General features: G+C 37.4%; 1 protein-coding gene across 1 annotated transcript; it reads right to left on the reverse strand.

Moving 5' to 3' along the window:
* Positions 1–22808: 22808 nt before the first annotated feature.
* Positions 22809–37109, reverse strand: SEM1 (SEM1 26S proteasome subunit). The gene is made up of 3 exons (XM_037136701.2): positions 36913–37109; positions 26203–26296; positions 22809–23005 (listed from the first exon to the last, which is right to left on the reverse strand). The coding sequence occupies exons 1-3, from the start codon at positions 36986–36988 to the stop codon at positions 22963–22965; spliced, it is 213 nt and encodes a 70-aa protein (XP_036992596.1). The 5' UTR covers positions 36989–37109; the 3' UTR covers positions 22809–22962.
* Between the last annotated feature and the right edge of the window lie 34980 nt (positions 37110–72089).

Genomic DNA, 72089 nt, shown 5'->3' on the forward strand with positions numbered 1-72089 from the left:
GCAGACCAGGGAGAGTAGGCTCCATGCCAGGTAGCTGACTAGGAATGACTGACTGCTCTAAACACTAGAGGCTAGTCTCTCTGTCCATGGAGCTTTGCAGGAGGCCAACTCCTTTTCAGGGAGGCCAGCCAGCAAGGGGTCAACCTTGGACAAGTTAACCCTTACCTCTTATTCACATTTCTCCCTCAGTCTGTTGATGGAGAGAAAGAGAGGGATCTAGGACCCAGAGACTCCTGCTTTCGCTGTCATGTGATTGGGCAAAAACTGCAGCTTGTATCCACTTCTGTTTGTCTTCTGTGGGTACCCTCAGTTATTTTACTTCCAGTTTTGAACAGCTTGAGTGAAGTATATTGGACATACAGTCAACTGAACATATTTAAATTGTATAATCTGAAAAGTTTTGACATATATCCATGCCTGTGAAACTAACACAGGATAATGAATACGTCCAACATCCCCCCAAATTCCTGCAAAGGCCCCATGGCCCTTTGTAACCCAGCCTATTCTTTCCCACAACAAAGGCTGGGCGTCCTGATGTGGTCCTCTCACCCTTTTTGTTTTATGACTTAGGTGCCTGTGGCTTTGAACAAGTTAGTTACTCAGCTTCCATTTTATCATCTTCATAATAAACATAAAACAACCTCCCAAACCAGAATATTTTGAGGATTAGTGATTTTAAAACAAAGGACTCGAGATAAAACTATTATTATAGAAGTGCAAAGTACCAATGGAATTGGCTCTCTATTAATTAGCCATTTGTCTTGATGACAGAAACTTTGGGCCAGATTCCCACAGCAGATTCCACACAACCTCTAATGGGATCACTTAGGAGGGAACTTGTTACAGAGGGCACTTCCCATCCCCTGTCATCTTGTTCCCTATTTGAATCTCCATACTTCCACTGGCTCGGACTGCAGTTCTCTAAGAGACAGTCTCCAGCCCTGGGCAGGAGCATATAAAGGCTCCCTCCACCCAAACTGCGAGGTCAAAATCAAATTCACTTTTGCTGTTAGTGGTAACCTCTGCTATGTACAAGATGTTGCTGAACCTCTCTGGTCTCAGTTCCCGGCCTTCCATTGCCCAAACCACCTAGTCCCCATCTCTTAACCAGAGTCCCCCATTCCTACTGCCTTGGGCCTGCTTTCCTCCTCGCTTGGCTCATCTCCCCAACCTTGGTTTCCCTGCCTGATCATCGCTGCTTCAGCTGAAGGAGCTGAATTCCCTCTTGCCACTTCCGATCTACTGAACCCCATCCTGGCTTCCCAGGCCCACCTGAGCTGTCACTGAGCGTCCAAATCCCAGTGTGACAGTTTAATCCCCACGTCCATCTTCCCCTGGCCTAACTCATTTTGCATTTCAGCAGCTTCCGCCATAAATCATACCTTTTTTTCTTTTGTCCTCCAGAGTCTGTTTAGACCTAGTAAAATAAAAAGCGTGCTTTTTTCATCTAAACACAGGATCGGTATTTAGAAATCTATCTTTGCACATCAAAAATCATCTATATTTATGTAGTTAGTGCAGCCAGTTGACTTGGCAAAAATAACCTTTGAATCCCATGAAGTCTGTGAGAACGGGAGGGACGAGAAGGCCGTCCTCCGGCACTTTCAACGGTGCACTGTCCCCCCGCTGGGGCTGATGTGGCCCGGATGAAGAGTGCACGTGTTACAAATATATCACATATCAAATGCATTTTTAAAAATATAGAATGTATAAGTTGGGCTTATCTATAATCTGGGTGAATTTATAAATTGGGCTGTAAAAATATGCAGTCTATAGTATAAAGCTATGATTCTATACCCTAAAGAAATATTGCCTTCAAGCCCTGAAAAATATGAAACATCTGTTACTCATCTCCACAGAGACAAGAAATTTCAATGGCAGCAAGAAAATCTAAGGTGGGCGCGTGGGAGAACGGTGAGAATGGTTAAACGGAGGAGCAGGACAGGACAGCCTTTCTGGCGCCCACCACAGGGATGATTTTTTCTGAGGTGACCTTAGAAATGTCACTTCCAGGCCTGAGGCTATCTCAGGGCTATGGAGATGATTCTAAATTGGAGTTGGCTTATGCTGGCTGGGGGTGTATTTCAAATGGAAATTTCCACTGCAGACAGAGATGGGTGCTTAAGGATAGAGTACTTAACAGAGATGAATGCACGTCCCCAAACTAAACCTCAGACATCTTTCAGTTTGTGACCCTCTACGTCAGCATTTTTAACAGAACTTGATGCCACTCTTCCGTATTTGGGCCCAGCCTGTGTCCGCCCTACACTAAGCAGAAGAGGGATAAAAATCCAGGGGAAGGAGAACCACCTCTCGGGACTCCAGATGCATTCCGAGCAGAGTGGCTGCTCCCGGCTTCACCTCTCACTGGTGAAATCAAACAGAAGGAACTGCAAATTCTTTAGGGCCACCTCTAGTGGGCTTTCTCAGTTGGCTGGAAAACCTCAAAGGTAAAGATTTAATTAGGAATTTAACTTTGTCTTCGAAAAAGAAGTCACAGTACTGTGTCTAGGTATTTCAAACAGGGGAGAAGTCAAGCCACTCACAAAAGAGTTTCCTGCTGAAAATTCTTTAGTGGCAAGAAGTGTGTCTCGCTAATTGGAGTGATGGCCAACAGGACATCGATGGCCAGCCCTTTGCCCAGAGTGGCTGCTTCTAGTAGGAATGGCAATATGCCCTTTTTGTACACTCTGAAAGGCACCCTGTGGCGAGGCCTGAGGAGCTACTGGCCGCCTTTGTGGAGGGGCCAGGTCTGGGCAGGCCTCCAGCCAGCAGGGCTAAGCAGCCACCTGCTGACAGGGCCTTTCTTCCTTATGCGCTAGTCCAGGGGATTCCATTAGAGAAAGTGCTGCTTCAAGCAAGCCGTGGCCACCTTTAATGATTTCCAGGGAAGGAAATGAGTCTCCCAAATCAATTATGACACTCAATTAGGTTATTTAGGCTGATGAATCCCAAGCGAAATCAGAGGATGCTATGTGTGATTCAATGGTGTGCAACTCTCCTGGCTTCAGGGCCCAGGGACTACCCTGTGAGCACTTTGCTAACATTCCCTTTATACCTTTTTAACTGCAGTGCACGGTGCCAGCCTCGTCCTGGCCACAGAATGAATGCCCAGTAAAAAAATGGCTGAGTGTAAATCTCACTGCCTGTCTTTTCTCTGGGTTTGGTCAGTATCTAAGCACCCACGTGAGTGGTGAGGAATGCTTGATGTACACATTATACATAATGAAAAATGCTGAACATCTCTAATGCATAATCCTTTCATTTTTTTACTGATTCAAATGGTTAAATCACATGGATGTTTCTCAACATTAAAAAATGTGCAAATAATTTGTTTTTATATGAACACAAGCCCTCTTGTGAAAGCCCTCTTGAGAAAGAGTACAGGTGAAAGAAACACAGGTTGAATCCATACATCGGAGCTGTGCCATTCCTAGGGGACAGGACCCATAACTCGTCTCTGTATTCAAAGGTGATCCACAAATAGGGGCAGAGTCTCTGTGTGTGAGTCTTCTTGAAGAGACTGGCTGGTCATCAGGCACAACCTGAAGATTCCCTGTTGTCCTGTAACACTTTGGGGCTCCCCGCCCTGCCTCTGCCCCTGACACTGCACCCTGCCACCACACAGCTTACCATTTCCGGGGTGCTACGGTTGGCGAAAAGCACTCAGCCAAGGGTGCAACAAAGGGAGGCCCATCGCCCAGGCCAAGCTCTCTGCTCCCTAAATCAAATGCCCCATGATCACAGGAAGGGGGCGCTCTTTTTTAATTTGCACAAAGGCACCATTCCATCTAACAGGGGCGGGTAGCTGTGCCTAGTTGCAGTAGTGTAGCTGTTTTTTGACCTACTTCTAACAACACAGCAACTTCGGGTTGCTGTAGAGAGCCATACCTGCGGAGCTCAAGGACAGCAAATCCCTGAAAGAGATAAATGAGAGTATAGGGAAAGTCAGCATCCCAAACAAGGGCTCAGAATTTTCCAGACTTGAGGAAACATGAATTCACAGACGCAAGAAGCACAACCTATGCCAAGAAAAACAAGTAAAAAGAAATCCGCACCCGATACATTTTAGTGAAACTGCAGAACACCAAAGTCAAAGGGAAAATCTTAAAAAGCAGCAGGAACAAATTATAGGTAGACTCTTCAGGGCAAAGAGGAAAGCCAGGAAAGAGTGAAATAACATTTTGAAAATACTGACAAAAATTACTGCCAACTTGCATCTTCAGCACAACTATCTTTAAAACATGAAAGCAAAATAAAGGTATTTTGGAAAATAAATGTCGAAATCATCACTAAAAAAGCTTTACTAATGAAGCTTCCAAACTGTGTTTGTCAGGAAGAGGGAAGATGAGCCTAAAGGGAAATCCGAACAACACAGGGAGAAGTGCTTAAACCTGGGGGTAAATCTTAAACCACACTGTTGGTGTAAGGCAGGGGTCATTTGGAATTTGATGGCTTAAACAAGACAGAAACCCTCAAGATGGGGGAGAGAGTGATTACAATTAAAATACGTTAGGACGTGTGTATTTTCCCAGAGAGGCCGAGGTATTGATTACTGGCTTTGTTAAACTTTCTTAACAAATTTCAAGGGTAATGACTAAAACAACGCAAGTAAAATAAATAATTTTCAAACCAATCAAGGGAAGAAAGTGGAATAAAAAACAGGCAACATACCCATCAACCCCCCAAAAGGCAAGAAGATAAATGGAAGAAGCATAAAAAACATGAATGAAATAGAAGGGACAGAGAAAGATGGTTTTTGGTTTTTTTAAAGCCTAATTATATCAGTAATCACATAAGTATAATTGTATTAAAGTTGCTAGTTAAAAATAATAGAATCAGACTGGATGTTGTTTATAAGCAGTACAATAAAAACATACCTAAGGATATGGAACAATGAAAAATAAAAGTATAGGGAAAAGAAAACTACTTTTCACCATGAAAATACTAATCAAAATAGAGTGGAGATACCCATAACATTAGTAAATGAGATAGACTTTGTGCCAAAAAAAAAATTCTTGTGGATAGAGTGTCTCAACATAATGACAAAGTTTTAGCTACCCAGGAAAATACGACAGTTCTAAAACTGCATATAACTAATAAAATAGCTTCAAATAATATAGATTAAAAAGCCAATAGAACCATGGAGAAAAATGGGCAAATTCTGTTCAGAGTGGGAGGCTTTGACACACCTCTCTCTCTTCTTGACAGTACAAACAGGCTTATAAAAATAGTAGTAATAAAGTTGCACTTCTTTGTGCAATAATTTTCTTTTTTTAATCAGAACTATAAATAACTGCCGCTTTGAACATAAAGACTTGATCTAATCCCAGTAAAAGGTAAAGGAATCTTATGCTTTTTTTAAGCTGAGAAGCCTCATGGAGGTTATATAATTTCCAGTAGGCATTTTGGAAATGTTCACTTGTTTAGAGATCCATTATATTGCTAACTCAATTTCATCCACTGATCTAGTGAAACCAACACACTCTAAATGTATTAACATGGAAGATTTGAATAACACAATTTATAAATTTGATTTAATCAACATGTAGAGAAATCGGACTCCAATAACTTAAGAATATACATTCTTCAGAAGAACTCATAAAATACTTATAAAAACTGAGCAAATGTAGGCCATAGAGTAGGAGAAATGTAGAAAGTTTCTAACAATGATATTTAACCACAATAGAATTAAGTTTTAAATCAATATATAAAAGTCAATTGTATGTCTATATGCAAAATAGAAAAATGTAATTACAAAAAAAGTTATTCTATTTTATTTAAAGTAGAATAATAAATAGAACCTAGAAATAAATACTACCAACAGCAAACACCTGTATGTTTTTAAAAATTATTTCCCAGAGCTGTTTCTATTTTCTTTACATATTAATTCATTCACTATTTACAATAGTCTTTGAAGTGGGCATAATTACTATCCCCATTTTAAAAATGAAGAAACTGAGGCACAGAGAGTTTATATAAGTTGATAGAGCTGATAAGTGGTAGGATTCGAACCTACGCAGCCCGATGCAAGATTCCACACTCTTAGCTACTAAGAGTAGCCTCTTTACTACTTCTCAAAAGACATGCAAGATCTTTCTGGGGAAATCCACAAAGCTTTATTGAAAGTCATTTGGAACTAATAAATCAATGGACATTCCACATTTTTTATTAGAAAGAATCCAAATCCTTAAGATATCAATTCTTCCCCCAAATTTTCCCCTAAATTCAATGTCATTTCAATGAAAATCTGAGCAACTTGCTTCTAGGAATCCAACAGTGTGTTGTTAAAATTTATACGAAAAGAACAAATGGTCAACAATGGACACTCCTGGAAAAGAAGCCTAAGATGAGCTGGCTTGCCCCACCAGATATAAAGACCTATTATATGCTGTATTAACCCGGGTAAGGTGGTGCCCGGCACAGAAAGACAATTTAACCAAAGGAACCGAACTGAACTTCTGCTACCACCTATTCTGGCTACACATAGTATCCAACTTGTGGAGCAATTGTTTCTTCAGAGTAGCAAATGATTTTAGTGACTAATATTTACCTTCATCCTCAAGGATAGTAAGACACTAATTCCTGTAATTCTAGTTGTGCCTACTGGTACAGTTAAGGTGGCCAGTTCTAATTCGGAATATGAAACTCCAACATTCTTATAGAGAGGGAACTATAAAATTTTTTTTGTCCAAATCTGGATACCTTTGAGAATGAGAAGCCTTATTTATAATTAAATTATACCTGTCAAACCAGGACAGACTGTTACCCCACTTACACTCAATTCTGTGCTCTTTTAATAACCAGTTTGCTCTATCAGTTACACCAACTGTTTCCAGGCCAAATGATACCTTTTAAAAGTTATTGGTCAGAATGATTTAAGAAGCAATATATATCCTTTTATGACAAGTTCACCTTGATGCTGAAACTAGTCAACAACCACAGTTGAGCAGTGGGTACCCAGTGGTATCTGAGACAGTCACTGCCCATAAAGAACAGGCAGTGAGACTGGAGTATTGGGTCCAAATCCCTTCTCTGTCCCATGTATTCTTGTGACTTTGGGAAACCCAGTTAACCCCTCTGAATCTCATTTTCCACATTTATAAAATGTAAAATATAAAACCTATACTCCAAGACTGTAGTAAAGAATGAAGAAGGTAAATAGGAAAAGCTAGCATAACTCCAAGCCTATAGCAGGTGCTCAATAAAGAATAGGTGTAGTGTAGTTAGTACTGACACCACAATTAGTGATGATTCTTATTACCTGGTACCACTGGTTCCAATGCAATCAGCAGTGCTTTCCTCTTTCAAAAATAGCTTGCATATTTTCATTGAACGCCATTCTTTGAGACTTAACCCTAAAGTAATACAGCCCCATCCCCTTGATGCCTGAGGCTTACCTTTCAGAACTTCAGACTAGTACCCACAGTCAGACCCCACTTCTGCCATGGTCCACCTCTTGGAGATAGTGAGCGTTTTCTCGATGCAAAGCCTATACCCACCCATCCAGAACCCTGCAGATCACTCACCTCAGGGCCTTTCCCGATCACCATGTGGCCCCAAGAAGTATGCTTCGTTGGTCTCCAAGTCTCCAATCTTCTCCTCCCTGGCCCATCATGCTGTATCCATGACAACCCACGTTATGACTTCTGCCACATAAAAAGCATAACATTAACACATTTATTTGTTCATCATAAACTCAACATAATTAGTTTAAAAATTGGGGCTCCAGGTTGAGGCAAACCTTCCCAGATTCCTAAAGGGGACCCCAGCCTAACCCAAAGCCCCAAACATGTTGGGTCCAGAACCCTCATTTATTCTAATCATTGCATAATCAACATAGATAAAGAGGCAAAATTCCCTTGAAAGATTTTCAAGGTCCTTTTTAAAGTGTTTCCCTCACTATTGTGGTTCTAAACTATGACCATGACCTCAAGACCAAATTACAGTCTCTGGCAGCCGGTTTCAGTCTGGTGGTTACAGCAATGAATTTGGAGTCAGGAATCCTGGAGTCTCAGCCAAATATTCCCTGGGTAACCACAAACAAGTAAGCTGTCCTTGTCTCAGTTTTTCTATCAGGCAAATGGGGTAATTTTGCCTTTCTTCCAGCTACTTCAAAGGCTCATGTTATGACAATTATCCCATGGCCACAGTAAACTTGGAACTTTCCGCTCAGTAACAAAGCTATTGTCAGCTTTTTCCTTCAAAGTATAATAATTTAATCTTTGGATACTTTAGGTTTTGGACGTCTGAATGTTACAGCTGGAGGTTCATTCAGGGGTGTTTTTCTCTAGGGTTCCTGAGCCACATACGGGAGTGCCCTAGAGCTGGCTGACAGAGGCAGTGGCATCTTCCAAAATACTACACCAAAGGGCTTGCGTTCAGCTCAGGAGAACGGCATTGCACAATCACACCGGTGGCTTCCTTCAGTCCCAAGTCCTCAGGCTGCCGCAGGATAGGAGCCTCTGACATCATTTGGAAAATATTCTAAAGAATAGGTAAATAAGTCCTGGTGAAAACGCCTCTCTTTGCTTCGTGTTCTTGCGTGACACCAGCACATTTCCTTGTTTGCCGTGTTTCTATTATTTTTAGTTCTAAAAGAATCCTTTTGTCCACACTCCATATTTTAACACTAATAAATTCTAGCAGTTCCTTGCATGCAACCATTAACAGACCTATGGAAGTGAGAATCCGACCACAAATACCACTTTCAGAGCAGCTTTCAGAAAGAAATAACTTTTAAGCTTGAGTTCTTATAGTTGATAAATGTGATAGCCATCGAGAAAAGAAAGATATATAGTTAGCAGACAGGTTATTTTCAAAAGAACTTAAATTGTTATTTATATAACTGATTTTTCCTCTTTTGTATTGTTTGTATGCATGTCACTTCTGAATAAAAACATAAACTTTGGTAATTTAGTGTAATATTAAAGCGTTGCCACATAATGATACATTCTATTCTGCTTTACAGAATGCTTAGCTGACAACTGAAATAGAAAAAAACTCACCACACTCATTCTCTTCTGACATAAATAAATAAAAATTAGCCCTGACTGCTGTGGCTCAGTGGATTGAATACCACCAGCCTGTGAACCAAAGTGTCGCCAGTTCAATTCCCCATCAGGGCACATGCCTGGGTTGCAGACCAGTAGGGGGTGCGTGAGAGGCAATCACATACTGATATTTCTTTCTCTCTCTTTCTCCCTTCCCCTCTCTAAAAATAGATAAATAAAATCTGTAAGTAAGTAAACAAATAAATAAATAATAGTACTGGGGATTTTAGCCAATTACAGTCCACAACTTTAAATAATATGCTTCATTATTAGTACATAAATATATATTTTAAATATATATATACATATATACATATATATATGAATAAGGACCTCAGAAAGTTCTGTATTGCGTATGAATTTATATAGGGGAGAGTAATCCACTTCACACCCATATGGTGTGGTAGAAAATTGGCATCAATTAGAAATTCAGCTTCCCAGGGTCAGGTTTAAGTCTTGTATGACTTCGAAGTCTCCTCTTGGTTCTGCCACTAAATCTCTTTGTGACTTTGGGTGGATTCTTTCACATTTGAGGGATCTAGTTTCCTGACAGTTATGGGTTGAATTTTGTCTCCCCAGTGCCTGCAAAAATAAAAAGGTATATTGAAATACTAAACCTTAGTGCCTCAGAATGTGACTTGATTTGGAAACAGGGCCCTTGCAAATGTGATTAGTTAAAATGAGGCCATACTGGAGTAGGATGGGTGCCTGATACTGTATGACTAGTGTCATTTTAAGAAGACAGTCATCGAAGACAGAGTCACACAAGAAAAACAAACACCATGTGACAATGAAGGCAGAGACTGACTTACAAAGTTGAAAGCCCCTCCCCCCCAAAAAAAGCCAAAGATAACCAGAAACCACTAGAAGCTGCAGCCTTAAGGAAGGATTCCCCCAGGCTTCAGAGGGTGCATGGCCCTGTCACACCTGGGTTCGAAACTGCTGCCTGGTGCAGCTGTGCGACCATACATTTCTGTTGTTTTTAGCCATCAGTTAGTGGTACCGTGTTAGCGCAGCCTCCGGAAACTAAAATGGGATCTTCAAATTCAGAGGGCTAGACTCCTAAAGCCTCTTCCATAAATATATTGCTATTATTTGAAAGTTGGGGGTCAAGACACTTTCTGTAAAGGGTCAGTAAATAAATATTCTAGACCTTACTGGTCACACTGTTTCTGTCACAAATACTCAACTCTACTGATTGAAAGCTGTCCTGGACAGTACATAAATAAATCAGTGTGACTGTGTTTCAATAAAACTTTATTTATGGACACTGAAATTTAATTTCATGTAATTTTTCTATATCACAAAATATTATGCTTTGAAGAATGTTTCCCTATCATTAAAAAATATGCAAACCATTCCAAGCTCCCAGGCCACACAAAAACTGCCAGGGGGCCAGATCTGGGCTGCAGGCTGTGGTTTGCCTGAACCCTGTTCCAGGATGTTGCCCCAAGTTCAGCCGACTGGTAGAAAGCATTACAAAGAGCAGGATGTACGCAGCCTTTTACCCAGACACATAAGCTAAGCAGCCTGACATTCTGTAGATGATCGTTGTATTCTTGGGGCTATATGTGTCTAAAATAAAAATACTTTTTATAAAACCACCCAAGAATCACATTTTAAAATGCATAATAGCATCTCTTCATGTGTCTCTGGATCTTCTGTATGTCCTCCTTGGAAAAGTGTCTGTTCAAGTCCTTTTCCCATTTTTTAATTGGGTTAGTTTAGTTGTCTTCTTAGAGTGCAGTCATGTGAGCTCTTTGTATATTTTGGAGATTAAACCTTTGTCTGAGGTATCATTGGCAAATATGTTTTCCCATACAGTTGGTTGTCTTTTTAATTTAATACTATTTTCTTTAGCCACGCAGAAGTTTTTTATTTTGATGAGATGCCACTTGTTTATTCTGAAGAGATGCTCAATATCACTAGCTATCAGAGAGATGCAAATTAAAACCACAATGAGATACCACTTTACACCGGTCAGGATGGCTATCATAATAAACAAAGCAACAAACAACAAATGTTGGAGAAGTTGTGGGAAAAAGGGGTCCTTAGTTCACTGTTGGGGGGATTGCAGACTGGTACAACCATTATGGAAAACAGTATGGAATTTTCTCAGAAAAATAAAAATCGACCTGCTTTTTGACCCAACAATTCCACTGCTAGGATTATATCCTAAGAACCCTAAAACACCAATTTCAAAGAACGTATGCACCGCAATGTTCATAGCAGCACAATTTACAATAGCCAAGAGCTGGAAGCAACCTAGGTGCCTGTCAGTAACTAAATAGATCAAAAAATTATGGTACATATACACAATGGAATTCTATGCAGCAGAGAGAAAGAAGGAGCTACTACCCTTTGCAACAACATGGATGGAACTGGAAAGCATTATGCTGAGTGAAATAAGCCAGGTGTTGAAAGACAAATACCATATGATCTCACCTTTAACAGGAAGCTAGCAACAAAACAAACAAGCAAGCAGAATAAAACAAAGACACTAAAATAGAGAACAAGGGAACAGCAACTAGAGGGGAGAGGGGATGGAATTTAAGGGGAAAAAATGGGAGGGATTTAGAGGAACGAGTATAAAGGACACAGGGACAATAACTATGTGGAAATGGGAGGGAAGTGGGGAGCATGGGGCAGGGTGGGCTGGGATGGGAGAAATAGACAGAAAACTGTACTCGAAAAATAACTAAATAAAAAATAAAAATAAAAATAAATAAAATGCATAATAGTTTTTTTTTAACTCCATTTCATGACTTTATCTCTTTGCTTTAGAGGTCCAAGCAAGTTTCATAGTACACCAAATATTAATAAGTACTATAACCATCTACTGAATACTCTTAGAGTGCCAAGCACTCTACACATACTTCACAAAGTTATCTCATTAAACCTACAGTAACTCCATAAATTCCATAGTCCTACATTCCATTTAAAGATGAGGCTTAGAAAGATTAAGAAATGTGTCTGAGGGCATACAGCTAGTCCTAACTGAGTGAGGAATAAATTGGGTGCTTCTGACCCCAAGGTTCATAATAAAGCCATTTCATATGCTATTGTTAATTTCTTGCTATGCTTAATTTCAAATTTTTAATTTCCAAATAAATATTGTAATTTACTATAATAAATTCTACTTTTCATTATATAATTAATGTCCAAACCTATAATCTTATTAATAATAAGAAGCAATTAAAAGTCAAATATACAATTCATAATAACAGCAAAGAATGGAGGAAAAAGGTACTTCATTCTACTTATTAAATGAAATCAAATATAACATTTGATTTCTTTACCTCAAATATTGGAATTACATGAGCAAATGGCCCAGCCTTAATCTCAAACTATTTAGCTCTGGGGCAAACATACAGTACAATGTAGATACTGCTTTATAATATACTGTTTTCTTACTGCCCAGTGAAAGAGAAGGTGGAAAAAATCCCAACAAACTAACCTGTTGGCAGCATTTGTATTTCTGTTTCTCTTTTGAGTATATTGACATGCAGAAAAGAGGAGAGAGGGTGGGAATGCCAGGAACGTGGGGACGGAGAAACACACACCCATCTGGACCCTGTCGCCCCGTGGCCTAGTGTTGGTGTTTAAGTTAAACCTTTTGTGTCATCACCTGACACATCACAGACTGAATTTCTAACCTGAAGCATTCTAACAGCAAGCACTGAGCAGCAAAGAATTTGGAGGAAGATCATATACTTCACCTTTATAAAGGTTAAGTCGATGAAATTATCAGAATGGTACAACAGGAGTCAAAGACTTAACCTCCAAGGATGCCATCATGCGTGGCATACAGAGAGCATACGATATGCCCAAAATAAAATGTCCACAGAGTACAAACCCAACAATCTGCTTTCTGTTACTTTCTAATAAACATCAATGAGGAGTGTTTATAACTTGAAATTTGGGCGGGAGAGGGGGGACCCAGTAGCTTGCCACATGGAAATTCATCCTCCTTGTCGATTCCAGGAAAATGTCAAATCAGCACAATGGTTCCAAGACTTTTGGTCTTCACTTCTGCATCAAATAAGCTGCACGTGCTATGTTTTTGGAATAATGAGCTGCATTCCTGGTGGGATGACTTCCAATGGCTCAATAAAATAGAGGGCCTCACAGTTTTACATGAACGCTTATATTCACAGCTATTTTTGCAGTTGTGCAACGCAAGACAGAATAGACAACTTGATTCAAAACAAGTTAGAATTGGAAGTCAGCAATAAGATTTGAGGCCAGCTTCATAGCTTCTATTTGCCTTCTCTGAAACAGCTGGATAATGGAGCTGAATTATGGTTCTATCATTTCATTGACAACTCTACAAAATCAGTTCTTACTCCTAAAGTTACAATACAGTTATGGAACTCTCACTACATCTTATTGGAAACCAGCTTCTGCCCATTTACTTCAAATAGCACTTATTAAGGACTTTACTGGATTACAGGTGAAATAAAGACAGGCTGATTAAAGATAGACCCCACCCATGAGGGCAGGAGCTTCCAATGACTGGGAAAAAAATCCTCAAAGCAGATAATTTCATTTAAAAGAAGCTAAAGAATAGGATAAGGTATCAAGTGCAACTGGAATCTGAAAGAAAGTACTGAGCCCAACCTGGGAGTCCAAAAAAGGCTTCCGGCTGGGGATGCTGCCTAAAATGAGTCCTGAAGGATAATGGGGATTTAGCCATTTGAAGAAGGGAGGAAAGGGTATTATGGCCTGGGGACACTTCATGAGCAAAACCAAGAGGCAGGGAAGATCAGAGAGTATGCCGCGGAGCCTGCTCCAGGGAGAGAAAGCAGCACTAGTAACCTGAAACCTTCAGTCCATGGTCTTCCTTAATGAAAAATATCGAGTATCTGCACAATATTATTAAAAGCTTTAAATTCATGTTGTAAACTGTAACTGGGAAACCTGTAGCAAGATGGAGAATTTGGTCCTAAAACAATCTTTATAAAAATGAATTTAGTTTTAAAAAAACACAATACAAGAAAGTTCCAACCAAGATGGAGGCATAAGTACAAATGCTTCCCTTCCTCCCACAACCAAAAGAAGGATAACAGCCAATTTAAAAACAATAAACAAGCAGAACTGTCAGAAAATCAAACTGCATGGAGTTAAAGAAACATACATCCAGACTGGTAGGAGGGGTGGAGAAGGGCAGCGGGGCAGAGGGCACACGCGGCCAGGTGGCAGACCATGCACGTGAGGCAGGGCTGGCTGACAGGGGAAACTAAAGACTCAAACCTGCTGGCTATAAAATACCTTGCGAGTTGCAACAGCAGGAGAAATTCCCAGTATCACAGGAGAGTCCGGTGGAAAGTAGGGCTAGAGTGGAGCAAACAAAGAGCGTTGTTCCCTTCCGGATCCCTCCTCTACAGAAAGTGCCACGAAGCAGCAAAGAGGATTGCCCTACCTCGGCAAATACCCAAGGCTCCACCCCCTTACAATGTAACAGGTGCGCCAAGACAAAGAAATATGGCCCGAATGAAAGAACAGAGCAAAACTTCAAAAAGAGAACTGAGCAATGAGGACATAGCCAACCCATCTGATGTAGAGTTCAAAACACTGGTAATCAGGATGCTCACAGAACTTATTGAGCTTGGTCACAAAGTGAAGGAACAAAGGAAGGCAACCCAAAGTGAAATAAAGCAAAATATCCAGGGAAACAACAGTGAAGGGAAGGAAATCGGAACTCAAATGAACTATTGGAACAACAGGAAGAAAATAAACATCCAACTGGGACAGAATAAGGAAACAAGAATTCAAAAAATGAGGAAAGGCTTAGGAAACTCTGGCATAACTTTAAACACCCTAACATCAGAATTATAGAGGTGCCAGAAGGAGGAGAAGAAGAGCAAGAAGTTGAGAACTTATTTGAACAAATAATAAAGGAAAACTTCCCCAATCTGGCAAAGGACATAGACTTCCAGAAAATCCAGGAAGCCCAGAGAGTCCCAAAGAAGGTAGACCCAAGGAGGAACACACCAAGGCATATCGTAACTAAGTTACTCAAGATTAAAGCTAAGGAGAGAATCTTAAAAGCAGGAGGAGGAAAGGGGAGAGTTACCTACAAAGGAGTGCCCATAAAACTGTCAGCTGCTTCCTCAAAAGAAAATGTACAGGCAAGAGGGGGCTGGAAAGAAATATTTGAAGTCATGAAAGGCAAGGACCTACATCCAAGATTACTCTACCCAGCAAAGCTATCATTTAGAATGGAAGGGCAGATAAAGTGCTTCCCAGATAAAGTAAAGTTAAAGGAGTTCATCATCACCAAGCCCTTATTATTTGAAATGTTGAAGGAATTTATCTAAGAAAAAGAAGATAAAAAATACAAACGGTAAAATGAAAGCAAACTCACAGTTATTAACGACACCTAAAACAAAAACAAAAACAAACTAAACAAACAATTAGAACAGGAACAGAACCGCAGTAATCAAGATCACCTGGAAGGTTATGAGTGAATGGGGTGGGGAATGGGGGAAAAGGTACAGGGAATAAATAGCATAAATAATAGGTACAAAATAGGTAGGGGGAGGTTAAGAATAGTATAGGAAGCTACGTTGTAGAAGCCAAAGAACTTATATGTACCATCCATGGACATAAACTAAAGGGGGGGGAGGGGAATATGGGTGGGAGTGGGGTGCAGGGCAGAGGGAAATAAAGGGGGGGAAACTGGACAACTGTAATAGCATAATCAATAAAATATATTTAAAAATAAATACATTTTTAAAAAAGGAATACTGGAATAGACTCTTACAGGTCACAACTGCTCTGGATTTATTTCTCCACCTGTAAAAGGAAGGGGTAGAGGTAGATGCTCTTTAAGAATCTGTCCAGTTCTCTGAGTCTAACATTATAGTCACAAATATAGAGATAAAAGACACTCAGCTAACTTAGAAAAGAATGTTTATAATTTTCACAGTGTGAAGTGGCTTTACCCAGAATCTGGACAGAAGGAAAAACCTAACTTACTTTGTAGTATTTAGGAGAAATTGCCAATGTTGTAGAAAATCTAGATCACTGTTATCAAACTTTAAACGAAATACAGCAAAATCAATCTTTCAAATGAAATCTTACATTGAGTCTCAATGTCTAAAATAAATAAAAGGTCAAAAAACTCTGAAACGAAGAGGGATGCGTGGATCCCCATCCTCGCAATCTCCCAGGGGCTCCTGGAAACACCATTTGACATTAATCATCTAATTCCGGACTGAATATCCCTAGATTTTTCTGTACCTTCTGACAGTTGTAAAATGAGGTTAGCAATTTTATTCAGACAAGAAAAATTTCAAAAACTTCTTTTTATGGAAATGTATATATTCTCTTTCAGAGGCATTAAAAAGACTTAGACAATTTGTTAGTCTACCAACAATTAATTTTACTTTGAAAAAATCTAACAGCTACTAATTAATTCCTATACCATTAATAACTAGCAATATATAGTCTGGGGCTATTATGTCAAACTGAAAATTTAGCTTCCATTTTTCTACACTTATTTAACAGCTAAATTATACAATATGAGGACTCTCCAATGTATAAATCAATACCATTTAAAATTTAGCTTATAATTTTAGCAAGACACTTCATATATAATTTTTCCTACAGTCCTTTTATAGATGAAAGACACGTATGTCACCAAAGCTAAAGTAATTCAGCAAGTGCCCCCTTTTATAATCACCCAAAGAGAGATTACTGAAGACACATTTAAATGACATAAAAACAGTCACCTTTGAAATAGTGTTTAACACCCAAATGTAGGACCTCGGGCATCCCGCCCGGGATGCTTCTTTCCCTTGTTCATTCGAGTACCGTTCAGTCCTTCACAATCAGGACAGCAGGGGCCAGGGCTCCACCCGCGTCTCCAATTGTCCCTGCCGTGTGAGCCACGTAGCCGCCATGAAAGGGAGCCTAGCTCACCCGACTCAGGCACATTTGCAGAAGTTTTTGGCCCCAAAAGTGGCATGAGTAAAATTACAAACAGCCCACGACAGTTTCGGTAGACTGATGCATGAGACTAACAAAACAGGCCACTGAGAGGAGTCTGGGGCACCTGCAAGGGGAAGCAATTGCTCTTCCCATTAAATCAATGTTGGAAACATCACAAAAATCATTGAGACACATCCTATTATCTTGGACCACAGATTTCTACCCACTAAATGGCAACCATGAATCTTTGAACATGATGTTTGTAAAATTCAAACATCCTTATTGAAGTGATTTTTATTTACTAACACTCATGTAGATAAAAGCACATCATTTGACCTTACATAATGGATTAGTCTTGAAAATATAAACAATATTCACGTGATAATTGAGGTTATTGAACTTCAATGCCATATATTGATCAAAGCAAAAAGTTCTGAAGATACCTCTGTAAGACATTTTTACCGCAGGCAACAATTAAAAAGTATATTTCACAGTCATTAGTTATCGTATGGACCTCTCTTGGCAGGATACGAGGTTTGAACTATCTAGGTATAACCAATTACAGGATATGACTTTTAGACAGATTTGTGCCTTATAAATACGAAAGAAATCGTTATCTCTAATTGTTAAAAAAAAAAGTCTCTACTTCCTAGTTTGATTCTGCCAATCAATGGTTTCAAGATTCACTTTATTATAAATATTTAAGACATACTAAGTATATAGCCTAGGGATGTGTGGATGCTCTTGGTACCCCAGTCCTATCACTTCATTACTTACCATTTCCAGGCAGGACAGCTTCACTTCCAACTCCCAGCAACCTGAAGATTTTCTCTGGCAGCCAGAACCTACTCTGCATGCACATAGGCCAGACCAAGTTACTGGGGAATTAACACTTTCCCTCTCTTGGACTCTCAACCAGTAATTGACTGGATAGCATATCCCCCAGCACCTTGGTTCATATAACTCCAAGGTATGTTGTACATGGTCTCCCAGAGTTCCCAGATGAAATTAAGGTCTAACTGCCCAGTGGGAATTTGCTTGATGGACAAGGTCTGTCTGGAAAAAGTCCAACCATTGTTAATATTATGAGAACTGTTTGTACCACATTGATGTAACCTGGCAGCCAAGGAAAGTGGACTGGAATGCGCATGCGTGAACAGTAACACTTTCACTGTACTTAGTGGGGGCGGTAGACACAGTTGAGTGAGCATGTGTACGGTGTGGCCTTTGCATTCAAAATGACTGAGGAGAGCAACAAGTCTGCATCAAATTTTTCGTTAAGCTTGAACATTCCTCCTAGAAAATATATCAGTGATTCAGAAGGTGGAAGCTGGTAACTGGCAGCTTCATCACAACAATGTGCCTGCTCATGCATCATGTCTTGTACTGTGTTTGACAAAACATCAAATCACCCAGGTGACTTGGTCCCACTACAGCCCAAATTTGGTGCCCCGCAACTTCCGGCTTTTCCCAAAACTAAAATAACCTTTGAAAGGGAAGAGATTTCACACTGTCAATGAGATTCAGGAAAATATGACAGTGCAGCTGATGGCAATTGTAAGAACTGTGTGAGGTCCCAAGGTGCCTACTTGGAAGGGGAGTGAGGTATCTTTGACTTACGAGGTTTCTTGTGTTTTGTATCTTCCTCTATAAATGTCTCTATTTTTCATATTATATGTCTGGATACCTTCTGGACAGACCTCATATACTCTTCACTAGCTTCCCTGTATTTCTTGTCTCGCTCCCCCACTCCCCTAGCTCATCTGTAATAAACTACTCACACTCAAATTCTTATCTCTAGGTCTGCTGAAGGAACCCGGAGAGCAGGGGTATAGGATGAATACAATAGGGGTTTTATCGTCAAAGAATTCCCAATCTAAAACAAGAGACCATTAATAAAACAAATGAAACTAACCAAAACAATAACCAAAAGGAAAAATATACAGCATTATATTGTAAATAAAGGCATACTGGCCTAAGTGAAGATAACAATCTGGAGTTTTAAACAGTTCTGTGCACCACTGGAATGCGAGCTAATGGTCTTTCCTGTAACTCTAAATATTACCTTCAGTGGTAAAAAGCTGCAAGACTGTCTCTTAATAGTCTCCTTCTGTCATCCTACCTTGTTGTCATCACTGATATTGTTCTAATACTTCCTGGATAATAGACTGCAGTTGAAGTGTAACAGAGAGGGTAGGAGTATAAGCTTTATTAAACCATGACAGCTATGGAACAAAAGGAAAACCAGAATAACAAAGTAATGGCACCATTTGTCAAGTGAATTCGAACTGTAGCTCTTGTAATGTTACTTGTACCCTTACAGTAACCTTCTGACAGTCCATCAGTTCCTAAGGCAACCATACAGAGAGCAGAACCAAATCAATATTCTGACCATTGGTCACAATTAGTTTCTGATATGCAGAGAGGTGATCATTTGCAGTGCAACGTTAATTTTTAAAAGCCCAGTATTTTTGGAGAGCAGTTTTTAGAAGGTAACATGTTGTGAAACGACTGAATGGACACCTTAGACTGTCATCGGGAAAGGCCCGACTTGCGAGGAAGAGGGTAAGCATTCCAGGGAACTACTTGTGCAAAGCCCATGGCATGTTCGAGCAACTGAGTGTAATCACTTTCTGCTCAGGTAATTTATCTTTGATTTACGCTCCAGCAGTGAAAAAATACATCACTGAAAATCAAGTGATGTAAATTGGGTCAGGCAGAAGACAAGATCATGTTGGGCTTCAATAAGCAATTTAGGTTTTATGCTGCTTTAAGCCCCTGATGACCATTAAAAGCTGACTTGATCTAAATTTTAAGATCCCTCTGCTTTTTCCAGAATAGATTGTATGTCAGAAAAAGTAGACACAGGGAGACCAGTTAGGTGATCATTGCAGACAATCCTAGAGAATGATGCTGGTGGTTTAGACTAGGTAATAGTCAGTGGGAGTAGACAGATTCTGGATATATTAAGTAAAATGTTTCTGGGTGCAAGTAACCAAATACCCAACCTAAGAGGTCTTAAATAAGGAAACTTGTAGAATTATAGGAATCCTAGTAGTGATAGATTAGGCTTAATGATGTCATCAAAACAATCATGTTCTTCTCGACTTTCTAATCATCGTATCCCTAAAATTGAAATGATTAGATGACTGCCAGTAGCAATTGAAACTAGACAGTTCACTCATGTGCAGAGGCTTGTTATTTTAGGCGGCTATTTGCCAGATGTCTCTAATGCATTGTTTCATTGACACTTTAAGTCCTCCATTCCTTATCCATTCATTTGTATGGGAAATGGAGTTGCAATTGGTTAAAGATCAAGCAGAGCATACTCTAAAGAAGGAATGGGGTTGGCTTGCCTTGAGTCATATGACCAATGTGAAAGAATGGACATCTGAGTGGGGTGGAGTATTTGTTAGAAAATAGGAAGAAGGGAGCAAATGCTAAGTTAGACAAGCAGTATTATCAGCCACATGCTTTGGAGGTAGAGTTGATAGGGCTTACCAATGGAATGAATACTGAGAAGAGGATCCAAGAACAGTTCTTACAGTGTTGGCTTCAGCAATTAAGAAGGTGAGGCATTTGCTGAGATGGGGAAGACCGAAGGAAAGATCAGGTTTGAGAATAATCAAGGCTTCTGTTTGCAAGTTAACTTTATTACAGCCATTAGACCCTGGAAAGGTGATGGGAGTTGTAAGGTATAGGGAGTATGAGGTTTCAGGGAGAGGCCAAGACTGAGAATAGAGAATGAAATAAATATATATTTATATGGACATAGGTAATAATAGGATTTTTTTAAAATAAGGCATCTGAGACTAAATAAAGAGAATTGTGGATAGAGCAACAATTAGACCCAACGCATGCCAAGATTTAGAGGTGGAGTACAACAGGAGCCATTAAGGTAGCCAGGAAACTCGAGTGCAACTCCCCAGCATCCCGATGGGTAGACTGAGTAGTACGAAGTGTGAACTCTCAGCCAAAAGGGTAGATGTTCGCTCTTTCAACTTGGTGTGGGACAGAAAGGATGTATTTTTTAAAAATACGGAATAGATCATGACGTGCCATAAAAAGGTATTATTAGTACACCAATCTTTCGCAAGAGAGTTGGCTCATTATCATAGTCCTCTAAGTTAAACATTTAGTGGGAATGGGATGAAAGGACACGGCATCCAATGGCAACAATTCCAGACCAAGGCCTGATGAAAAACGCTGATTACTACATCTACAATTTGAATTCAAAACTATTGCAAATGGAATTGATTATAGAAAATTACAAGGGAAAAAAACCTGGATTCAAATCTATATCTGACACCTGTTAGCTATGCAACCTTGGACCCTTTTACTTTCTAACTTATTGTCTCTGAGACTCAATATTCTGCTTGATGAAATATTTATTAGACATGTCTTTCCTGCCTGCTTCACAGGGTCATTGTGAAGATCAAAAGTTAGAGAAATCCATTAACTGCATTATCCCATAAAGACAGCTGCCTGACTAGTCTCACTTTGTACCACTGATGTGCTTCATCATCCTGATACCAGATACCATTTTTGGGTACTCAATTCTTAACAGAAAAAACCACCTAAACTAAATTTTGAAATTTCTTTAAGGACAAAACACTGGCTTTGAGTAAAGATAACCCATTAAAGCCCCAGCCTAATTCCTATGAGGTTTCAAAATTGTATCTCACCAATTTAAGTCACATGAAGCAGCCATCTGGGTACTTATCTGACACAGGCAAGGTGACCCATGATGTGGGGTCTAAAGATGACCTTATATCCACTGACCAGAATATTGGGAACATACACATCAAAATACTTCTTCACATGCTACATTAACATGTTTACCTGTGCTTTACTATATGCAGAAAAAAATGAGTTCCTTTTACACTTTTCCAAAGTTGTTTCTTACTTACTATTCCATCTGATCGTCTAATAGTTCTGTCAGGCAGACAAAGCAGATTTATGCTTATCTCAGGAGGAGAAAACTTACCTACGTTTAAAATCATTTCGAGGCACAACAAACTATATTTCAGATGCCCAACTCCTATTTTGGTGTCAATACTACATCAGGTTACATAAATTTTACCTTTTAAATTACTCCACAGTACCAGTGATTCTATTTCTAAACAAGTAACACATTCAAGTTTAAAATTTTTTGTAGTAAAAACTGTACAATACCCTTATTCTAAGTCTTGCCAGAAAGAAGCATTTACCAAATAAATTAAATCTCTCACTCAAAAAGTAGATGTGGCAACAGTATTAAATGAATGTTATACAGTACTGGAGAACATGCACATGTTAACAAATTATCTTGAGCCTACTTCTCCAGTTTTCATAGAGGACACCTTTAATAAAACTGCAACCAAATTACTCTGGATTTTAAATAATAATACTCTATCAATTATTATTATTAATACAATTATGCAGTAACATTAGCAATTTAAATAATATATTACCCTTTAAAATCTGTATTTTAAGCTGTTAATCATTTTAAATATTAATCATCAAAAACACAGGTTTTGAAGTCATCTTAAAAATGTCCATAAATGTTTGCCTAAGCTTTCAAAATACAGATTAAGTTTAAATGTAATTTAAAAGAACCCTATAAATAAGACCAATATTTAATTGATGTGGTTTAAGAAAGTACTGAACTGGGTATCATATGAATTTCAGCCTCAAATCATTTAACTTGAGACTCAATTAACATTAAAAAAATCATAATAGGAAATTTTACTGTCACTATATAAATAAGTCCTGGAAAATCATGAACAGTATGAGAAAATTATTAGAGGCAAAAATGAAGAGTTCTGAAGCAAAGCAAAATTAGATCAAAACATTTATTTTTGTGTGTTACAAAAGCAAAAGTAAAGCCAAGCAGGTAATGAAATAAGCATTTTTAAAGAGTCCCATCCTGGATTCTGTCTTAGAATTTAGTAAACAGTTCAAGTTTAGGTTGTTTGAACACTTCTTCTGGATACTATGAGGTCTCCATCTTATAACCATGTTTCTCTAGTTCAGCTCTATAATAAAACACAAAAATACAACATTACCAGACATTCTTTATGATAAATTAAAGAAACAATGAGCTAAATCTAGGCACCAACTTAAAATACTATCAAATAACTTTACATTAGTCCCTAAAAAGAAACCTACATAAAACAGAAATTGAATGTGAATCAACATAATGGTAATAAAATTTTAATTTCCCATTAGTAAACATATTTTATATTCCTTAATATTTTAAAAATCTACTTACGGAAGAAACATAAGAAATTTACTGCTATCTTTCAAATACTTTCCAAATATACAAAATTTCTGTTAATAAATATTTAAACAAATTTTAAGAATCATTAACCACATGGTTAAAAACACAAGGCAATAGTAACAAACTTTTTGGAATTTCATAATTATCACAATAGGAATTACTATTATTTACACACGAAGAATAAACAGGCCCTAGCCAGGTAGCTCAGCTGGACAGAGCATCATCCCCATATGCCAAGGTTGCAGGTTCGATCCCTGGTCAGGACACGTACAAAAATCAACCAATGAATGTATAAATAAGCTGAAGAAATCAATGTTTCTCCCTCTGTCCCTTTCTCTTTCTCTAAAATCAATCAATAAATTTTTTAAAAGAATAAACAAATTACTTTCTCTATTTATACTTATCTATTGAGCTAAGACAGAAATTATAAATCAAATTTAAAGTTGTATAAGAATTATTCTGCATTAACTATATGTGAGCAAAATAAATCAACAGCTATTGTTCCTATCTTGTCCATAAAACCACAAATGAAAAACAACATCATTAAAACAAAATTGAAAACTAAGACAGGTGAGATAACTCCATAATAAATTAACGTAGTTTAAAGTCTCAAGGCTCTGAATAATTACATCTTGGGTACTGAAAGGACAAAAAGATATATATAGTCAAAAGTAAGAGTTAGAAATTTTGAGAAATCATGGAAATTGTAAAAGTACCAGAATTAAAAGTGAAAGATAAATTGTGTATTTCCAAAAAGGGGAGAAAGGAGATGGGTAAAATGGTTATTAGTCTCCAGAATACTACTAAAATTGTCATTAGTCTCCAAAAGAGTAGTCTTTAGAATGTATAATTTTGGGGCCTATAAAAAAATGCAGTATAGAACAGAAGCTGTAACATGATTTAAAAAACTGTAAACTTTGTTATAAATCATCTCACTTCCTTTTTGAAGAAATGTACTACTAGACTAGAAAAGTAGAGAACTGCAACAGAACTTCCTATCTTGATGTGAGCAAAGTATGTGACAGTCTCCTTAGGTACTGTTGTAAACACAGATACGTATGGGCTGAATCAAAATAAAATCAAGGAGGAAAGAACTGTCTCTACAATGAGTGGTGCTGGTGCAACTGAATATTCACATGCAAAGAGTAAAGCTGGACCTTACTTTCTTTCACAACATATACAAAACTTAAGTCAAAATGGATAGAGGACCTAAATGTAAGAGCTAAAATTCTAAAACAGAACACAGAGATGAATTTTCACAACCTTGAATTTGTCAATAATTCTTTAAAAGTAGATAAACTGGACTTCACCAGAATGAAAAACTTTGGTGCAAAGAACACTATGAAGTGGAAAGACAATCTAACAGAATGGGAGGAAACATTTCTAAATATATATCTGATAAGGACCCAGTACCCAGAATATATAAAGAACATGTACAACTCAACAACAAAAAGACAAAAGACCAACAACCCAACTTCAAAATAGACAAAGGACTTGAATAGATACTGCTCCAAGATACATAAATGATCAACAAATACAAGAGCTCATCATTAGGTAAATGTAAATACAAAACCATAATGAGATACCAATTTAGGATGAGATACACTGACTAGGATGATTATAATAATAAATAATGAAAGCAATAATAAAAAAATGAAAGCTAATGAGGTTTGGTGAGAACATAAAAGAGATTAGAAACATCACACATTGCTGGTAGTAATGTAAAATTGTATAGCTGCTCTGGAAAACAGTTTGGCAGTTCCTCAAAAAAGTTTTATGACACGACCCAGCAATTCTACCTCTAAAATTACAACCCCCAAAATTGAAAACAGGTATTCAAACAAAAACCAGCACATGAATGTTCACAGCAACACTGTTCACGACAGTCATTAGTTGGGCCCTGAAGGGAGTGGCTCAATTGCTTGGGTGTTGTCCCACAAAGTGGAAGGTCACGGGTTCCATTCCTGGTCAGGGCATATGCCTAGGCTGCAGGTTCAGTCTGCTACCAGAGCGTGTACAACAGGCAACCTATTGATGTTTCTCTCCCTCTGTCTCTCTCTTTAAAAAAATTAATTTAAAAAAGTCATGAGCTGGAAACAACTCAAATGTTCCTCAACTGATAAATGGATAAACAAATTGTGACATACCATACAATGGAATATTATTCACGTATAAAAAGGAATGAAGCACTGATACATGCTACAACCCGAATAAAATTTGAAAATGTATGCCAAGTGAGGGAAGCTAGCCACACAAGATCACTTATTGTGTGATTCATTCATATAAAATATCTACAACAGGCAAATCCATAGACAGAAAGCAAATTAGTGGTTGCCAGAAGCTGGCCAAAAAAGAGGAATTCAGACTGCTTACTGGGTACAGTGTTTCCTTTTGGGGTGTTGAAAATGTTTTGGAACTAACAAGAGATAATGGTTGCACGACACTGTGAATATATGAAATGCCACTAAACTAACTGTGTACTTTAAAATGGTTAATTTTATATTACATGAATTTTACTTTGGCCAATCAATCATATTAGGTAGATATGTACATGAATATGAAAAATATACTCCTATCACCCCCATCTCCATTCCAGGTTGAGAAAACCAATCTATTGGGTCCTGGCACTTACAATTCTAATTTTTGCTGAGTTATTCAATATTGGCAGAAAATTAACTTCAACAGAAAAACTCACAGGATAAAAAACAGCAAATATGCTTCCATTTAACTACTTTTGTAAAGAGCCTATAAAGAACAAAAGTTCTAGGCAATTACACAAAGTATTCATGTTTAGAAACACAGGAGATGAAGGAAATGTGTCTTACTTTTCATAATCCAAAAACATATTTCAAAGATTAATTATCTTTTAAGTACCCAATTATCATATGTAGATGACATATTCTGTGCTTACAATTAATAGCAAATCACATAAAAATCTGGCTGAAAGCTTACCGTAACTGATTGGAGAAGTCATCCTCTACATTGTCATCATCCCAATTATCCTCCCAGACATGTGCATCTTCATCTTCATCTAAACCAGTCCAGTCTGAAAACAGAAACAGGTGCTGTCTAAACAGTTCTCATATCTATTACTTCTATAAACACAAAAACTTCAAAAAGTTTGCCACTGAAGACTTTAATGATTCAAAACATCTAATACCAAATATATGATAAATGGTAATCATATACTTTAAATCTCAATTCATGCTGTCGTGTATGTTCTCAATTCTTGAATTAGTAGATAATCCAAAACAGAATATAAAAAATTCTACTGGCCATGAAAATTTCTTATAATTTCAGGAGGATATTTACTTCCCTAATTTTACTTGAGCTAATTTTTATAAGGTCTATTTCACAATCTTTGAAAACACAGCACTAATAACACGAAGGCAAGTTGAGTAGCAGGAACATACCAACCTGAAATTCAGAAATGCTAAGCATAAAAAAAAGTAACTCATAAACAGGTAACGAAAAGATCAACCCTGGTTGGTGTGAGCATCCTCCCACATAGCAAAAGGTCATGGGCTTGATTCCCAATACAGCACAGGCCTGGACTGCAGGTTCGGTCCCTAGTCCTGGTATGTGCAAGAAGCAACTGATGGATGTTTCTCTCCCTTTCTTTATCCCTCCCTTCCTCTCTGTCTAGAATCAATTTTTTTTTTTAAAAAAAAAAAAAAAAAGAAGGGGGGGAACTTTACATTGACCAAATTTTTTATAATTATTTTTTAAATTTTAATTGTTGTTCAAGTACAGTTTTCTGCCTTTTACTTCCATCCCAGCCCACCTCCCCCAGCCCTGCCCACCTCCCTCCAGTTTCCACCCTGCCTTGTTTTTATCCATGTGTCCTTTATACTTGGTTCCTGCAAAGCCTTTCCCTTTCCCCTGAAATTCCTTCCTCTCTCCCCTCTGGTCACTGTCAGCCTGTTCTCTATTTCAGTGTCTTTGGTTATATTTGGCTTGTTTGTTTGTTTTGTTGATTAGGTTCCTGTTAAAGGTGAGATCATATGGTATTCGTCTTTCACCGCCTCAACCAAATATTTTCTTAAACTTGACTATAAAATTCTTTGAGAATGTCTTTATTCTTTAAGGTATGCACATTGAAATATTTGAGTCAAGTGTTTTGTTGATAGTTTACTTACAAATGGTTCTCTCTATTTCGTATATATGGTATATAGCATACATGATAGAAATAAAGTAAACATGACAAAATATTAACAACTGATGAAACTTAAGTGTTTGTTCGCCTCTTAAAACTGAGGTATAATTAACATATAGTATTATATTAGTTTTAGGTGTACAACACAATGATTTGATATTTGTGTATATGCAAAGTGATCACCATTATAAACCTAGTTAACATCATTATTATAGTTACATTTTTTTCCTTGTGATGAAAACTTTTAAGATGCTGTCTCAGAAACTTTCAAATATACAACACAGCATTATTAATGACAGTCACCATGCTGTGTATTGTATTCTCATGACTTATGTTATAACCGAAGTCTGTATCTTCTGACCCTTTCTTTCACCCAACCTGTTCTCTGTTTTAAGCTTTCCTACAGGGTTGAAAGTTTCAAAATAATTTTTAATAAATCAGTTTGGAGAATACCTCCAGAAGCCTTCCACATTCCCTTCTATTCCTCCTTACCTTCAGGGATTAGGTCCCTCTTTTGCGTACAGCTCTATCATAACACTTACATACTGTACAATCATGTTATCAGCTTATTTCTATGTCCATTACTAGTGTCTGAGCTCAAAGGTGACAACTGTATTTTATCTTTGTACTCTTAAATTCAAATAGTACCTAGTATATGAACAACAAATAGCTATGTAACATGCAACTCTAAATCAGACCTTGTAAACTGTTTGATACTCTTCTCAAATCAGTAATCAGACTTACATACTCTTAAGTATGTTCTACCTATTAGCTTCATCTTAGCAGGCGCCTATTAGAAACAAGGCTAAGAACATTTAAATCTCATGAAAGACGGAAAAACACCACTGTGAGCAAAATTTTGAGAAGAGTATACAAAAAAAAAGACTTGATAATAGCTCTATTATTTCCTTGGTATTATTATAAAGTACTTTATAAATTATGATACTTTTGAGTATACTAAGATACAAAAATGGAAGAGTTGGTTAAATTCTTCATTAATCATCATATAAAATCTGAATATACTATTTAACCGTAAGTCCTTATCCAAATCCCCTATGCCATGCTATCCTTCCAATCACTATCGATGAAATATCCAAGACAATAATTAACCATTTGAATTACAACTTAAGTATTTTAAATTATTTAATAAGAGTATCATTAAGAAACCTAGTGTTCACAGTGACAAACCAGAAACTATAATCTATTTTAGGTAGAAACTATAAAAGACTTTCTTTATTAATTAGAAATGTTCTAAACTATATAATGTAAAAATTTTAAATGATAAGAGTATAATAGCCCCATTCATTATTTCCAACACTTACAAATTCTCGATACTGAACATATGTTAAAATATATGTAAATTATAATGTATATAAACTCTACTAAGTGAATAAGTAACATAAAGAAGCTGTGACTGTTGTCATCTCTAGGGTTTGGCTGTTATCTCCTGCAATATATCTGACTAAATTGTGCTTTAATTTTCAATTACAATATACACTGATAACCATTCAATTTCACTCAATCACTCACTTTTAAAGACTTGAACCCAGAAACACCTTTTTTAAGGACAAAATAATAGATCATATCTAATGCATTTCTTCAAAGTGTGGTTGACTTTATAAAGTGTATGTTTTTATCTTCAACACTAAATGCACTGGGAGTATTGTGATTAATAGTTCAATTAATGACATCTGTGTTGACTTCAGTGTGTAGGCCTCCAGATGTGCACTGGTAAAAAAATAATTTACCATATTTTAAAAGTCAGAATTAGAAATAAGCAATAACAGATGCCTAAAACATAACTTTCTATCAATTCTAAACTATCTAGGACTTTGCCCCCCAAATATAGCTTTGTTCACATTTGTCAGTGAAAATTATACCCATGACTAGCTTTAAATTTCAAAAACCTGCACTATCAAAGACCCCATGCACTTTATCTAAGTATCACCTTGACATTTAAGTGTCAAAAGAATGTTCTCTCAATGTTTTTAAAATCACTCTCCCCACCCTCCAACATACATTCCAAAATTTCTTAAAAGTACTAAGGATACCATTTTGGAAAAATAGGAAATCCAATTTATACCAAATAGGGCTGTAAATGTTACAGTTTATACTAATTTTCAGGAGCATCAAATTCATATTCATTCCTTAATAGTAAAGCGACTCTAAATATAAAACTAATCTCCAAAGAAGTTTCTTCAAATAAAAAATGTGCTTATATATTATATAAAGAAAAATACAAGAGACAGATGAAAGGTCAAAAAAGTTCTGCATTGTACACTCATCATCACGGGGAGTGAAAAGAGAACAGCAATGGTAGCAAAGAGCATCATTATGCTCATGAATATGATAATGAAGCCACAATAAATCTAGTCATTCTGAAATCAACTTACATTTATATGTTCCTGCTTAAGCTGTATAAAATAGATTAAAATTTTTCAAATAAAATTTTGTTTCTGTAGATTACCATGATACAAAAATACTCATCCTAGAGACCTAATGTCTGTATCTAGTAGCTAAGAAACCAGTACCTAGCAAAGCACCACTGTATTACTATATTTCCTCCAACAAGGACCAAAAATGTTAGTAAGGAACTTCAGAGCACCAACCTAAAGCAAGTTACAAATGATGTTGCTACCAGACTATTGGTGAGCTTTTAATTATTTGTTGGCAGAAGTACAACAGAGGCTCAAAAAAATTTACATAACCATTTATAATTTTTCTTACTCTTAAAAAAAGGAAACTCAATTCTCTTTATCAATTATTTTTAAAACTACATACCTGACAGAATGGTTCCACTATGAAGTCATGCTGACTTTGGTTCCCTTTATTAATCAATGGTCTTAATTCTCTCTTACAAAATTCTCCAAAGCCATTACTATTCTCACCTTTTCCAAGTTCTCATGCCCTACACTCACTCATCTGAATTCCCTCATTCTGATCCTCCATACTACTAAGTCAGGGGTATCCAATGTGAACTCCGCCACTTGTCGCACATTAGACATGCCAAGTGCAAAATCACAACTTCTGGTTTCTTCTTTCTCCCAGCAGTCCATTATCAAACCAGTTGCCAAAACTCCCTTGTTATTCCTGTATCACTCTTCACTTCTTTTCTAGTAACAACTTATTTCAGGCCCTTAGTCCTTATCTAAGCTATTTCAATAATTTGCTAATTAGCTTCATTGACTCTGGTCTCTTTCTTTCTATCCTTTCAAATTAATTCTGCTGGGTTAATTTTCCCCAAACTGCCTACCTAAAGGAAAACTCACACATATCAAACAAACAAAAAAATCCACGCCTCACCTATCTAAAGTCCAAACTCGTCATTTGTCTTAAAGCCTTCTATGATTAGGCCCCAAAACACCTGCATTTGCAACCACTATTTCAGAGCCGAATTATACACATTGATTTCCACCTCCAAACACCTACTTCTTTGACCTTCTTTTGGAAACCCCTTTTCTACACTTCTACCTTTGAAAAATCCTGTTCAAATGTTGCTAACTCACACTGTACACAACTGGAAATAATCCCCCCCCCCTTTTTCAACTGCTGTTGCATTTTATCAGTTGATTAATCCTCACCCCACCACCACCACACCACCATCAGCAGCAGCAACGGCAGGAAACAAAATAACTCTTATCCAGAAGCCCTTATAGATAAACAGAGTCAAAAGGGAAGTTGCTCTGGTGTTAACTGGGGGTGAGGTGTCAGGAGGGAAGGACTTACAGCCCCACATGCCAGGATAAGCACCTGCAAAACAACGGGTTGGCCAAGTCTGTTTGTTTTTTTCTGTAAATAAAAGATACACTTTTTAATTTTCACCAGTAATTTTATTGACTTGGATATTTTGAACATGTCAGTTATCTTCCATGTGGTATAATGTTGACTGTCCTCACTTAATCACTATCAACCTCAACGTCCAACAGGACATTTCCAGCATGAAACTTCAGACCACTTTTGACATGTTCAGTCAGTCGCAGCACCTTCTCCACACACTGTGCAAATCTTTTTTTTTTTTTTTTGCATTTCAGTTACATTTTTACCCTTCTTGAAATGATAAAAGCATAATAAGCTGAAAATGTTGCATATTTTTCCATCTTCACTATTGAAATTGCTACACAAAAATTCACCAATTTTGATTAAGTTTTTTTTAATGCACACTGATACAACCCATCACAATACAATCTAACGAAATTGTTTTGAATGAAGTTCAAGACAACTAAGCACTACTAGAGCCATCCTACAGGGGAAAAAAATGAAATTTTGGCCAACCCAATACTAAAAAACTCAAAGTTGGTTTGAAAACTACTGGCCCATTATTTCCACCAAGTCCAGTGACAAATACCTACCTTAAGCAGTCAAATTTGGCTCAGTGCAGCCTCTAGTTCACAGGTGACAAACAGAAGGCCCACAGACAGCTCTCCACTTTTATCCACCCATGGCAGCAGCGCCAAGCTCTCTCTAGCTTAACTGTTAGGAGTAGTTACATTTATACAGTCCTAAAATTACATTCGGCCCTTTGAAGGCAACTGCAAGGATGATGTGGCCCCTGGTTAAAATAAGTCTGACACCTCTGTTCTAGTTAACTGTGACCTTGGTCTTTTCCTGAGCCCCAAGTAAAAAAAAACACAAAACATAAGGCTGCTACAAGGACTAAATGAGGCTACAAGGACTAAATGAGACTATGTATCCAAAGCACTATGTTGAAAAATGGCATTTAATAGCATTCTCTCCCTGCACCATTCAATGCCATTTGTAGGAGGCACTCAACAAATATATTTCCAATGAACACATAATTTATTATGTGCTAATTACTGCTAGGGAACTGGAAGGGTGATGGATGTAAGAGGAGAAACATGTTCCACAACAAAAAACAACAAAAGACAATACTACCACTTCTACCAAGCATTACATATACAACAGAATACAAAGCTGGGTGGGGAGGAAGGAGATATTTGAATCTTTAAAACTTAAGAAGTAAAGTGTAATTTTGAAACTTATTTTTTCCTAAATATTTTCAGTCCATCACATTTTCAATGAGTAATGTTTAAAACTGAGTAGTAACATTGTCACAATTGCTTATTCGTTCCACAGAATAAGTGAAATAGCTCATCAAAAAGTCTTACAAAGTAGTTTTTACTGTGTGATATCCTGAGTCACACCTCTCACTATACCCTCCCCAAGCGTCACCATCTTGATTTTGGGTTTTTCACTCCACTGTATTTTCTTATACAGTGGCTCTCATCCATCTGTATGCATACTTAATGTATGCTATTGTTCTTTGTACTTTCGTATTTTGTATGAATAACCACACTTTTTAAAAGTACTTTTGGTAAAAATGAAAATATTTTTAATTTAAAAGTTTTTAATGATAGAAAATAATTATCAAACAACTCACAAACTTGAGCTTAATTTTGGATATACTTAAAATTACAAATAAAATATTCATTAGAAGTTGTTCATATTCTAAGTAAAGTAAGTACCAAACATCATCCAAAATCCAAATCCCTAAATAGATTAGGAGGGAGAAAAGAAAGGGCTCTAATATTCACCGAATACCAACTTTATACCAAACTCTATGTTATGCACTTTATATGTACCATTGTTATGGACTGAATGTCTGTCCTCCAAACCCCAAATCCTTATGTTGAAGCCCTAACCCCTAATGTGATGGCGTTTGAAGATGGGGCCTTTTGAAGGTAATTAGGTTGTATGAAGTCATGAGAGTGGAATCCTTGTGATTAGATTATTAGTGCCATTTGCAAAGGTGTCCAACCTTTTGGCATCTCTGGGCCACAATGGAAGAAGAGGTATCTTGGCCACACATTAAATACACAAACACTAAAGAAAACTGATGAGCAAAAAGTAAAAAAAGGTCTGTGCATAATTTTTGTGATATCCACCACAACAGATACATAAAAAAGTCCTCACATAATAACCCTAATCATGCAGCTGCCCTTACAATAATCTTTCAAAATCATTAAGCAGTTCCCAAGTTTGTGAGAACTAATACAGAAAATGTATGTATCTAAGTAATAAAACTAAGTAATGTTTTAGTTAAATTTATACTTTTGTGTTGGGCTGCACTCACAGCCATCCTGGGCTGCAGGCTGCAGGTTGGACACCCCTACATCACAGGAAAAGACGCTAGAGAGCTTTCTCTTCTCCACCTTGTAAAGACAGTGAAAAGCCAATAGTCTCTAACACAGGAAGAGAGCCCTGACTAGGAAATTAATCAGCTAATATCTTCAGCTTGGACTTCTGATATTCCAAAACTGTGACAATGTAAATTCCTGTTGTTCAAGCCACTCAGTATATGGTATTTTGTTACAGCAATTCTAGCAGACTAATACTACCACATAATTTTTATATGACTTTAATTATTATCCACAAATTACATATTTAGAAACTGAGAAGGTAACAGTTCACCCTGGCTGGGTGGCTCAGTTGGTTGGAGCACCATCCCGCACACCAAACGCTTGCGGTTTTGACCCTGGTCAGGGCACATATCTCCATTAGGGTGCAAAGAGGAGGCAACAGATTGATGTTTCTCTCTCATATCAATGTTTCTCTCTCTCTCTCTCCCTCCCTTCCTCTCTCTCAAATCAATAAAAACATATCCTTGGATAAGTATTAAAAAATAAAATTGAAAAAAAGGTAACGGTTCAAGGAAAAATGCAAATGGTCAATCTCACTCAAAGAAACCAAATCAAAATGACACAATTATATTTTTCATCCTTCAGACTGATGAGTAACACGTTTAACATGGAGTACAGGCAACCTAATGAGGGAAAAGGTGCACTATAAATAAGATTGTTAATTAATGTAACCCTTCTCAAAGGCAATTTGAAAATGTATGTCAAATTTCAAAAGGCACCTGGTCCCAGCTGAGGTGTCCACCACACCCAAGCGGAGCCACAGGGGCATTCCTGTAGAGGGGGAGCAGTGCATGGGTGGCAGGTCAGAGCCTGAACGTGTGAAGAAGTAATACAATACTGACTGAGGAGAGGAGAGGATGGCCTGACATAGAATGTTGAAGCCCAACACAGAATGTTGAGATGAAGAGCTCAACTGTGGGTGGAGGGGGTAACAAAGACTGGTTAGGGAAGAGTATGACCAAAAAGACAACATATTTATGATAACAAAGCCAGGTTTCTCACTGTTGGGGAAGGGTATTACAAATATGGAAAGCACAAAAGCTAAATAGATTTAACATGCATACAACAAACTAGTAGCGCACCACTGTTAAGAAGCATGAGGTAAACTTTTATATTAATGTAAACATATGTTTAAGATATAAAATATGAGACTAGTATATATAATATAGCCCTCTGTTTATACATAAAAATTACATACAAACACATAAAATTTTACATATGTATGCATATATATTCTGGATGGATATTTAGCTTTGTTATGTATCAGAGCTGTTTTATTGGTATATATTGATTGATTTAATCTTAGACTAATTTTGTATCAAGCAAAATCTTAGTAATTCAAATTAACATAAAAGGGAAAACTGTCTGAATTATAAACCAAAGAAACATACAGAAACCTGAACAAAAGAAAGTAATTTTAAATGTTATTTCTCATTCTAAACAGAAAGTTTCCTGAATGAAGTAGGTTCTACACATTCAAATCTGAAGATAACCAATGTTCTGTAAGGACCAACAGATGGTGAACAACTTAAGGCTAATAAACCAGTTTGTTATAAAGGTGTTTGTCTTCACAAAAAAAATTATTTGCTTTTCCTCTTAGCTTTAATGAGTTTTACTATGTAACTATGAACATTTTGAACAAATTGCTGCTCACAGCATAAACTTAGAACAAGAATAAATTATGTATTCTGCAAAAGCTGGTAAGAGGAAAAGCTGCTGAGAAAAATCATATGTATCATCGGGTACACAGTTATTTCTAGATACTTTTTAAACAGTCAATTCTCAACTACTTACTTTAATTACAGATTCATTCATTCAACAATCATTCATTGACCATCTACATCATGCTAGGCACTTCCTTAAATGTTATTAAGAAAGCTTGGGCTAGGGACTAACCACTTAATGGCAAGCTTTTTAAAATCTAAGCCTCAGTTTCCTCAGCATTGTGCTGATAATTAGACTATGTAATGTCAATAGTAATGTAAATAAAGTGCCTAACATTGTATCTGGTGTGTGATAAAGAATGAATAAATGCTATTTTAAAGTGGAGTCAGAAGTGGATCCTGCCCTTAATAAGCCAGTTTTCTACTGCATAGTTCAAAATTGGAGGATCACGAACCAACTTCCAAGTGAGGCAAAGAAAACACGGCTGACAGATAACTCTTCTATCAAAACAGAAAACCAACAATCCCCACAATATACAATAAATCTGAGAAATCAAAAGAAATGTGCTTTGGGTTAGTTTATGAGTTTATGTAACATGCACACTAATGTCTACTTCCATTTTTTTTAAAAGGGTATATTATAAATACAAAGAACAAGTGTTCCAGCTGTGTGGTTTTATGCTGTAATAGAATCATGATGGTCACACATTAGGACAATTTTAGTAATGTAACAAATTTGTACACCATTAATCATAATTCCTTCTACCACCTTCAAAAAGACCACTCAATAGTAATCTCCTTTTCTTATGAGATAAATATTTACAACATATAAAGCAAGTAACAGTGAGAAGTATTAAGTAGCCACAAGGATCTAACAAATAAACAGAACCAAGTCTAAGAAAATCTAACAAACAAACATAAATAAGAACTCTGGTGTCAACTGGGCCAGCTGCCCATCAAATTCTACCCGTTATGTGACAGAGGGAAAGTTCTTCACTGTTTCAAGCTTCAGTTTCTTTATCTGAGAAATGGGAATATCGGCACCTCTTTGCTGGATTTCTTAAAATGAATTGGGTCTAAAGCTAATGAAAACAGAGAGGAGTTTTAGCGTCTTATAAATCCTTAAACGTATGTTAGTTCAACATGAAGTTATCAAAAATGAGTGAGTAACAAGAGCAAAACAACGTGCATTAAGCCCCAATACCTGACCCATCGTACTCAACCGGGTTCATTTGTGAAGTCCTAAGAGTTAGCAGCCCTGGCCAAATCAGAAACAACAATTGTATGAGAATTAAAGGCCAAGGAAGGCTGCTGCACCGAAAGAAAATAAAAGGAAAAGAGGTCACGTTGTCACGAACGAGGTAACCTGGATGCAGAGTGAAACTATCAACCGCCCCCCGCCCCCCGCCCCCCGCCCCGGGCTCCCGGACACAGGCAGTGGGGCCCCAAGTGCCCGTGGCTCCTCCCAACGAGGAAGCAGAAGGCATTCTGCCTCACCCGGGAGTCCCGCCGCCGGGACACGCCGAACCCGAAGCCCGTACCACGGAGGGTCGCACTCGTAGAGCCCCCGAGGGGTCCGAAGTTGCCGCGTAAGCCCCTGGGACTGGCCCTGGCTGCCTCCTCCTTCAACGGGAGGCCTGAGTCACCGTCCGCGCTGCCCGGAGGCCGAGGCCCAGCCGCCTACCTTCCGCAGGGAACTCCTCGAACTCGTCGTCCTCCTCCAGGAGTCCCAAGTCTACTGGCTGCTTCTTCTCTGACATCGCAACTCTCCGCGCCCCAAATCTCTCAGTCTATTAGAAGAGTTGGGGCCACTCGCCCTCACGACCGTCGCTAGCAAGGCTGCCGCCTCCGAGGCCGCTCTGCCATAGAGACGCGAGAAAAGAGCGGCCAGAGCGGCGCGAGGAATGCTGGGATACCGGAGGTCCGCCCAGCGCTTCCTGCGGGTTTAGCAATCCTCAAGAGTAGAAAAGGTTCTGTTGTGCTTCCGCGGTCTTGTCCGGAGTCTCTGAATAGAGAAACTGGACATTAGGGTAGGTTTCACAGACTGGAAAAGAGTCATAATGTGTAGAAAAAGTAAAACTTCAGGGATGACGTGCCCGCTAAGATTCATTAAAGGCCTGTTAAATGAATTCGTTTAGGCCAGGCCCTAAAATAAACATAGATTAGCTACATCCTTAAACCAATTCTCCAAGCATGGTATTAAATATCTCCACATCACAGAAAATTCACATTCAGAACTAGCCAAAGTCACTCAGGTCGTGCTCGACGATCCAAATGCAGATTTCTTCACCTTACTTTAATCTCCAAGCTTTTCCATTCAGTGTTCCTCCATCTTGTAGCTCCACCGTGGTGAATTTTATGGTGTTCAAAATACATCATTTTGAATTTTTAAAATAGCTAATATCATTTGAAATGTAGTTGTGAACAATACAAAACTGTCAGATGTATACATATTATAGTTGAATGTTGTGTGATATAGTTCACTGTAAATTAATCATTGTGAATTTTTTTTAAATCCTCACCAGAGGATAGGTTTATGGATTTCAGAAAGACAGAGAGAGAGAGGCAGGATATCCAAGAGAGAGAAAGACATTTATCGGGTGCCTCCCCTAAGGACCTGACTGGGGATTGAACTTGCAACCTTTGGGTACATGGGAGGAAGCTCCAACCAATGAGCCACTTGGCCAGGACAATAATTGTAAATTTTCTTATGTGTGTATGTGTTTAAGTTCCATTTCTTCAACATACCAGGCACTGTGCTGGAAAATCAAACATGTATAGACGAGATCCCCTCAGGGAACTTGCACAGTCCGTCCACTCAGAGACACATAAATAAATAGATCACGACGCAATAATACATTTGAATGTTTATTTTAAGAAAAAATTATCTGAGAAGTGAGCAGTGTATGAGACTACAGCAAATGGAGCAACTAAATAGAACATACAATTGGAACAGAATTTGGGAACCTACAATCAGATGTAACTTTTTTTTAAAGATTTTATTTATTTATCTTCAGAGGGGAAGGGAAGGAGAGAGGGAGAGAAATATCAATGTATGGTTGCCTCTCGTGTGTCCCCTGCTGGGAACTGGCCTGTAACCCAGACATGTGCCCTGACTGGGAATCGAACTGCACTCAATCCACTGAGCTACACCAGCCAGGGCCAGATGTAACTTTTTTTAAAAAATAAGATGATCCTTATAATACTATTTTGATTTCATGACTGGAAACATTAGCAGTCTTCAAAGGAAGTTCCAAGTATACGTAATTTGGTATGTTACATAAATAAGTACCAAATTAATGAAAGAAGAGAAAATGTGAGGGAACTCTAAAGTTGGAAGTGAATGCAGACATTAGAAATGCAGAAAGTATAAAGTATATCTCTTCATAGTCATGTCCATGTGCACAGCAAGCATTTGACAACCTTGATGGGATCTCTTAGTGTTTCATACTCTCTATCATGCCTTCTATCATACCTATCACCTATACTCCTGGGAACCACACACCAACTTGAAACTTTGTGAAGGCAGTTTGATACAGACATCAAAGAATAGAAAATAAATCACAGATCTGAGCAGTCATTTAGTACAGAGATAACGATTTGCCCAAGGACAAGTTTATAGAGACAGTAAGATTAATGGCTGCCAGGAGGTGGTACTTACTGCTCATAGATCTAGGGTTTCTTTGTGAGCTAATAAAAATACTCTGATATTGGCAGTGATGATGCTTGAAGATAGTAATGGCAGATAGTGATGGTCACAAAACACAATGAATATACTGAACACCAGCAAAATGTACTCTTCAAACTGATGAGTTTTATGTTATGTGAAATACACCTTTATTTTTAAAACATTATACAAATTTTGGCCCAGGAGCAAAAATCTAAAATTCTCCTTCCTGGACCTGCTATTTGACTTATTTGGTATATGATGATATTTTATCAATTCTTAGTTAAGCAAACAATCAACAGCAATATAGTGATTTTCTCCCTAAAACTGAATGTATTCAATTTAAAGGAATAATTGAGAAACAACCTATATTAAGTGCCTAGTTGAAAAAACTTTATTGATTCATTAAATCCAGAATGCTGGAACCACTGGATAACTTCTCATTTCAGTCATCACGGCACATGGCACAATGAGCAGCTTCTCATTTTAATGGTCACAAGACAGAAAAAAACCTTGAAAAGTGGTAACTTTAAAGTGTAAGAAGCATTAGAGGCATTATTGCTTAGGTAAATTACACGTATAAGAATACATATTCGATGGACCAGGATATAAATCCATGCTGAATTCCTACTGAACATGGCAAATTACTTAATTTCTCTACAGTATACTTTAGTTTCTTGCAGAGTTACAGTGAAGACCAAATGTGATTATATAATGTACATTGTTTATGAGGACTGTCTAGAAAAACTCCAGCCATTGTTAATATAACAAGAGAGGTTTGCACGACATCGATGTTACCTGGCAGGCAAAGAGAGTGACCTGGAGTGTGCATACGTGAACAATGACTTCACTGTACGAGTCAGTGGGGATGGTAGATGCTACTGAGTGAGCATGTGTAGAGTGTGGCTGTCGCATTCAAAATGAGTGAGCAAGTAGAGCAACGAACCTGCATCAAATTTTGCTTTAAGCTTGAACATTCCTCCATGGAAACCATTCAGATGATTCAGGCCACAGCGCTGGGAAACTGGTAATTGGCAGCTTGATCACAACAATGTACCTGCTCGGGCATCATGTCTCATACAGAGTTTTTTGGTGAAACATCATATCACCCATATCAGCCCCTTACAGCCCAGATTTGGTGCCTTGCAACTTTCGGCTTTTTGCAAAACTAAAATCACCTTTGAAAGGGAAGAGATTTCACTGTCAGTGAAATTCAGGCAAATACAATGGAGCAGCTGATGGCAATTGGGAGAACTGTGTGAGGTCCCAAGGTGCCTACTTTGAAGAGGACAAGGGGTCATTGCCCTATGTAAAATATTTCTTGTATCTTGTATCTTCTTCAGTAAATTCTCTATTTTTCATGTTACATAACTGGATACCTTCTGGACAGACATCATATACCTGGCATGTAATAAGTGACTAATACATTAGCTATTATAAACTATGAGACTTAAATTTTAAAATATCACATCTTGCATACTAATTCTAAAAGTCTCTAAATGTGGATTTTGTTTCTTAGATATCTTGGTGATATTTTGTGAGGAAGTCAGCCCCTCCACGAGTTAATAATAAGATAAATAACAATAACTAACATGCATGTAGTGCTTACTTTGTATCAGGCACTGTGTCAAGGCCTTTCTGTGTATTTACTTACTGAATCCTCCTCACAATAGCTCTATTAAGTGAGGTTTTTAAGTCCATTTTATACTTGAGTGAACTGAGACACAGAGAGGTTGTAATGTGGCAGAAGTCACAGCACTAAGGCACGATGGAGCTATTATAGCCTCAGTCTTCTTAAAGATAGGAAACAAACCACCTCAACGTGTGGAAAGGCAGATAGTTAACACACAAATCCCCAGAATCATTTCTAAGCATATAGACATTTGGGAAAATGGCAAAACACATAAAGGTAGACATGAAGGAGAAAATCCAATAAAGGAGAAAATAGAACCTTGGGATTGACCTACTTCTCTATAGCTAGGATCCCTCCACAACTCTAGAGAGAAGCACTTTAGCCGAGACTATGCCCTTACTTACATACATATCATAGCATGTTTGTAACTGGTCGATTATATTTAACTTCATAGGAAATCAAGTTAATTAGCAGATTTTATAGTAAATGATTCCATCTGTCTCAAGCAAACTCTTCTTTTCCCCTAAAAGTTCCATTTCAGATCAACATGGTCTTAGTTAAATGATATATAACCAGAATCCTTATGTTTTCTATGGAGTAACCATTCAGTAAGTAGGCAGAATGGATCATACAAGGTTGAACTTCCTGTATCTATCTCTATCCAGGAAGAAATGGTGAGGGGCTGTTAAATGGAGGAAGGACCAACTTCAAAGACATCTTCATTTTGACTTACAAAGGACAGAGCTAATTACCCAGACATGAAAAAGTGAGGAGGCAAATGTATGATGTCTTTTCAAAGTAGATAAAAAGCTTAGGCTCTACTTATGTCCTTCTGTGACTTAACATAATGCTTAACAGGTTCATTCATGTCATTGAATAGCATAGACTTTTCTTCTTTTTAAAGGCTGAACAATATTTCATCGCATGTATGTTCCGCATTTTCTTTGTCCATTCAAGTTATTTTCATATCTTGGTTATTATGAATAATGCTGCAATGAACATGGGTGCGCAAATACCTCTTCAAGATCCTATCTTCAGTTCTTCTGGATAAATGCCCAGAAGTGGGATTGCTGGCTCATGTAGTCATTCAGCTGGTATTTTCTGAGACACTTTTGTGCTGTTTTCCATAGTGGCTACGCTATTTTGCATTCCCAACAGTATATAAGGGTTACAGCTTCTCCTCTTCCTTGCCAATGCATGTTACCTTTGGGGGTTTTGTTTTGTTTTTTCATAATAGCCATCCTGATAGATGTGAGGTGGTATCTCATTGTGGTTTTGATTTGCATCTCCCTGATTATTTGTGATGTTGAGTATCTTTCACATACATGTTGGACAGTATGTCTTCTTTGGAGAAATATCTATTCAAGTTCTTCGCCCATTTTCTAATTGGGTTATTTGGTTTTTTGCTGTTGAGTTGTAGGATTTCCTAATATGTGTTGGAGATTAGCCCCTTATCAATTCTGCATAGCTTGCACATATTTTCTCCTTTTCTATATGTCACCTTTTCACTCAGGTTGATTGTTTATTTTGCTGTGCAGAATTCTTTAGTTTGATGTAGTTCCATTTGCCTATTTTGTGCTTTAGTTGCTTGTGCTTTTCATGTCATATCCCAGAAATCAGTGGCTAGACCAGTGTTAATGAAACTCTTTCCTGTGTTTTTCCCTAGGAGTTCTAAAGCTTCCGGTCTTCCATCTAAATGTTTAACCCATTTTGTGTTTATTTTTATAGGTGACATATTTTTAATGGTTTGGCTTATAGGGGAGTGGTAAAAATAAAAAATACATGAGAACATTTTCTTTTAAAAACATACAACTTGAAAATATGTCCCTTTGGATATAAAGAGATCTTTTTCATTCTCTTTTCTCAAAATGATTTTACAGTGTTCATGGGTTTTGCTCTGAAGGGCGTGCTGTGCCCATGTCACCTGGAGGCAGGTTCCTCCCCTGTCAGAGTCCATGTCCTACTGGGCACTTCCACCAGTGCACCTGGAGTACAACTTCTAAGTTTTCCTGGAGCAAATATTTGGAACGAGTTATGTTTCTAAACTTTAATGTGCATTCATATCTCTGGCAATATTATTAAAATGCAAATTCTGATTCAATTGATCTACCTCAGGCCTGAAATTCTACATTTTACCAAGCTCCCAGGTGATGTCGATATTGCTGATCTGGAGACCACATTTTAAGAAGCCGTGGTTTAGATGAAACGTAAGTGAGAGAAGATATCTGAATCGCTGACAACTGCTGCAGCTCACAGTGCTGCCTACCTAGTGGGCAACTCGTTGTAGCCCCTTGAACTGTGTAGGGAGGCAAGACTGTCCCTACTCTCCTAGGTTCAGGAGCTGAGTCTGTAAAATAAATTGACAACTGGAGGATTAATAGGAGAAAAGGTAAACAAATTTATTAATTTTTAATATGTTAACTGGGGAATCACAGGGGATAACGTGAATATCCCCAAAAGCAATGAGATTTGAGAGCTTATATACTTTCTTAATAGGGGAAGGGGGCATTTAGGGAATCTAGGGGAGAATAAATGATTTTTTTTAGGAAAAATGAATGGGCTCTTAAAAGAAGAGATGGCAGATAATGTGTTTGTAAGAAAAAATTGTCTGGATATAGAGTCAACTTCTAGTCTCCTTTCTGGCAATGAATCAATTCTGGGGAGGGGATTTATGACAAAATTAAGTTTCTCTTGGGAGATCTGTCTTTAGGCAGATAGGGGAAGTCCAGAGAAACCTCTTTCTGCATTTGATGTTTTTCAAGTATCTTCAGCTCAAAAGAATCAATATACTAAAGCAGTATATTTTGGGATGACTTGTCCAGAATTCCTTCAACACTTATACTAAATCCAAATGTTTGCTTTTCACTGTTGGAACTTTTCCTATATGTTTCTGCTTCTTAAACATTAGGATGCTTAACTCTTCTTAGGGGGCTATATCTCTGTGAACACACATCTTCATCAGTATTATGAGTATTTATACTCCGTAATTGACTCTGGACTTTGGGAAGAATTACAAATCCAATAAAAGAAGATCTCTTTGCTCTTTTATCATGACACGGTCCTTGAGCAAATAGAAATGTGAAAAATTATAATTGTAAAATAATTCTCTAAACTATCTAGATCCCACTGTAGGACAATTCATAATGAATACAGAAGCAGTTATATAAAATTCAAACGCTAGTGGTAAGCACTGAATCTATCACGAAGTAGAAGCTCAGTCCGGAAAGGCCCATCTTGCACCAGAATATGTGTTGAAAAATCGATATTTGCATGCCCAAGACTTGTTTGAAAAGGCGATTATGGTCTCACAAGTAAATCATAAGAATTTAAAAAATTTTGTAAATGCTGTATTTATATGACAGACAAGAACCACTCTGAAGGAATCATTATGGTTTGGGAAATGATATGCAATTTCAAAATCATCTAAATCATTTCAATTGCCTGTATTTACATTTATATAATGGGTATTTATAATGGTGATTATTTTAGAACTTACCTTGTTTTCCAGAATCTCACATTGGTTTCTATGGGAACAGGAACGGCTCTGAAGAAGAGCGTTTTTTTAAAGAACTCTTTTCACATCCAGGGACGGCTAACTGAACTGCAAAGTCTATTTGTCTGTTACGGTTTTTTAACTCTTAAATTTTAATACAGAAATAAAAGTCGGGCATTCTAGCTACATAATTCATGTGAAATAATAAAAGCTATTTTTATGAAACATCTGGCACATTGAAACATTTGAAAACAAAATAACAAGCTTTAGGAGCTAGTAATCTGTTCACTTTTAGAATTCATTAGTGATTAATCCACGCTGGCCATGTGCTTGTGCCTGGAAAATTGTATAAAAAACTTCATCTGATATATTGTTTCAATACATTTTCCACTTCTCTCTCTCTCTATATATATATATACATATACATATATATATACATATATAATCTTACATATATTCATATGTTTTCTTACTTTTGTAAAAATCCCTTTAAAAAGCAGCGCAAAATATTCGGCATTTAAAGGAATCTCCTGCCCTTGCCTCACCCATCCTGTGCTATTATTTACACTTGTGCTGTTGTACCTTTACCGTGTTCTCACCAGCTGGAACTTATTTTTTACTATTTTTGAAACAAGCTCATAAGTCTTCACATTTCAGCTTTTCTTTTTCTTGGAAGAGATTTTTAGATCATAAAAAGCCCAACTTGTAACTTATACATTACTTTTGTGCCATTTGCTATATTTAATATTTCCCAAATTTCATGTTTTCTCATAAACTTTACTTTTTTAATTCCATGGAGAAACGATATTTCAGTATATTTTTTATTTAATTCCTTCTCAAAGTAATTCAAACCCACTAGAAATTGGAGAAGTCTATTTCAAAAAAGAGTCCTAAAACTAAATTTTTGTTACCTCCAAACTGGTAAAGATGCTGGTTGAAAGCACATGGCATCCCATAACCAGCTTATGTCATAGCTACTCCAGTTATTGCCGACATGTAATCTGGCCTGTAAATCCAGAAAGTACAGGTTGGTGGCAGACTGCCAGGCAGCGCGGAACGAGCAAGTGTTTTTTAACCTTTCTCGGGATGGTGGATTTCTGCCCAAGATCAGCATGGCCCTGGCAGAGGTGAGACTTGTGTGAGACTAAGAATGTCAGTTTGAGAAGCGAAGCTGCTGGCATTGTGTGACCAAGAGACTATCCTGTAACTCACTGACCTGGATAAACGTCAAGAACTTATTGTTTCTCTATGAAATAAATTAGTGATTACTATACTTTGAAAAGTGAAAAGATAAGTACTTGTAGGAAATATGTAACCAAATGTTTTGGGGAAATGATGAATTGATTAGCTCTTCTATTTTTGAGAACTCGATTTTGTTCTTTGGGTTTTCAAAATTTTATTTTAATTTCCCTTTAAACTTTATTTTTAGTTACAGTTTCCATTTAATATTATCTTGTATCAGTTTCAGGTGGACAGCATAGTGGTTAGATAATTATATACTTTACAAAGTAATCACCCAGTATTTCAAGTACCCACCTGGCAGTATACAGGGTTGTTAAAATATTATTAATTATATTCCCTATAGTGTATATAAATTGATTTTGCGGTGAAGCAGAAAACAAGTAAAAGGAAAAGTAAAGGCAAGTAGTATGTTAATCTTCAGAAGAGAAAATTTACCTCACAAAGTATCTGAATCTGAAGGTGAGGAATGTGGTTACCAGGGCTCCTCAAAGTGGAGTCCACTGACCGGTACCCAGCTGAGATAAGATAAATTAAAAAATGAGCATTAGCATTTAGACACTTTAAGCTCACATGGCCACTTCATCTGACTTTGTGATTTTGTATTTTACAGAAATTAGTCCATGGCATTTGGGAATTTAAAAAAATTGTCTTTTACTATGTAGTGATCTAGCATAAATTACTGTAAGTTAGGAAGAAAGAGTGCCATTTGAACTTCATAGTATTGAAAATAACTTATCCCATGTGACTCTCTGAAAGCTGGGAAGTGAAGGATTTTTATCCCTGAAAGATCTCTTTCTAGCCCTAGAAAAACATACTTATTTTTGTTAAATTACAGCAAAAGAGACTGAAGTGGGTATTTTCTCCATTGCAAAAATAAAAACAACAGTGCTTAAGTGAAATGTCTGATATTACACAATTGCCATCAAAATTTTAAAGTCAAGTGAGGAGCATTGCATATTTGGTATTCTGATGAACAAAATAAAAACACCTTACGTTGATTATTGCAACGAATTGGCTGTGCCGTATTTGCTATTTCAGATGGCAGTGCTCTTTGTCTTGAAGTTTCAGAAGGAAAAGCATTATATTTAGTCATTCAATGGATCACTAGTGAAACTACATATACTAAAAAAAATCAAAGTCAAGAATTGGAAGGAATTCAGTAAACCAAGACCAAAATTAAACAAAGAGAATTAAAGTAGGGATATGCATATAGTTTGGCTAAAGAACCAGTTTGGCAGTAGAGCAGAAAGGGTATAAAATCCCCAAACAGAAAGGGGCTTGCTACCTTGGACTACAAATAGGACAAATAAAATGAAAATATGAAAAGAAAGCTTAGACAAACATTGGAAATTCTCATTAATTGTTGAAGTATCAGGTTAGCTGAAGGGGTGCCAAATGAAGACATTTAAGCCTCATTGAGCAAAGCCGTGGACATTGTACTGTGGAGAGCAACATTTCAATGGCAAGGCTCAACCGTGAGGTCTTTCCCAGCTCTAATTTCTGGTATCCCATAGCTCTATGAAGAATAATTGCTAAGTTGCTTGATCAACGCAGACAAAACTCAACACAAGACTAAAACCCCAGACAAAACAAGAATGTCAGCCAAAATTGAAACACTCCCCTCTAAAAAGAAATGAACACCCTAAATCTTGCATCATACCCCAGAGACAACAAATTCAGGCTCTGGCAACTGGCCTAGAGGAATAAACCCCAGAGACAAGACCCTTCGGTGATAAAGCCCAACAAACAGGTTGGAATATTTCAACTGCTCAGATAAGTTTACAAAACCTCCCAGCTGATCTTAATACTAGAGTAGGCTCGAGAGTGAAACAGAAATTTGTGAAAGAGCCTGGTCTATGACTGAACTAGATTATTTATTCATTCCACATGGGTTTATGGAGCACCTACTATAGGCCAGCAGTACTCTAGGGCAGGGTACATGGGTGAGCAAAACAGTAAAGTTATCTGCTCTCGTGGCATTTACATGTTAGTGAGAAGAACAACAAGCAAGACAGTGTATCTTATAATGTATCATAAGTTAAGGAGTGCAAAGTGCTAAGGAGGGTAAAGAGGCAGGGTAAGACGTAGTGGGGTTGGAATCTAGGCAGTTGGTTGTGTTTGGTAGCGCATTCGGGGCAGGACTCATGGAGACAGACAGAGACACCTGAGCAAGCCTTGAAGGAAGTGAAAGGAGGTGGAATGCTGGAGGAAGAGAATTCCAGGCTGAAGGAATCGTGCGGTGCAGCAGGAAGACTGGAACAAACCTGATGTGTCCGGGGAACAGGTAGGAGGCTGGTGTGGCTGGAGGAGAGTGAGCCTAAGGAAGACTATTACAAGTACTGTCCGAGGGGCATTGTAGGCCACGAGGACCTCATGTTTTGCTCCATCTGAGTAAACTGCCTCCAACACCTTGAATCAAGAATCCTGGGAACTCAGCGAAGAAACTAATTCACAGCAGATGGCAACCTTCCTGGGAAACTGCTCTACTCACACATCAGTAGAGTTTCTGGATGCTCCTTTAGACTGTTCAGGTGGTAAGTTTTAATAATGTCAGCAACAACCAGCATAAGCAGTGTGTCCCTTAATGTGTTGGTGTGTCCTATAGTTACTGCTACTGGGAATGAGGAAGCGCCACCAATTTTGGAAATATGGATATTTACTTGTATTTATTCTCATATAGCAATGAAAAAATCCAAACAAAACTAATTTTTGACCTTTGTATAATGTTTGTACATATATGAAATGTGTATTTTGTCACAGAAAATAAACACCTAAATATCAGCAATCCTATTATGAGCTCACATTCGACAAAACCTAATTTTACTAGGAGCTTGATAAATATTTAGTCAAGAAGGAGCTTATAAACCAATTTCAAAGACAAAAGGAAACTGCTTGTGAGAAGTAAAGGCAATATTAAAGAAATTATTAGATTTTTAAAGATATTTTGAAGAAATTGTTATAAAAATTAAAGGTTAAGTTAGAAAAACACTGTTAATGTTCATTAATTAATAGAAAAAAGTAGGTTGAGTGCCTGTTATGTGTCAGGCAAGTTTTCAGGACCCTATAGATAGGACAATAAACGACATATGGGAACCTGCAATCTAATATGTTACTTCATTAAGATTCACCTCAAGCAGTTTACCAGATCACCCCTGTGTAACAATATGTGGTTGAGGATGTGGGCTGGAGGGTTCATCTGCAGCCCGGCATTACCTGTTAAGATGGGACATGGTCAGGAAGGATGGATGCCTCATGACCTGTCCCCATCTGGTCATCCACTCTTAGAAAATCCTCAGGCAGAGACTGCCAGCTGAAGAGGGAAAAGAGCACAGCATTTGAGTGATAGGTGCATTGCTCAGTATTATAACTGCCAGCCATGGATGACTACCGAGCAGTCGAAATGCAGCTAGTCCAAAACGACATGCGCTCTGAGTATAAAGTGTACTGGATTTTGAGACTGAGTATGAAACAGAGAATGTAAATTACTTCAAATTTTTTTTATTGATTGCTTGTTGAAATGCTAATATTAGTTCACCTTATTTATTTTTATGTGCCTGCCAGGAAATGTAACATATACCTGCCCCAAATTCTGCCAAGTGAGGGGATGTGCATTTGATTCCCAGATCAGCTCTGTGCTATTGCATAATAATGGCTGACTCTTACTGAATATTCAACCTATTAATGGAAGTCTCTCTTCTAAGCATGTTACTTATGTTTAGACATGTAATCCCTGTAATAATCTTGTAAGGAACCATTCCTCCAGATGAATAATTTGAGGCACAGAAAGGTCAAGAAACTTGCCAAAGGCTACAATGAGCAAGGAGGCTTTAAAACTGACTAACCCAGCGACTCTCAAACCTGTGTTCTATCACCTGCAGGGCTGATTAAAGCACAGATTGCCAGCCTCCACCTCCAGGGGTTCTGACCCATTCGATCCTGGGTGTCATCTGAGAATGTGCATCTCTCACAAGTTTCCAGGTGATGTCTGCTGATTTGCAAACCACATTGGAGAACGGTTGGTCTAATACCACCTACCTCCAATCTTAATAAAGTCCTCAGCCCTTTTGATCCATAGCTGCTTTGCCTTAAAGTGTGAATATTTCATAAACCTACCTCACATACCATAAAATTTAACATTTCAAAGCACACAGCTCACAGGGTTTTTGTATATTCATAGTTTTGCAACTTATCATCACTGTCTAATTATAGAAATTTCCACCACTCTAGAAAGAAACCCAATACCCATTAGCAATCACTCCCCATTTTCTCTTCCACCAGGCCATGGCAACCACTAATCTACAATACTTTCTTTTTCTGTGGATTTGCCTGTTTTGGATATTTCATACAAATAGAGTCATATAATATGTGGTCCTTTGTTTCTGATTTCTTTCCCTTAGCAAAATGGTGTCAAGGTTCATGCATGTTATAACATGTGTCAATACCTCATTTCATTTTATAGTCAAATAATGTGAAATTGTGTGGGCACTGCGAATTTTATTTATTCTTCAACTGATGAACATTTATTTGGGTTGATTCTAGTTTTTGTATGTTATGAATTTGTATGGATGTATGTTTTCATTTTCTTGGGATATAACTAGACGTAGATTCAGTCGGACTGGGTTGCTGACTCATGGTAACTGTTTAACTTTTTGAGAAGGTATCAAACTGTTTTCAAGGCATGGGAGCATTTTACATTCCTATTAGCAATATTATGAGGTTCCGGTTTCCCCACAACCTTGTCAACACTTGCTATTGTCTGTTATTTCGATTATAGCCTCCTCACTGAGTGTAAAGTGGTATTTTATTGTGAGGTTTTTTTATGGATTAGGTACATTTCATTGGCTCTTTTTCAGAATAGTTTCATTGTAGTTTTGATTTGCATTTGCCTAATGATTAACGATGTTCATATTTTCAAGTGCTTATCGACCATTCGTATATCTTTTTTGAAGAAATGTTTGTTCAAATCCCTTGCTTATCTTTAAATTGGGTTATTTTTTATTGTTGAGTTATGAATTCTTTATATATTCTGGTTGCAAGTCCATTATCATATATGTGTGTGTGTACATAATTTGCAATTTTTCCCATTCTGTGGGCTGTTTTCTTACTTTTTTCATAGCGTACATAAAAAATGTTTTAAGTGTTTTTTATTTATATATCTTTTAAATAAAAATTGTATATATTTAAAGCACACGACATGTTTGATATACATATGCATTGTGAATTGATCGCTACAGTCAATCTAATTAATATATCTCCTCACCTAATTACCACTAAAAAAGCTTTTAATGTTGATGAAATCCATATCTATTTTCTATTTTATCACTTGTGCTCTTGGGTTACCTGTAGCAATCATTGCATAATCCATGATCATGAAGATTTAGGTCTGTGACCCACTTTTAGTTAATTTTTGTATGTTGTGGGAAATAAGGTTCCATCTTCATCTTCATGTGGATATCCAGTTATCGCACCACTGTTTGTTGATTATAAGATCTTTTTAAAATTTAGGTAAAAATACTTTGAAGGCTGTATTAATTACAATGTATTTCTTTATATTAACTACAATAGTTTTTTTCTCCTGGAGTGCTTTCCTGTTATTTTATCAAAGCTTTATAAGCACTGTATTTAGAACAAAACAAATGTCCTCTGAATTAAAACCTCAAGTCAGTAATGACTGACCACAATAAGATAGGCTTTTTCAATTGTACTTTCTCATTTACTGTTATACATTAGAATACCTAGATCTCCACCATTATGTCATTGTATATTAATTCTCTCATTCACACCTACAGGATGAGGGACAAAGAAATATTTATCTTATATGATGCTCCTTTGTGATCTTACAATAGCATTTTGCTCTTGTTTATGCTTATGGTACCCATTCAACTAATAATATAACTACAAATTTGAAATGTGGCAAGCATATTCTTGTATGCTACTGTAGTAATTGGGTATATATAAGACAGAGCAAAATAAGATGAATGCTAGAAAGTAAACAAAAAAGATTTAAAAAATGTAAGCCCTACTGTGAGACTCGCAGCAGCTAATATACATAGACATTTCCTTTCCATAGGAAGTGGGGTAAGTGAAACATCAAATACATTGTCCAAATGTTGGAAGAGGGGTGCAGTGGAGGTGAAAATGTAGAATTGAAAAGGTGTGGGTGCATATGGCATCCAGAAATACAAGAATTGTGAAGTAAGGAATTTTGGGTATGTCTCTAAACCAAGGGTTCCCAGATTAATGACAGGAATAGTTAGGGTCCTGGGTAAATATAACTTGATCGTAAGAGAAAGATCTAGCAAGCTGTCTCAGCTTAGAAACATTGTCTTTGTTTTATTCCCTGGTTCCACAGTCGTTAAGCTTATTATGGCTGTCTTAAGTTCGTTTCTGAGGTTGATATCTAGAGAAAAAATAATTCACTTGCTTAATGTAAATACTTTGCATTATAAATTAATAAACTTCCCTGGTACTTTATAGAACATAAAAGCCTATAAACTCTGTTAGATGTTTAGAAGCTCTGCGCATAAGGACTAAGCAAGGAAGAAAATCCTAGGCTAGCTTCGAGACCAAGACACAGAGCCTTGTGCATTTGTTCCAGAATCACATTCTTATTCAATAAACTTCTTGTTAGTTACCCTCATGAGTCAAAGGGTAGAAATAAAATTTGAAGCCCAATATTCTTTTTTTTAAGCATGTTAACTGGCTCCTTAGCACTCAGAGAATTCTAGGTAGGGAAATATATATATCCTAATAATATGTTCATGGGGAATGATTCCTGTGTTGTGAAAATGCCCACTGAATTTGGTTAAAAATATCAGAAAGTTCCTGGAAAATAAATATTATTCACACATAGGAATTTGATCAACATTTTTTATTTCTTCCAAATAAGAACTGAAAGCCAAAGGTTATCATCATACAACTTCAAGTTAGGGATTAAGACTATAAGATTTTAAAATAACGTATTAACAACTTCCCCTGTGCTTATAACATTCTTTTCTGGCGTCAACATTCCTATAATACATTGTCTAAACTTCTAAAGTACAAGTGGTGTGCATGCCTATGCAGCTCACAGGGAAGTGCCAGGGAGTACACGATCCGAGTGTACTTATATAACTTGGTGTGTACCTCCGAGAATGCAATAGGAACAACATTAAAGAGAAAAAGAATGCAGGCTATGAATTTGAGCTCTGCAACTTTCAAGTCATATAATATTAAAAGTCCACTCACAGAGCCTGATGAATTTATGTTCCATAAAATTCTTATCAGTAGCCACCATGAGTCATCAGTCTTTATTGCTGTGGATTCCGTGGGCCTACTTGAGAGAAGAAAAGGAGCACTTGAAAATTACCTCGGTCCAGGGACTGGGCCCAGCAGTTGCACTGAAGAATATCTTGCCTGTCTCCTGTTGGTCCCACCAGGTGAAATTTTCTTGAGTTAGGCACTGACGGCAGAAACCATAAGAAAAACAGACACCACAGAGGTGATGACAACACCCTACCCAGGCTGCTTAGTTTCTGGCATTGACCTAATCAGGTCTTCTTCCAGAACCTGCGGTTGCCCTTACTGTCTTGTGACTTCTGATTACACACGGGGTTGTTGCTACACACACACCTTTGACTGAATTGCATAGCTGATTGCCTCACTCTACCTCACATTACCCGAGGAGATCAAGCAATGGTGTGTTAACCCCAAGGGCTCGGGAATACAAGCAGAGGCAAAGCCAGCACAAATATGAAAGCCAGCACCTAGGGTCTTATGAAAAAAGCATGCATTTTCAGGATATTAAAAAGCAAGCTGTAGTAAGCTTAATTCTGAATTCTGGGGCCGATTCCAAGCAAAGCAAAATTCCCCGCGTCCTGGGCAGAGCAAGCCTGTACATGTGGTAGCCTTGATGTCTTCTCCCTAGGCAATCACTCTTCTTACCTTAGAACAGCACCGCCAGGTTGCCAAGGACTTTTCCCCTCACATGGAGGGGCTGATTCATAAAACAGTGACTTGCTGGGTTACACTGTGTCCTGGATTTTAAAAACCAACCCGGAGCCAGGGTGTGGACTATCTATGCAGTTCTGCCCCCGGCTTGTGTCAGCTTGTCGTGGAATTTAAGTACAGTCCATGTGCATGCTCATTTGTCTGAAGAAACTCCGACTAAAAAAGCACAATTACTGTATGCTTCTTCATTGACAGGAAAGTCAAACCTTCTGGCCAGTGGGTAAAATGGATAAACATGGATTATTCTAAAAAGCTCTGATATTAGAATGTTAGTCTTAAAGTAAATCTTTTTATGTATCATCTATTCATTAAACTATTCATGAACTAATATTAAACTATTCACTAAACTATTCATTTATATATTATGTATTTCATTCATTAAACTTTATAAGCCCCCACAGAGTAGACTTTAATCTCGTTTTCAAATGAAAAATTTACTTTTCAACATTCTAATAATAAAGCTAAAAAAGAATAATCCTAAATTTTTAATCTCTATTTATGGTGGCAGGATTGGAAAAATCATAATTTATTACACTTCCATGATAAACACATCTCCTGTGAATTTTTTAAAATGCTGTTCTCTCTGCATCCTTCAGATTTTCAAGGAAATGTGGGACTAGGAAAATGAAAAGACACATTTTAAGGACTTTATTCAAGGCAAAGTTTTATTTACAAGCTCTTTTATTTTTTAATAAACTTAATTCTTTAGAAGTTTTGATTTATAGAAAGATTATGAGGCTGGCATGGAAAGTCCCTATACCCTGTACTTCATTTTCCCTATCACTTAGTATGGCATATTTGTCACAATTAGTGAACCAATATCTATCTATTGTTAATTAAAGTTTATCCTTTATTCAGATTTCATAGGTTTTACCTAATGTCCTTATCCTGTGTCAGGATTCCAGGATTCCATCGAGGATATCATGTTACATTTGTCATTATGTCTCCATAGTCTTCCATGACAGCGACAATTTCTTAGACTTCCTTGCTATTTGATGACCTTGGCAGTTTTGAGGACGACTTAAGTATTTCAGTTTTAGCTCTGTCTCTATCTCTATTAGGCATTCTGTAGAATTCTGTTGAAATCTTTCTAATGTTTCTCTCGTGATTAGGCTGAGGTTACAATCATGGGGAAGCAAGACCACAGAGATAAAGTGCCATTTTCATCCCATGATACTAAGGGTGCTATCAGTGTAACTCACTACTGTCGATGTTGACCCTGACCTGGCTAAGGTAGTGATTGTCAGGTTTCATGCTTTTTTGAAATTTTATTTAATTATACAGAATGATCTCTTCATTAAAAATATAAACCTTAATTTTAAACCAAAGTATTCAAGTGGCAGTAGAATTAGCACTAGCTATCATTGAACAGGTTACAATACATATGAGATGACATTGCATATTTAGGAGAGTGATAGGAAGAGAATTACACAATAGAAAAACTGGTTTAGTGAGCCTTAAAATTCATCACGAGTATAGTTCCTATGGAGCAAGTCGATACTATCAACTCTTCATTAGCATATTTGACTTTGCAAAACATGTTGTAATCACCATGGTTATTTCTGCCCACCCCCTGCCATATCCTTATGAGAAAGCAAAATAGAGAACTTCCTTGGTTCACTTTCAACAAAGGAAGGGCTTTGGAGTCAAAGACTGTGTTTGGTTTTGAGCTTGGTCACTCTCTACTGTGCAATCTTTGCAAAACTTTTGGAGCACTTTATCTACAAAAGCGAGCAGTGGCCAAAATGTCCAAGAACAGAAAAGGAGTAATATGAAGTAGGTTGAATAAGGAGGTATGCATTAGTAAAAGGTGGAGATATGAATTTCAAGGTTCTATAAACATGCTTGTTCTTTTTTTAAAAAACAGACTGCACAGAATAACACTACTTGATTTTATTTTTTAATTAATGTTAGAGAGAGAGGAAGAGCAAGAGAGAGAAAAACAGCAATTTAATGTTCTTATTTTATGCATTCATTGACTGATTCTTATATGTGGCCTAACTGGGGATCAAACCAGCAGCCATGGCATATCAGGACAATGCTCTAACCAGCTGAGCTACCTGGCCATGGCTAAGCATGTTTATTCTTGTTGCCTATATGCTTTGTGGCACAAGAGAAAATAGGAAGCAGATATCTGGCTTTGCCGTGTAGTGAAGAGACACAAGTCCATTAAGTAACCATCTTACCATCTCACAATCAGATGAATGAAATTTCAAGAGCTCAGGATTTGGAGTCAGTAGACCTGAGCCCATATCCTGAGTCTGTTACTTTCTACTGTGTGGCCTTGGGTACTTAACATCTCTTAGCCTTAGTGTAGTTGCCTCTGAAATCAGTATATTGTGGGAATTACATAAAAGCATCTAGCACATCAAGTGAATATTAATTACATCTGAATTTTAACCAACTTTGGAGAAGCTGGGACTCAACATGACTTTGGAACAACTAGCAGAAAGCCACGCAGCATTCTTAGCTGTACTTTCAGTGATGGAATTGGCCTTATAATATCCTAGAAGGCCATTATTTCCACACTTTGTTTAAGGCTACTTCTTAATTTGCCTCAGTTATTTTAGGCAAGAGTGTTTTCAAAAGACCTGAGTGATGTTATTAACAAATGGGTTACATCTTCTCCTCACAGAGTTAAGCCTCTAATTATACCTTGAGCTGATTTATTAGTACTACAGGCTTAAACATTTCCTAATTATTAAGACCGACTAGAGAATCAGGATAACTGTCCACATGCTAGGGATCTGAACGGTGAAAACACCACAGAGGAAGAGGTGATACTTTGTGGGTGAGTCACAAGGAAAGACTCAGAGGAAGGTATTAATTAGGGCAATAGGAAATTATAACAAGTAAAATATGGGTTAAGTATCAGTGAATTTCCCTTAAGGACATAGTTCCTATGATAGGAGGGAAGAGTCTTCTAAAGGAGGTGATTAAAAACTCCAAGCTCAAGACCTTTAAAATGAGACAGAACAGAGTCCTGTGAGCATACCAGAGAGAGGAGTCCTGCCCCGGTATGGGGTGGGGCGATCTAACAGCTTTTTTCACTGCCAGGGGCCCTGAGTCGCTCAGCTCCCTGGTAACTGAATACATTGCAAACCATCAAGTACACAGTTCCTTCCCTTGAGTGTGTAGCTGTCATTTCTATAGACACTATTTCTTTTGGAGCAACTTTCTAATACCACTGACATTAACATAAAAACTCTGTAAATCTCATTTCACTTTTAAGATTAGATAGATTATTCTTCCAGCAAAGGAAATTTATTTCTCAAGATATAAAAGATAAACATTATTTTTAGGTTCCACTATTTGCTTTGTGCCCTTATTTCACCTAATGGCCAAGTCCTGTTAAATCTGCTCCCAGATACCTCTGAAATCATCTACTTTCCTCCATTACCTGGATTTGATCCACACTCACCTATCTCCCAGATTATTATATCAGACTCCTGAACTGGTCTCCTTGCTTCTTTTCTTGCCTTCCTTTAACCTATGGTCTGCAGAGCAGCTAAGGTGATCTATTAAAATACTAATCTGTTTTAGAAGATTTAAAAAGGAGAGAATGTGGAGACAAGGGTACCCTTGTGCAGTGTCGGTGGAAATGTAAATTGGTGCGGCCACTATTGAAAACAGTATGGAGGTTCCTCAAAACATTAAAACAGAACTACCATATGATCCAGCAGTCTGCTTCTGGACCTTTATCCAAAGGAAACAAACATGCTAACCTGAAAAAACATCTGCATCCCCATGTTTACTGCAGCATTATGCACAATAGCCAAGATACAGAAACAACCTAAGTGTCCATCGATGGATGAATAGGTAAAGAAAATGTGTGTGGGGGGGTGCATGTGAAAGAGAGAGAAAGATAAGGATAAAGGTACTGAAACATTACTCAGCAATAAAAAAGGAATCTTGTCATTCGTGACAACATGGATAAAGCTTAAAGGCACTATGCCAAGCGAAGTGAGTCAGAGAAAGCCAAAAACCATATGATCTCACTTTTATGTGAAACATAATCTAATAAAAAAAAGCCCAAACTCATAGATACAGAGAACAGATTGGAGGTTGCCAGAGGCAGGGTGTGGAGGCTGACAGAATAGGCAAAGAGCACAAACCTTCAGTTACAAAAATGAATAAGTCCTGGGGATGTAACATACAGCATTAGTCAGTTACTCAGGGAGTAGAGCTTGAAAGTTCTCATCACAAGAAAGAAATTCTGACTCTGTGTGGTGACAGATGTTAACTAGACTGCAGTAATCATTGTACAGTACACATAAATACTGAGTCACGTTGTATACCCAGAATATCATGTTATATTTCAACTGTATCTTAGTTTTTAAAAATCCAAACACTGATCTGATTATGTCATGCCCCTGTTTAAATATACTAGCCACTTCCCTGCTGCCCTCACTATGAGTTGTAGATTCTTCACACACAGAATTCCTCGCCAGCCTTATAGCTCCCTCCTCTCTGACTCCTTCATATTTGGTGCCCCAGCCACACTGGATTAGAGACAGCTCTCCAAATACGCTGGCTTTTTCTTCCTCGCCTTAGTTCCTTGTGCCCTTAATGCTTTCGAATACTCCTGTTTTATCTGAATAACTCGCATACAGATTTCATCACAGATAACGTGTTTTCCAAATATCTTCCCTTAGTTCCCCAAGACAGAATGAAATGCCCCTCCTGTGTACTCCTGTGTCCCCCTGTGATCTCATCTCTGCCGCTCTGTCATACCCTGCTATTTCTGGAGAGATTGTGACAGTGACAATCACACAGCCCGTGTGGTGGATAGGGACTGGAGTCTTTCTCACTGTTTTCTCCAACACTTACTCCAATGCTTGGCCCCCAGTAAATACAAAGTAAAACTTTATGGAATCAGTAAATAAATAGCAAATCTTCCCATGGGAGAAGTAACACATTGACTCGATAGCATAAAAGGGAGACAAGTTAGGGAAAATTACCTGGGGAACTTGGCAGAGGAAATATAAGTAGGACTGGCCAGAGAAGATGGCATTTGTGGTGAGAGGAACTGTATGAGCAAAAGTGCTCAGGTGAGAGTAGGTATAGGATGTCCATGAAATATTTAAGGGTCTGGATTCATTAGAGCGGAGGATGTATGTTGAGAAAACGAAGAATGGCCAAATTATGAAGAAGTCCCTAGACCCAGTATAGCTGGAAATTGTGACCCACTGATGATTTTAAGTAAGACCTACTGTGGGAAACATATACAGAAAACACTGGATAGGGATAATTCCAGTCACCAAAAGCAACTAAAAGGTTGATGTGCTGTAATATACGAATAAGGACATGTAGTAGGTTAAATTACCGTTCCAAATATTTACTCCCTTTCTCTCCCACGTGTCATCTCCCATCCTTTGGCTCTGGACTTGACTCTGTGACTTGCTTTGGCTGATAGAATGTTCGTGGGACTTGAGAAGCACTTGTGTGATTGGACTTGCTTCTGCCATCACCAAGAGAAGAACATGTCCTGCGTAGCCTAGAGAGAGAGAGCTGCGGGGCAGCTAGCCCACAAACATATAAGTAAAAAATAATAATAATTTTTAAGCCATTGAGTTGTGGGGTGTTTTCTTAGGCAGCAACAGTAACTGATACAGTGGATAAGGACATGATAGTGCTACAGAAAGGAGAGAATGATTAGGACATACTTAGAAGGAAAAATTAATAAGCTGAAGCATATTCTGGTCAAAATGAAATTTAGATGTTAAAAATGCTAAAGAATAGCTTTAAACATGATTTTTATTGAATAAATTGAGCATATGTGAACAAGAAAATCTGAAGTAAATCAATAACATTATTATTCCTAAGCAGTTACTTAGGTATATTCTTTCTCTTTTGGGGGTAGATTTATTCTTCTATTCAGCAAGTGTAATGCTTTGTGCATTTGCATTCACAAAGGTCCTTATTTGGTGAAATCCTTCTTTGGAAAGTGTGCCAGTCAGTTAATTATCTACTTACAAAGCAGGGAGGATGATGTCATTGGAAACCATTTATTCTTGTGGATTTACATAAATGTAGAATGCAAATAAAATAACATTTTGTGAATAGCCCCCTGCACATTTTCACTTTGGGAGAAAATAAAAATTGACTGCAGCTTTCTGGTAATTCTTTTCTTTTGTAGACTATAGGTAATTTGCAGTGACTAATCCAGCTGTCTTTACTCAATTATCTGGCTTGTTTCTGGCAAGAAGCACATTGATGGTAGAAAGCAGAGGGGACATTACAAATAGAAGAGCAAAGAAGAACCATATAATTCTTTGCTTATAAGAATCACCCACTGTTGTTGAAAAAATTGCATTGCAAAATTTTAGTTTTGGAGTCAAATCAGTCATTCTTGTCTAGGCATAGTCTTCTGACCATGGAGGAAAGTGTTCATCTTTGCCCTTCCACCAAACTTCCTGCTGCAAATCCACTTTCACCTGAGCCCCACGGTATATTCACATTATGATGGGCAAGCAGCTTCTTATTACTTTCTATGCAGAGAGGGAGAAGGAGGGCAGGCAGGAAAGACAGGGAGAGTGAGAAGGAAAGAAAATAAAAGAAAGAAAGAATTGAATGAAAGATTCTCTATAGGGTTACTGGAAGCCAATACACACAGCTGAGGTACTTGATGTACTTGTCAAGACCCATAATACCAGCTTGCCCTGGCTATCTTCGTTCTAAAAGCTGTACAGTACCATGGTGCAAAATTGCCACCTCAGGTCTGAGAAATACCCTCTTCTATCATTGTAGAGCTCAAACTTTCTGGGTGAGAGACACGGGTTTAACAAATAGTCTTGGGCAGACATGGTTTAGATGCATTGTATAAGGGAAGCCTTGGATACAGTTAGGAGTACCCAGAAAGTGCTTGGCTGGTCCTGTCAAGAGAGTGAACTATCTCTTGGTGCTGGCTTTCTCCGTGGAATAAGTCATAAAGAGAAATACAAATATTGCCTGATATTGCTTACACGTGAAATCTAAAAAAGCTGATCTCAGATGTATAGAGAGTAGAATGGTGGTTTCCGTGGCCTGGTAGGTGGCAGAGGTGTGTGGGGTGAGGAAAATGAGGAGATGTTGGTCAAAGCATACACAGTTCCAATTATAAGATGAATAAGTTTGGGGATCTGATGTGCAGCACTGAAAATATAGTGATTAACCATACCATATTGTGTGCTCAAAAGTCTCTAAGAGAGTAGGTCTTAAATGTTCTCATTACAAAAAATCATAGTAATTATGTGAGGTGATGGATGTGTTAACTAACCTCACCATGGTAATCATTTCCCAATTTATAAAGTGTATCATATTATATACCTTAAACTTACACAATGTTATTTGTCATTCTATCTTAATAAAGTTGGAAGAGAACAAAACCAAAACCAAATAGATGAAGAGAAGGAAATGTTTGAAGAGATAATAAACAAGAATATTTTAGAACTAAAGAAATATTTAAAACCTTAGATTTTTAAAAGCCCCCTGGATTGGTGGGTAGAATATATGAAAAAACAAATCACAAACTAGGTACAATATATTAACATTTAATACCATCAACCCCCCCAAAATAAAACAACCCAATTTCACAAGCTTTCAAAGTGTGAGTGAGGGATTGGGACAGGGTATTGTACCTGCAAAGGAACAAAAATGAGATTGCTATCATCAATATTTGATCAGTTTATATATAAATATATATGCATATATCTACATATATACATGTGTATATATGTATATACATCTACATATGTAGATATATAAATATGTATATATATGTGTGTGTGTGTATAAATTGTATAGAACACTCCCTTACTTGTAGTAAGCATTCTGTAAAAGAAAGCTGTTCATTTTATCAAACTTCTCCACAGCAACCCTAGATGGAAGAAGACAATGGAGTAATATTTGTGTTACTGGCTAACACAAAGTATTAAAGGAAAAGACATTTGAACTTAGGGTTTTATATTATTCTCAGTGAAAGCTGAAAAAAACTATAACATAAGATTATCATTAAATAAAGTCTTGGACAAATATTTCCAGTAGGAAAAAAACTAGATCTTGGAGGACACTATAGATATATAGGGAGTAAAGACTGATTTCATGTTAAAATGCAAGAATTAGAAAAAGAAACAAGATACATATAGCTATAATAATTCCACATGAAAGTTTTCTATGTGCTAGAAAAATGGCCAGGAACAGGATGACCAGAGAAAAGTGAGACCACACCAAATTATATCTGGGGTTTTTCTTTCGTGGATGGAAAAAAATGGCATTTATAGATATGATTAGCTCATTAAATTGATGACAAAGGCATTAATGTCAATAAGTACCAGTGAAAAAATTAAGCTATATGATATATAACTCTCAAACCAGCTGAAGAAAATTTCATATTTTTAAGCAAGTTAGGAGTCTTAGTCTGGATATCCCTAAGGAAGCAGAATCTGAGACAAGGGCTTACGTGTAGAGTTTATTTGGGAACTCATTGCAGTGAGCAGGAGTGAAGAACTGGGAGAATGAAACAAAAGAAAAGGGGGAAACACCAACACAAGGGTGTATTATGGTGCTGTGGATAAATAAGTGTGGTCACCAGGAAACCCTCTAAGGAGCTGTGGAAATACTCCTCACTCATCTTTCCAAAGATTGGAAAAAGAAAGCCCATGGTCCTGTGGGAGGCAAACTCACAGTTCAAGGCCGCCCATGAATAAACTGCCCATCCCAAGCTGCTGCATCAGATAAGCCTTGGGGCAAAAATCAAGAAGCAAGAGATATGAGATGTAGGTGAGGCAAGGTGCCATTGGATTATACTCATGTAAAACTGATTACTGCAGGAAAGGCTGGAGTAGGAGGGAGGATGAGAATATTATATAATGTGGGGGTAAGAGCTACCTGAAACAGTAGAGAATAAAGAAGAAAGAAAACACAAATATAATGGAAAATGGACACACAAAATTATACAGTAGAAATAAGTCACAGTGGAAAAATAACTACAATGAATATGAGTAAACTGACCAACCAAAAGACATGAATATTCAGATTTGATAACAGAACAAAATTTGAGCAAAATGTATTTAATGAGAGCTCTACAATGAAAAGATTAAAAAAAGTTAAAAGATTAGTACCTATCAATCAAATATCAAACAATTGAACATAGGGTTAGCAAGCTGGAGACTTTAACATATAACTCTTAGTAATGTATCTACCAAAGGTAAAAAATAAGCAACAATTTAAAAGATTTAAATAGCCTAATACATTTGAACTAATAGGTATGTATGGAAGCTTATACCCAGCAAACAAAACATGCATATTCCTTTAAAAAGCAAAGGGAACAATCACAAAAAAATGACTATGCCATAAAGGGAGAAAATTTCTCAACAAATTATGGAATCTCAACATCTCATAGACTACATTTTCTAACTATAATAAAATAAATTTAGGTGTTAAAAATGTAAAAGAATAGCTTTAAAAATTCTGTGTATAGAAAACAATCTCATTTACGATTGCATCAAAAAATACCTAGGAATAAATTTAACCAAGGCAGTAAAAGACCTGTACTCAGAATATTATAAGACACTGAAAAAAGAAACTGAAGAAGACACAAGTGAATGGAAGCCTGTACCATGCTCATGGAGAGGAAGAATTAACATTGTTAAAATGTTCATACCACTATAAATCCTATCAAAATACCAATCATGTATTTCATAGAACTAGAAAAAATAATTTAAAAAATTATATGAAAATACAAAAAAAAACAAATAGCCACAGCAATCTTGAGAAAGAAGAAGAAAATGGTAGGAATCATGCTACCTGATATCAAACTATACACATACTACAAGGTCATAGTAATCAAAACAACATGGTACTGGTATAAATACAGACCATATGGACCAATGGAAAAGAATAGAGGTCCCGGAAATAAGCCCATCTCTATGTGGTCAATTAATATTTGACAAAGGAGGCAAGAACATGCAATGGGATAAAAACAGCCTATTCAATAAGTGGTGATGGGAAAATTGGACAGAGACATGCAAAAAGAAAAAAGAAAACTAAACCACCTTTCTACACCATGTACAAGAATAAACTCAAAATGGATTAAAATCTTAAATGTAAGACTCAATACCATTAAAATTTTAGAGGAAAACGTAAGTAGTAAAATATCAGACCTTCCTCATAGCAATATTTCTTCTCATATAACTCCTCAGGCAAGGGAAACAAAAGGAAAAATTAAAAATGGGAATACACTGAACAAAAAGGTTTTGCACAGCAAAGGAAACCATCAACAAAATAAGAAAGACAACCCACTGAATGGGAGAACATATTCATCAATGATACATCTGATAAGGGGTTAATATGAAAACTTCTAGATAACTTATACAATTCAACACCAAAACAAAAAAAAACCCTCAAGCAATACAATTTTAAACAACAGATGAAGGACCTGAATAGAAACTTACCCAAAGAGAACATACGGATGGCCAATACACATATAAAAAATGCTTGCTGTCACTGATCAGCAGAGAGATGCAAATTAAAACTATAATGAAGGGGAAGGATTTACAGGAACATGTATAAAAGACACATGGACAAAAACTTCAGGGGGTGAAAATGGGAGGAGGGACAGCTAGGTGGGTGGGCTGGGATGGGAGTAAAAGACAGAAAACTTTACTTGAACAACAATTAAAAGAAAAAAGGAAAAAAAACCACAATGAGATATGATCTCACACCTGTCAGAAGGGTTATCATCAATAAATTGACAAAAAACAAGGGCTCGAGAGATTGTGGAGAAAAGAGAACCTTTGTACACTTTGGTGGGAATGCAGGTAGGCGCAGCCACTGTGGTAAACAATATGGAGTTTCCTCAAAAAATTATAAATGGAACTGCCTTATGACCCAGCAATTCCACTTCTGGGGATATATCCAAAGGAACTCAAAATACTAATTCAAAAGTATATATGCACCACTGTGGTCATTGCAACATTACTTACAATCACCAAGATACGGAAACAGCCCAAGTGTCCATCAGTAGATAAAGGGATAAAACAACTATGGGACATTTACACAATGGAATACTATTTGGCCATAAAAAAGAGGAAATTTTACCTTTGTGACAGGATGGATGGACCTGGAGAACATTATGCTAAGTGAAATAAGCCAGTCAGGGAAAGACAAATACTATATGATGTCACTCATATGTGGACAAACTGAACTCATAGTAAAATAGAGACAGACTCACAGACAGACAGTAGATTGACAGCTATGGAGGACTAGGCAGCAGAGGGATTGAGCAAAAAGTAAAAAGGATTCATGGACATGGATAACAGTGTCATGATTCGGGGGGGAGGGAGGTATAAGGGGCATAAATGATAATAAAAAATAATAAAATATAAATAAATAAGTAAACAAACGCAACCCTATGTTCATTGCAGGGTTATTTACAACAACTGAGCTATGGAAGCAACCCAAGTGCCCATCAGTAGACAAGGGGGTAAAAGCATGGTGGTACATGTACACAATAGGATATTACTCAGCCATCAGAAAGAACAAAATTTACGACAGCATGGATGGACTAGAGGGTTGTGCTAAATGCAATAAGTCAGAGAAAGACAAATACCGTATGATTTTACTTATTTGTGGAATCTAGAGAATGATATAAATGAACAAAGGAAACAGAAACAGATTCATAGATACAGAGAGCAGACTGATGGTTGTCACAGTAGAGGGGGGCTGGGGAACTGGGGAACTACTTTAAAAGTTTTTAAATTAAAAATTAAAATGCTGTATGTGTGGAAACTAAGAAAGAAAGAAGGAAAGAAGAAAGAGAGAGAAAGGAAGGAAGAAAGGAAGGAAGGAAGGAAGGAAGGAAGGAAGGAAGGAAGGAAGGAAGGAAGGAAGGAAGGAAGGAAGGAAAGAAGGAATATAGATTACTAAATAACTTTTAGGTTAAAAAGGCAGTTATAGGACAGTTTACAAAATACATAGAAAGCATTATATACCAGAATTTCTGGGATTTAGCTTGTGGTGTGAGGCCTGAAATTAATATTCATTAATATGCGCTGCCTTGACATCCGAAAGGAAGAGGATCTCACATGTCCTAACTGTGAGTTCCCTACACTCACCAGATAAGATGCAGTGGGCGAGGTTCCCCATCTGGCTCATTCCCTTATCAGTTAGACTAGCTGCTTTTTACTTTGTCCTCAACCAAATGGGTTTCTCCCTTAACAGCTGATGAAATTTTTTAAGGAAACCAATTATATATCTTCCTTCCAGAGCCAGGGGTCACTTTACCCTCTTGCTACTGCAAAGCCAGCCTCTGGCAGACTCTGCTTATTCATTCTCTTCCCACGTTCAACTGCAGAGGCCCTCGGTGGTGGGTGGTGTCTCCTCTCCAGGACTTTGAGTATGTGTGACTAATACACTGCTGTCAGGTTCATCTGTCCAATGTCAGACGTCCTATTCTCAGCCATCTCATAGTGTTTAGGTTGGGAAATGCTCCCGCACCAAGTAGGGGGGACTAAAAGGCAATCAACACATAGCTAATGTGGAATATAGAGAAAACTCAAATATATATATGAGTATGAGTGTATATATATATATGAATGAGAAAGTCTGAAAAGAAATGAGCTAAGATTTCAACCAAGGAAATTATAAAAGGGGCAACAGCATAAACACAAAGGAAAAAAAGGAAAGGAGGATATTAAAGATAAAGTTAAAATAAAAGAGTGAAAAGGGGAATAACCAAAAAAACCTAGGTAAAATATATAAATTGTGAGAAAAAATAAAATGTATAATTGCCCCAAGAGGGAATAGAAATGTTTAATAGACTAATACAATTAAGTTTTTATAGTAATCAAAGCATTTTTACAGTTTTATACTTGAGTTTTCCTGAATTATTAAAAAACTGTTGAATTTTATAGGTTATCCCAGAAAAACAGAAAAAAAAAGGAAAGCTGCCTAAGTAACTTTATAAAGTCGGAAAAATCTTGATCTCCAACCCAGATGAAAACAGTATAAGAAAAATAGGTAGGCCTGCCTAACTTCAATGTAAACGAGAAACTTCTGAATAAAATCATTAGCTAATGGAATCAATCAGTATACACATTAAGGGACTAAAAGAAAAAACTCTGTTATTCAAATAGCTATGGAAGAACTAATGTATAAAAGACAATTTTAATAAACTGTTACTAAAAGTTAGAAATTTTTTCTCTAGATAAAGCCTATCTACTAAAAATTTACAGCCAATATTATACTTTATAGAGAAACTTTGAAGGTTGGCTGCTATACCAGTATCAATTATTACTTCGAGATAATTGATATACCAGAAGTTCTGACCAAACTATTAGAAAACAAATTAAGAGGTATAGGATTAGAATGCAAAAACAACTGCCATTTTTCAAATTTACATAAAACTTTCAAAATGAGCCCTGGCTGGTGTAGCTCAGTGGATTGAGCATGGGCTTCGAACCAAAGGGTCCCGGGTTCAATTCCCACTCGGCACATGCCTGGGTTTCGAGCCAGGTCCCCAGTAGGGGGTGCATGAGAGGCAACCACATATTCATATTTCTCTCCCTCTCTTTCTTCTTCCCTTCCCCTCTCTCTATAAATAAATAAATAAAATTTTTTAAAAATTAAAATAAAAAAAATCAAAGGGAATAGCAGTCAAAATATTAAAATATTACAAGTGTGAGAGAATTCAGCAAGTTTGATAAGACAAGACTGTAAGAGTGACTGCTTCAGAAGTCAGGGCGGGGCAGCCTGGGGCCTGAGCAAGGACAGTGGTGGTGTAGATGGAGCTGTTTTATAATATTTATGTGTGTGGTTTTAGCATAAATTTTAAATTTTGTTCCTAATTGATATAAAGCAAACTCCATTCATTGTATTAATTATGAGGTCATATTTTCATGGCAAATAGGAGTATGAGTTTTTCTCCATTCATCTCACCAAAGCACCAAGAGAGAATTCCTCACTGAAACTGATCTTAAACATGATTGACAGAAGAGCCACAGAGTTGCTGACTAAAGAGTCAGTGAATGCAACTTTGGAAGAAGAGTTAGGGGGGATGGAATGATTTGATTTGGAGAAGAGAACAATTCACACAGGTGTCAATCCCACCTATTTTCACTGCAAATGGACACCAAGAAATAGGTCTAGATAAAGCCCTACAGGTCTTAGTGTCTTGGTGGATTTGGACTCAAACTACCACAGACCATTTGGCTTCTAAATTGCAGAAACACTTATTCTCACAGTTCTGGGGGAAGCTGAAAGTCTGAGGGTCAGGGTGCCGGCATGATCGGGGAAGGGCCCAGTTCTGGGTCACAGACTTCCCGTTGTACCCTCCCAGGATGGAGAGCAGTGAGGACGTTCTGCGGGTCTTCTTCATAGAGCACTAATCTCATTCATAAGGGTTCTACCCTCAGGACCTAAGCATTTCCCAAGGGCCCTCCCTCCTAATACCATGACATTGGGCATTAGGATTCCAACACACAAGTTTTGAGGCAAACACTGACACCATAGCAGATGGGCTGGAATAAAAAGGAGGTTTTGGTGATGAGAGTTAAATTACCTTAGGAATTGAAAATTTCAAGATAATTGTATAATCTCCCTCTGTAGAGACCTTTATAAGCAGAACTTCTTGTATATGGTCAAAGTGAGGCCCTCTAAAAGATACATATATAAATTAAAGTGCTATGTATATAAACTTATACACCATTGATTTTGATTTTGTTTATAAACAAAAACAAAAACATGATTTTTGAACTTGCAGTACAGAAATAACAAAAAGTGTTTTACTCTGAAATTTTGCTAATATTTTCTTCAATTCATTCACTCAACAAATGTATTTTCAGTGCCAACTATATTAAAAACTATTCTAGGTGCTGGGGATACTGAGCTGAATAAAATAGATTAAAATTCATGCAACACTAAGCTTATAACCTTGTTCATCAATGAGATACATTAGTAAAAATACAGGTTTTTAGGTAGATGTCAATGCAAAGGAGAAACAGAGAACAGGTGTACATGTCTGAGGAAAGGGTGTGTTCAAGTTTAGACAGAGTGGCTAAAGAAGGCCTCCTTAACAAGGTGAAATTTGAGTAAGCCCTAAAAGTTAAGGGAGAAAGCCATGGGAATCTCTTTGATTGGTCCAGGCAGAGGGATTAGCAGGAGCAAAGGCCCTGAGGCAGGTCCATGCTTAGTGACTGAGGTCAGTGGGGTAGAAGGAAATGAATGAAAACAATAGGAAGGAAGGTCAGAGAGAAAATGAGGGCAGATCATGTAAGGTCTTGAAAATCATTTGAAGGGCTTTATTTTCAGTTTTTATTTAGAGATATGGAGACAACGGATTTTAAGCAGAGGGGTAACCCTGTAGCCCTCTGGGTATTCCTAATACGAGGAGACTGTAAGAGCAGAAGCAGGAAAATCAGAAGGGTATGGCAATACCCTAGGGAGAAATGATAGTGACTACAGCAATGGTCCCCAACCCTTTTGGCACCAGGAACCAGTTTTGCGGAAGACAATTTTTCGTGGGCCAGACTGGGGAGGGGTTGGTTTTAGGGTGATTCAAGTGCAGTTCACAACAGTAGGGTTCACACTTCTATGAGAATGTAATGCCACTGCTGATCTGAGAGGAGGTGGAACTCAGGTGGTAATGCCAGTAAAGGGGAGCAGATGTAAAGACAAACAAAGCTTCCACCTGCCACTCACCTCCTTCTGTGCAGCCTGGTTACTAACAGGCCACAGACCAGTACCAGTCCACGGCCCACTGGTTGGGGACCCCTGGACTACACTGTCAGGGGACATCAATCAGTGGTTAGATTCTGAATATTTTTGAAGATTGAGTCAATTAGGTTATTGATGGACTGGATATGGATTGTAAAAGAGCAAAGTCAAGGAGGACTTTGAATTTTACCTAAGTGACTGAAAGAATGGGCTTGACATTAAGATGCAGCTTAGCATAGATGCTTCTACTACATTACAGAGCATCAGGAGCACAATTCTACTCCCTTTTCTTACCACCCACTTCACACAACCTTCCATTGACCTATTGCTATAAAACAAAACAAAAAAACCTCTCTTATTCCAAGTTTTAAACATTCACACGACGATTCTGCTTTGCTTTAATTTTGCTCTTTAGGTTTTTCTTTTTGTCTAATAAAATGAAATATGCATTAAAACATCTGGCACATGGTACACATTGAATAAATATTTGTTGAGTGAATGAATGGTAGTGGGGAAGCCACAGGGCAATTACCCTTTCCTGAAAAGACCACACAGGAGTGGAAGGAGAGAACATGGCGATGTTGTTAGAATCTAAACAAGAAGCTCTGTGCGTCTTGGGCTTTTTCAGAAAATCAGTGAGAGATGAGAAGTCCAGAAATCCTTAATGTCTAGAGACCCCAGAGACTGGAAAAAAGCCTTCAAACAACGTTAAAAAGGGACTTTTGAAGAGAAAAATACTACTTTTTTCTTCCTTAATCTCAGTCTTACAACTCAAATCAAACATAAAGAATTGGCAGTACTTTGCTTTCTTTTTCTTTTTCTTTTTTTTTGGGGGGGGGTAAAAAAATAAAAACCCTCCTATGGTGAGAGATTGAAACTTCCACAGTGTGCTCTGCCAGCGAGAGTGATTTTGCAGCATGATGGGCTAAGATGTTAACTTAGGGGCTATGCAGCTGTAAATTGACTCACAGGTAAAATAAAATGTAGTCATGGGAGAAGAGTGGAGAATCCAGGTGCAACACAGACCCATTCGATGAGGTTTGTAATCCATGCATAAGGACCCCTCAGAGCTCCCTTCTGGAAAAAAATTTAAAAGGCAGAATCTCACACAGGAACTGCCGGAATCTGTTAACTAACTGTGCTCCCTGAAGATGAATGGGAAGCTGTTTCTTGAAGGGAGATGTAATAGGGAACCCCCATGGCTGCTACACAAGATGTCATGGTCAAAGTGAGGCCCCCTCACTCTGTAAATGTTGTGGCCTAATATACTATGGCAGTAAATGTGCTGGAAACATAGCAGACACTGTAGAGAATACAATGCATAATGTTTGCTGGAAATCTTCCTTTAAATAAAGCCAGATCTCTTCATCAGTGTTTTCAAAATGGTGCTGCCATGCCAATTTCTTTTCATGTAAGTCATTCTCCCAGCTTTGCAAGTTAAAAGCAAACAGACATAGCAACAAGCAATTGGAAAATAAAATTTTAAAATATTTATGATAGGCCCTGGCTCGTGTAGCTCAGTGGATTGAGTGCGGGCCTGCGAACCAGACAATCGCGGTTTGATTCCCAGTCAGGGCACATGCCTGGGTTGCAGACCAGGTCCCTGCAGGCCAATTCCCCTCAGGGGATGCACGAAAGGCAACCATACATTGATGTTTCTCTCCCTCTCTCCTTCCCTTCCCCTCTAAAGATAAATAAATGAAATATTTAAAAAAATAAAATAAAATAAAATATTTATGATAGCATAAAAATGCTAAATATCTAATAATCATTAAATATCTAGTAATAAATCTAACAAAGATACATAAATGTAACTTTCCTAAAAATTACAAGAGATAAATTAAAGAAGAACTAAGTAAATGGAGAAATAAACCATGCCTATGGATTAGAAGACTCAATATTCTTGAGATATCCACTTTTCTTGAATTGATCTACAGATACAATACAATCTCTGCAGAATTTTTAAAAATCAACATTATGGAGACAAAATTAACATGCAATAATATGCACATATTTAAAGGCACATTTCAATAAAATTTGACAAAGATATGCTCCAATGTATCCACAAGAGAATCGAGTTATAAAATATTTTCATCGTTACAAAAAATTTCCTTCTGTCCCTTTGCCATCAGTTGCCACTCTTTGCCTCCTGTTCTAAGAAACCACTGACCTGTTTTTATCTTCCCTGGATATATATATGTATCCATATATATATGAGTACATATATATATGGTTTTCATATATATATGAAACCAAACAGACATGCTCTTTTTATGTCTTGCAGTCAGGCAGTTTTTGCCCTGAACATCCTCAGTAATTAGCTTGAATTTTCTAAATGCCACTTCATCATTCTGCAGACCACCTAGGCTCACTTCAAAAACACCACCCTCGAGACCATCAGATGCGATTTTGGTGCCTGAGTTCTCGTGACTAGTGTTTTCCCAATAGTTCTCATACTGAACATAACTGGTGCCTTCACAGCACACCAGTCTTCCTTAGAAAATGAATCACCACTTTCTTCTTGGTTGTCTTTCTGCTGCATTCTGTAAGACGCTCATTCTTGCTGACTGCCATGGCCTCTTTTTTCACTCTTCTAGAGGTGGCTTTTGAGAAGATTTAAGTCTTTGATATATCGGTTTTCCTTTATGGTTAGTACACTTGTGTTCTACAAAAATCCTTGTTTTTATTTTCCCAAGTTTGTGAAGATATTCTCCAGTGTTTTCTTAGAGAAACTCTGGGTTTCTAGGTTTTATATTTTGAACCATGAGCCACTATGAGTGGAGGAAGAGAGAAGTGGGGGTTCATTTCCTTTCTTATGAATATTTATGATATTTAGTTGTTACATAACTATTTGTTAATATGACTTTCCTCGGTGGCTTGACTGAAACTGAATTGACTGGGATGTGTGAGTTTGTTGCTGGACTTTTCTTCTCTGTTTATCTATTTATCCAATTGTCTATTCCAGTGTTTTTCAACATCTTTTATGATCACACCCCTACAGGGCCTTTCTAAATATTTTTATTCCTAATTACTCCTTTCCCCCATAAACTTTTCATATCAAAGGTATATTATAGATCTGTTTCTGTACTGCATGTATAAATGTGCTTTATACACTAAAAGAATATAAAATGTTTTCCTCCAAAA

Source organism: Artibeus jamaicensis, unplaced genomic scaffold (genome assembly GCF_021234435.1).
Source record: "Artibeus jamaicensis isolate MK-2021 breed Jamaican fruit bat unplaced genomic scaffold, CSHL_Jam_final contig_923, whole genome shotgun sequence".
Taxonomy (NCBI): domain Eukaryota; kingdom Metazoa; phylum Chordata; class Mammalia; order Chiroptera; family Phyllostomidae; genus Artibeus; species Artibeus jamaicensis.

Coding starts and splice junctions, on each gene's coding strand:
- SEM1 (XM_037136701.2), bottom strand. CDS start 36,988: ATGTCAGAGAAGAAGCAGCCAGTAGACTTGGGACTCCTGGAGGAGGAC. Junction 26,297..36,912: donor CGAGGAGTTCCCTGCGGAAG/GTAGGCGGCTGG, acceptor TTCTGTTTTCAG/ACTGGACTGGTTTAGATGAA. Junction 23,006..26,202: donor GACTTCTCCAATCAGTTACG/GTAAGCTTTCAG, acceptor GTTTTATTATAG/AGCTGAACTAGAGAAACATG.